General features: G+C 38.7%; 2 protein-coding genes and 1 long non-coding RNA gene across 4 annotated transcripts; 1 reads left to right on the top strand and 2 right to left on the bottom strand.

Moving 5' to 3' along the window:
- The first annotated feature begins 13402 nt into the window (after positions 1-13402).
- On the top strand, positions 13403-16977 carry LOC118348710. 2 transcript variants are annotated; one of them, XR_004801685.1, is made up of 3 exons: positions 13403-13709; positions 14591-14731; positions 15625-16517. It is a non-coding gene; the product is annotated as an uncharacterized LOC118348710 (long non-coding RNA). The 2 variants fall into 2 exon arrangements; XR_004801686.1 differs by lacking the exon at positions 13403-13709 and adding an exon at positions 16564-16977 and having other exon boundaries at positions 13717-14731; positions 15625-15773.
- Positions 16978-22403: 5426 nt separating this feature from the next.
- Positions 22404-23678, bottom strand: LOC118348598 (UPF0481 protein At3g47200-like). The gene has a single exon (XM_035690634.1). The coding sequence runs from the start codon at positions 23676-23678 to the stop codon at positions 22404-22406; it is 1275 nt and encodes a 424-aa protein (XP_035546527.1).
- A 27796-nt stretch (positions 23679-51474) lies between these two features.
- Positions 51475-52746, bottom strand: LOC109021919 (UPF0481 protein At3g47200-like). Its single transcript, XM_035690633.1, has one exon. The coding sequence runs from the start codon at positions 52744-52746 to the stop codon at positions 51475-51477; it is 1272 nt and encodes a 423-aa protein (XP_035546526.1).
- Between the last annotated feature and the right edge of the window lie 19343 nt (positions 52747-72089).

Here is a 72089-nt window from a genome sequence, read left to right as displayed (position 1 = left end):
TCATGCACGTCACTTAACAATTTTTATGGACTGATCTAAATTTTCAAAATGAACTCAAATTGTCCAATAAAATATTTTTAAACTTTTTAAATATATTCTTAAGCTTTATGCCAATTAAATGTAGGCCTTCACACGCACTCTCTCGGTTTCACCATCTTTATGCCAATTTTTATTAGATATAAGGGTCCCACAATATTAGGGTTGATGATATCTAGGGGTGATAATATGTGATAAGACCGGTAAATTCAACATGAACACGATATGAAATTAGCTGGTTTGAGTTTGATGTTAACGGATTTGGGTCAAAATGGATTAACCCGTTAAGATACGATTTATTAACGGGTCAATAATGGGTCAACTCCCTTAATATGAAATCAAACTATTTTAACCAATTTAGATTTTATTTCAAAATTAAAATTTTATTATTGTTAAGTTGTAAAATTTAATTTTTTATCTTCACCCTAAAATAGAAGATAAAAAAATGTGTCAAAGACCTTAATTAAATAGCATGTCTCATTTTTCCTTAACTAGCTGCTGAGATTTTATCCCTGATATATTCATATTCAAATGTTGATCAGCCAATTTGCAAACTGCATGATGGTAATATAGATGCTGAAAATTTGGTAGATTCCTAACCCATATTTAGATGCATTTATAAATGATATGCACAGTTGGAAACCTTACCCATCATGTGGCCATGAACAACCTCTCCAATACCACCTTGGCTGGAATTCCAATAAGTTCCATATGTGCCTAGCTAGCCTTTACAAGAATCCCGTGTAAGTATATATCATCAGTAAGTTGTTCATTATTTCAACTATAACGACATACATGCAATTAGAATCCTAAAATTGTTATTTCAATGTCCATATCTACAACACTATGTAAATAATTTGTATGTTTGCGAAAACACTTGTTTGCAAATTAAAGCATTTCAAAACAAAAACCAACTCAGCACTTACTCAATATCAAATGTGATATATTAGAACATTAAAGTAGGTTATATGAGCATGCATGTTAATGGTGAGAAATAACTAAATAATCTAATTATATAACCTGCAAGTTAACAAAACCCGTGTTTAAAAATTGACTATATATCTTATATCTATAATATATATATTGGCCAGTGACTGATCTTCATTAGAATATAATTCAACAGAATTATTTCAAAAAAAAAAAAAATAATAATAATAATTGAACAGAATTATATATTATATACATATATATATTATATATATATATATATATATATATATATATATAATGGATGACCATATATAATATATCCAGTACTCTCAAATGCTCTGAAATAAAGATCAGGAACAAGATAAAGAGCAGCTAGGCCAATAGGTTTTTGGCATATTGTATATTCTGGCACTACTTGTCTAGTTATAGCAGGCCAATTATATATAGGCGGGGGTAACTTCAAGAGGTTACAAATACAAGCTCTGACCATCTAATTATGTTGGTTTTCCCTTCATAAAGATACAAATTTATGTTGCAAGTGACCTTCAGCAGCTAGTTTTTCATGATTTCAACTATAACGGCTAGGCCCATTAGAATCCTAATTTTTTTTTTTTTATAAGTCCTAAAATTATTTTTTCAATGTGCATATCTACAACACTGTTAAAAATTAGGTATGTTTGAGAAAACACTTGTTTGCAAATTAAATCATTTAAGAACAAAAACCAACTCAGCACTTACTCAAACACAAATGAGTAGCATTAATCTTTTTAGGTACCACACTAGATCCAATATGGATTTGATAATTTGCAAAGTACTAGTTTATATACAAATCATTGATTCATTTGCAACTAATGTCCAATTTTTTTACTAATTCATAATTTGCAAACAAATTATACTAAACTTTGCTGTCTAATTGTGCCTATTTCATTCATCAATGAAATAGGAATATCCCGACCATGGTGAGAATATCAAATATGTACTAGTTATAACTGGCATATTGTTGGCTAAGGAATGGTTTGAGTCTCTCTCTGAGACTCTAATTCTGTCTCCACTTTTGACATATGATTGTTTACACGTTCCTTATACTCCCGCATATGGTCCCTCATAGCCATGAAATCACCTTCAATCTCTTCAAGCCGATTTTGGTAATACTCTACATTTTTCCTATCTTGTGCATTTCCTCGGCAAGACGTTCATATTCCTCATTGGCACTCCAGGAAGTTTAGGCGAATCGGGCAAAACAGAGTGTCCTAGCCCTCTGGAATACCCTGAACTATGTCCCGAAACCTCTCTAAATATGGTTGCTGCTGCTTTATCTATGCGACCCTTTGGCCCTTTGGCATTCATCATTTGAACCAACTCATTCTATGGAATGAAAAACTCTGGCCATTAGCATGATACAACTTATAACTCATGTTCTCCCTAATAATACTTATTGAAGGCTAACATATATTTAGTACATCCTAAAATGGCATACATAACAATGTATATAAATGTCACCACATTTCTATATAAAACTAATTAAAAAATTGTAAAACCATGAATATACTGCATAAGCATGTAATCCTTCTCTTGGTATGGTTTTTTGGGCATATACCCATGTATTTTCTGCACGAATATATGTCCATGGTTGGAAAATATTCCGGAGCCATAACCTAAACAGTTCAAAATATTTTGTACACTAGTTTATGGCATATAGTTATGCATGCACCATTGGAAACTCACATAATTCTCTTTTGTAGTTGGTGTGATAAAGCTCCCCTTTTTATTCGACCAATCCACATCTTTGTAAAAATCAATCAGATTCTTATCATTCTACATGAACATTGGCAAACCATTCACATTACCCATTCTATTGCATTCCAAATAATATGTATATCTAAGATTCACAACATCCAGGATGTGACATACCTTTGTTTCCATTAGTACAACAAACAACGTCCTTCCGCTTGTGTGGTTGACCTTTTGTTTATGCCTATTTTCTTTGTTTTGGGTGGACATTTTCTACAATAAAATAGCAAATTCTTCAATTCTAAAGTTCCTATTTTTGTAAAGCATTTTCTAAAGTTCCTGCATCGGATTGTAGGGATTGTTGTGGTCAAGCAACAATCCTTGGTGCTCTAAGTCTATCTTTAAGAATAATGGCATTGTGCAGGTAAACATTCTCAGACATTAAATATATACCTCATGTACTATTACAGCAACTTTTCTGGACATCACTGGCTTGGGAAGAAATTTGTTTTTTTTTAAAAAAAAATTGAACAAATGTTTTACCTTTGAAATCACTTATCGAGCAGAAAATTTAATGTTTACCTTAAATTCATCATTTGCCCACTGATGGCATAGCCACTCCTAAACTGGCTGCTCTACCATTGAGCCTCCATTAGCCAGTGCCTCCTCATGTGTTGCATAACTCAAATATTTACGGAGTAGCTTGTAATGAAACACATTATAAGTATGAGATAGTTGACTTGTGACTATTGGATGATGATTTTTCTTGGTCCAATCCAACACAAAGTCAGCCTATCAATGTCATTTTGTTAAACACCCATGTTTATATATTGCTGTTAGTTGGCTACATTGTCTTAATAACAATGTATATCATATTGTATTATATTTGCCTATATTCTGTTAAAAACCCATGTTCCATATAAATATTTAACTGTTGTTTGTGTTTAAAATAGCCTAATGTTCCATACTACATCTGTTTCGTAACACTAAGATTTTTTTCCCGCTTTCCGTACTTATAATTGCTAATTGCTGCTTAGCAATTATAAATCCGAAAATATAACTAGCAATTAGCAAATGTAATACCTTTTAACACGTACAGATTGTACACAAATTAGCAATTATAAACCACTTTCCTACATCTGGTTTTAACAAGATTATATAATCTGTGTTAAAACCACTGCATGCACCATTACAAATCATAGGTACATGAAACATTGTGTTAGGCAGTTAACATTCAGACGTATAGCATGCAGATTGGCTTCCCTACTAGATTCAAATATTGTGACCTCTACCTTACCTATGATTCACACGTACACCATGCAATAATTTTCCTCTAACTTATTCTCACTTTCATAATTACAGCATGCCATTTAGTTTCCTCTACCTTCATAAACCCAAACACTACTTATCAATAAAAAGTGTTCTCTACCTTTACACAATACTCGAACACTAGCTTTAGCGAATATTTTGTTTTTGTTTTTTTGTTTTTTTCTATTACTCATGGTTGTGGGGAAAACTCCCGTGTAATTAGTAGCATTTTTATCCTTTGTATAAACAAACTTGAGTTGTAGAACACTTGGCAGTTCTTACGACCAGACTATATGTACATTATTATGATATCTTCAATAAATTAATCGTATTACATATATAAGTTTATGTGCATTTTTCCCTGGACAAGCTCCCATTAAAAAAAAAAAAAAAGAAAAAAGAAAAAAAAGATAGAATGGACATGCTGAAATATTCTGGTACATGCAGGCAAGAAAATATTATATCTACTGTTTTAGTTAAGAAACCCTCCGATTCAATTCATTCCTGTATTTTTTTTGGTAAAATTATATATTCTGGGCAACATTTAGTACTCAAGAGAGTTAATCATCTTCAATATATACATTCTGGTTATATATGTAGAAACATAAAGAGCAGCTGGCCTAATTATTCATGAATACTAAGGCCAGCTGTTTCTATAAAATCTGTAAGGTTAATGATTTATATATATATATATATATATAGTATGATGATCATCATTCTGGCCTCCTTAATTAGAAGTAGAATTCCACAATCAACTATCAGTTAAGAATTTACCATTGTATTGTTACACCTACCATACCATACATATACAACACCAAGCTGTCTTGGTTATAGAATTCAAAACTCACTGTCGATACAAAACAAATACATACATAACGCTTCTAATTTTGAAACAGGGAGGGCCATCATCCACATCATGGTACTCATATCTCCAATGTACACAACCAAATCAAATATTAAACAAGTTGCAATGTCTCACAAGGTCTGCGTTTAAAGGCCTTCACATTTTAAACTCCATTATATTGATTCTTCTTCATTCCTTGCGGGCTGAATTAATGGATGCAATTCTGCACCAGTTTGAGCTCAACCATTTTCCACTATTCTAGAATGAGTACATATCCATCATCTCCACTGGAACACATATAATGTTAAAACATATCAACCAATACCAATGGGGTTAGTTAATAAATGACAAAGTTATAGAAAAAAACATCATAATTATAGCTAGTTGATTGTTAATAGTTTTATTATAATCTGTAAGGTCCTGAAAAATAAGAATCTGTTAGGTAGCAAAAATGAGTAGCAAATATGACTTGTAAATAATACTATAGAGATGGTTTTGCATGTAACGCCCCGTCCCTGAGGGTCCGGAGAGTTAACTCATATAACCTGATAATCAACTTTTACAAGGCTAGAGTACTTCCAAATTCAAGAATATATATTTTCTCAAACCTCAAATCACACGTAAATACTTCAATTAAATAAACCATATAAACTCATCTATCCAATTTTCAATCCAGCAACTCAAATAAAATCAACTATTCTTCATGTCTCAAATAACAAACTAAAATAATGAAACATTAACATAAGTCTCCATAAACCGTCTAAATCCATTGAAGCCAACTTAAGAAATATAAATAACTTCCAACATCAACACTAATACCACGAGTTACCCAACAACCATTCACTGCTAATCTTCTCCATAAACTCTAATATTGATCCTCAGCTGAACCATCAATTTCATCTGAAATATTATAGAGATAAGGGGTGAGTTATCAACAACTCAGTAAGCAGAGGACATATACTAGTGTGTAAACATGAGCATTTACAGAAATCAGAATGCAGAACAAAATATTTTCTTTCAGAATGCAGAATCAGAATAATGTTTTCAAAATGCAGCGTTAGAACATGTTACCAAAAATATCAGAGCAATAGTTCGAAAATATTCATAATCAAAATCCCTTTGGCATAGCATAAACTGAAACATCACATCTTATCTTGTCATATCAGAACAAATACCATGTTTAACCCCCGTGGTAGGGTTGTGCAAACCCCGGTAGCTAACCGAGCAGAAACAGAATGTGAAACTTCCCCTTATTCATTCTCGGAGCCCCGAGTGTGCACATAGGAAAGTCCAAGCAGAAAACCACTTTGTTTCCAAAGTGTGCACCAGAAATAGAAAAGTTGGTACCAACCCGAACAGAGGCCACAATTTTACACCCGTGGTGAGGTCAGAACGGAACCGAAACAGAAACAGAATGTTATGCCAGAGGTTTTCAGAAATCATATCAGATCATATCAGAGTACAGAAAATCTTCAGAACAGAACAAAAATCATATCCCAAAATAATTTATGCACAAATTTCATATTCGCTCTATTTTTCAAAGTTCAGAAATAGAATGTCAGAAATAAGCTCATGTCTACACCAGTCATGACAGAAAATAATTTCTTCTTAAACAGAATCTCATGAGTAATGCAGAACAAATAGCTGAGGTAGTTCAAATTTCTTTTCAACATCAATTATGTATATTTTCCAAAAATAACCTCAGCTCATTTTATTTTAAATGCAAAGTCTAGCATAGGAACCCCGCTTACCTGAACTTCTTAGCCTTTTTTTGAAATTCCTCAAACGTCGGACAATAATTAATCGTCACCTATAAAATAATCACGTAATTCTCATAAATTTCCAATTAATCACGTATTTCGATATTTAATCCTAAGCTTATAAAATAATCTATTTAATTCCTCAAAACCTAAAATTACCAATCATCACTTTCTAAAATCGTCAGTACTAATTTAATACTATGACTAAAACATTTAAAAGTTCGACCTATTTACTAATGAAAACAACTTATGAAACTAAATACTAAGTAATATAATTATCCCAAAATATTTTAAAATAAACCATGACTATTTTTAAATAGACTAAATCATATCTAAAGTGTAAAAACAAAATTACTCCAATATTATATACTCTTAACCTAAATCTTCACTTAATAACATATTAAAAATAGTTTTCGGTAATCAAAAATAAATAATAGTGTACTAATACAGAAATAAAATAAAAAACCCATAATATAGTAAGCAGTGAAGGGCAATACGGCAATTCATTTTATTCCTTGAAGACAAACCAAAGTAAAACCTACGTAACTGAAAACATGCACGGCGGAAACTACCCAAGGGAATCCGAGGCGCGACGGGCTGGCTGGAGGGACTGCAGTGGTGCGGCAGAAGAGCAGGAGCGCGGCGAGGCTTCCGTCGAGCAGCGCTGGGCACAAGACAAAGAGAGGGAGAGGTGAGCGAGAGAGGGCGGAGAGAAAGGAGGGAGTAACCGAGGGAGGTACTCACCGTGAGGGTGATACGACTGGGGTGGCTATCGTCGGTGGCACGGCGAGGCGTGGCTGGGGTGCTGGATTACGGGTTCCCTTTGCGCCGCGGAGGAGACGCCCGAAACTGCCGTGCTTGGGGGAGCAACCAATGCTCTGTTTTTCGGACTCAAAACAGAGGAGTTTTGACTCACTCTGTAGATGGTTGTTTCTCAGCACTCTGGTGGTGGTGCAGGTCGAGTACGGCGGAGAAGCTGGGCTCCAGTGATGGCCAAGAGGAGGTGATGCACGGCGAAGTGGAGTTGTGATCCGTGGAGATGCAAAGCATGCACGGTTGCGTCGATTTCGTTTGGGAGGCAGCGTGAATTCTGTTCGATGCACGGTGAAGATGGGTTAGCTGATCTGAGGCTTACGAGGGGTGCACTTGTGACGGTAAAAGGGACGACGAAGGGCTGGCTTATGTGGGGTGACTCTCGTTATGGGAGTGCAAGCAACCGAGGGAGTGGAGGCTGAGGAGGAAGAAGAAGAAAAAAAAAAAATATACTGGGCTAAGGTTTCGCGTGGGAAGGCAGCGGCGCGAGCTTTCTTCGTATGAATAAAAATAGACGATTGAACATGAAAAGAAAACCCTAGATGAAAACCAAACGGACGCGGGACATGCACGAGAGACGTGTGTGTGCGCACGACGTGAACGAAAAAAGAGAAGAAAAAAAAAATAAAATAAAATAAACTGCCATAAGAGATAACACGAGAAATAATTAAAAATGAAACATCCGGAAAGAAATAAAAGAAAAAGAACGGCCACGACTTCTAAATTAAAAGAAAAGAAAAAAAAAAAAACAACGCTACTTAAAATCGTAAATTAAGAACTTAAAAAAAAACAATCAAGCTATTAAAAAAATAAATAAGTAAAAATTTAAAGTCCAACTATATCAATTTTGGGTCCGGATGCTACATTGCATCTTTAAACTGCCATGGCCACGTGATAGTGATAATGAGGAAAGCAGCCATCAATATTATATACAAAGTGATGGCTGCTACCACGATGTTGCACTCTTAAGTTGTTTATGATTCGAAAACCGTGAAAAACTATGATTCACAATAAATGCAACCTTTCCACATTTCCTCAATTGTAAATGTCCCACAAATGCCAACATGCATCAGAAAATATAACTGCGTCTATCAGTTATCAGTTACTAATTCATTTTGCTATTGTAATAGATCTAACAATCAGAAAATATTAGAAATTGAACAAATGGAGGAGTGAAGAGAGATACCAGTTGGCCGCAGTAGCTATTTGAACTTCACAGCTAGCCTCATTCACCTAGAAATTGCATAAGTTGTTTCGTTAATTAATAAATGGAATAGAACCATCTATAAAACAGAGTAGCATGTTAAATTAATGTTATAATATGGAAAAAAGATTGGGTTTAACTAATTGTCTCAATGCACACCATTGTCAAACGAAGTCTCATTGCCTATTAAAAGATTTTCACTGCTACCAGTCTGGTTATCATTGTTCTCGTCTGGGTCATCATCAATGAAGTCGTCATTATCGGGAAGGGATATTGGCTCATTCAAACTTGTATCAGCACCAAGATGGATTGGATCTACGTCAAATCTATGCAAGGGAAGCGTGATGTGAGACGCATTGTCCACGGGTTCTACTTCAATGTAGCCCGATTGGTTCTCTTGGAAAGCAGGAAAATCCATATTTTGCTCTTTATCGTCATCATCATTAACCAATGGTATAGTTGAAACATCATACATGTTTCTATTGGTCACCCTTTGAATGACAGACCAATTACCATCCAAACTAGTATCTTTAAGGTAAAACACTTTGGCTGCTTGAGAGGCAAGGGCGAATGGCTCATCTTTATACCATTTGCGAGAAGTGTAGACACTAGTAATGTGGTGGCCAACACGTATTCCTCTCTTCATATCACCAACATCGAACTAGTCACATCTAAACAAATATACATTACGCCAACTCATGTAGCGTAATTGGAAGATTGTCCACGAGCCACTGTGTGGAATATGGTGCCATTCATTATGCAAGTGCCATATGAAGCAACCCATGGGTCTGGCCCACAAGCGAGTGCATATATGTCATCAGAGACAACATCAGGATTTGCTATGCGCAGTTCTTGAATCTGTCCATAATAGGGTGCAATAGGTTAGAAATACTCTACAAAGAAGAAAATCAAGAAATTACTTGAGGGCCTTGATTCTATAGGTAACCTACTCGGTAGCGAAATCAGGTTGAAAATTCTAATTGATGTCTACGCTCTACATTATCTGGAGAAATTTCTGTCATCCTCGTATAGTGCTCCCTACATATCGATGAAATAGACAAAGTAGTAGTGTTATAAAGGAAGCAAATTAGAAAATATCTATTTTGCCATAATTAATGGGAAGAACAATGTACTTACTCAAGGTACTGGCCAATCTCTGCACAATTATTGAGCATGTACCAACTTGCCTTTGCAAGTATAGTCTGCTCAAATCGATTGGAGGTAGGGGAGCCCAAAGGTCGTACCTTTTGAGAGAAAATAGAGAAAAATTCAGATTTAGTATCCTTATCTATATCCTTGTTTTGATCGCCCCGATTATATATGGTCTCAACATCATGGATATACAAGGAGCAAAAGGTCAAGCATTCAACATGAACATAGGTTTCAACAATTGATCCTTCCGGATGAACCTTATTTCTGACATAACGCTTGAATTTTTCCAAATATCGTTCGAAAGGATACATCTACCTATATTGAACTGGCCCCGCAAGGAATGCCTCCCTGGGTAAATGAATGGTGAGGTGCACCATTATATCAAAGATGGTAGCTGGGAAAATCTTCTCAAGCTTGCAGAGGATGATTGCAATGTTGGATTGTCGTTGCTTCAATACTTCTAATGTCAATGTTCGTGCACACAAAGCCTTGAAGAAGGAACTAAACTCGATCAATGCACGCCATATATCAAGTCGGAAAAACCCTCCATTATATCATAAAGGCAACATTGACCAGTAAGGTAATTGGAAGAATATACTTTGTTTAGTCCAATTCAATTCATCTGGTCTATGTTTTCTCTTTCGCAAACTTTTGTGAAATTCTACATTACCAAACTATAGAAGTTGCTGGAGTACATCATGTCCCATTAGCTCTAGAGGAGGCAATCGATGGTCCTCAATTCCATTGAGTGCAGCCTTTTTCTTTCTCCAACTGTGTGCGGCTGGCAAGAAACTACGATGACCTATATAACAGTATTTTCTCCCATGTTTCAACCACATGGAATCTGTTTCCTCGTTGCATAATGGGCAAGCCAACTTTCACTTGGTGCTCCAGCTTGAAAGATTGGCATATGCAAAAAAATCATTTATGGTCCACAAAAGTACATCATGTAAACGAAAGTGTTCAGACTTTGATGCATCATAGGTATCTACATCGTCCCCACATAACTCTTTTAATTCATTCACTAATAGTTGCAAATAAACATCAATATCATTTCCAGGTGCTTTCGGCCAGGAATGAGTAAGGACAACATTAAATACGGATCTTTCATGCATAACCAAGGAGGCAAGTTGTATGGCACGAGTATCACTGGCCATATGCTATAAGGTTTGCTCATATTATTTAGCGGGTTGAAGTCATCACTGGTTAGGCCCAGTCTAACATTGCGAGCATCTTCTACAAACCAACTCTAGTCTTTGTCAAATTGCCTCCACATTTTAGAATTAGCAGGATGCCTTTGAGTACTGTGGTTATCAACTCGTTGTTCTCTATGCCATTTCATAGATTTTGCTATATTCTTTGAAATAAATAATCTCTGTAACCTCAGTATAAGAGGAAAATATTGCAATATCTTTTGGAGAATCTTCCCCTTTTTCGTTGTCACCCACCTTGATTCCTTGCATTTAGAACAAGCTTCTTTGTCCACGTCCTCTTTCCAAAATGGTATGCAGTCATTTGGGCATGTGTCGATCTTGACATAACTAAAACCCAAACCATGCTCTAAGCGTTGGGCCTCGTGGTATGAGTTAGGTATCTCAATTTATGGAAAAACAGCTTTTAACAATTGTAAAATCATGTTAAATGACTTGATAGTCCACCCACCAATTGTTTTAATATGAAGCAGCGTGACTATAAATGAAAACTTTGAGAACTTTTAGAAACTTGGATAAAGTGGATGTCTCACATCCTCTAACAATTGTTGAAATTTTTTTGATTGCCCTTCACTCATTGAAGGCTCCGAAGTAGTACCATGTTCCCCGCCTGCATGGTCGTCCATGAATGATCCAGCCCGGATGTTGTCTATCATCTCATCCATATCATCAACGTAATTCTCACTTTCATTAATTGTATCTTCATCACCGTCTGACGAATTCACATTCCAATTTTCACTCTCCCCATGAAATATCCAATCTGTATAACTTGGATCAATACCTATTGTGAATAGATAATCTTTGACTTCATTGATTGGTAGGAAAAGGTTATTATGGCATCCCCGACATGGACACCTGAAAGTTGTTCTTCCAGATGCATGGGCTTTCACCATTGTGAGGAGTTTATTAATCCCTTCACCATATTCATGTGACGTGAACCTGTTTGGCATGTGCATCCAAGTCTTGTCTATTTGAGCCTCAATTGATTTTCAACTTTTTCAACCAAGCACATCTAAAATTATATAATTATGCATGTTGATCAAAATGATTAATTAACAAAGTTCAGAACAAGGAAATGGTATCAAACATATTTACGTTAAAGTGACAAAATTGGATTTTGTAATGTTACAACCATCATTGACGATTTAGTAAGGTATGTCTCTCATATCAATATGCATGGACCATTTTATTTGGGAAATGGTATTCACAATTACCTATACCAGCATATTTACGTTAAAGTGTCATAAATTCATATCCAAAATATTCATGGAAAGCATAAAAGAGTATAATAGTGAACTAACTAGAGAAGCATGCTGAATACTCAAGTTTATGTATTGTTAAACTATGGAAACAACGTATAAAAATCAAGAACAAAAAAAAAACATGAATTAATTTATTTCACCCTTTATATAACCATCACAAGCCACGTTCAAAATTGGCAACAAACAATGGTTCTTCGTGCACCCAAAGGCAAACTAACATATTTAGATGGATTTGGGTCTTTTCACTCCATTTTATTGATAAAAACTAACCACATTACCCACATTCGTTGGTTAACCCCTTCAACCTCTGTAATTTCAATGTGAACCAAAATCAAGACTAATGTTCAATAGTGCTGTCCTAAGTTATAAGAAACAAATAATTGTGTGGGTAGTTCGGATTGGGGAAAAAATCTGTTCCAAGCACAAAATTGGATAGTTGAAAAGTGTGGGTTCAAAAATGAACAGCAAAATATATACCGTTTAACATACAACTATATATACGCTTATATATAAGAATTAAACGAGCTACGCATATATATATATACTGGTAGAATTATTATATGCTTATATATAAAATTTAACAGCAAATCTATCGGACAAGAGAGCTTACTGAAGGAGGTGGCGCACTGTAATGGGCTGGGTACGGCGAGACGATGGTGGGGCAGTCCAAAAATAGAGGGAGAGGCTGGAGTAAGAGTTATAGAGAGAGAGAGAAGGAGAGAGAGAGAGAGAGAGAGAGAGAGAGAGCAAGAAGCAGGGAGATCAGATGGAGGAGATCAGACTCACAGTGACGGTGACACGATGGCGTGGCAATAGAGTCACGGTGCAGGAGCGGCAGCTACGATTACACAGAGAAGAGATGAGAGAGAGCAACGAGTTTGGGAAGACAAATCGGGCAAAACAAATTGTACTGAATGTATTACGCTGTCATTTTGGTTGCAAATTACATATATACCCAACATATAACGGCATATTTAATATCCCCATAGCAAACCATGTGGAAACGAATTGTATCTTCAGGGGTTTTAGCGGCAACTAAATACTGCCTCAACAAAAATTTTAGTACTCGGGGAATCAAAAATTCGATGGTGCATGTTCATTTTTATAAATGGGTCTAATTGCGGCAGCCCTATATCGCCTAAAATAATTTTCCTTTACCGCGATTATACTCGCTGCTGGCATTGACATCACCAACTCACCTATTGCGGCGAATTTTACTCTCTGCGAATCCTAAAAGGTTTGGCGACTGCGCAAACTACCAGATATAAGGTTCTGTTGCTGCAGAATTTTTTGCAGCGATTAATAGTCGGTGCAAATAATAGTCTTTGGCCGCAATTGACTAGTCCCTGAGAAACAAGCATTTGTCAAGCACCAAAACTAGCTCTTGAGACAAAATTGTTATCCCAGCAAGATAAATCGCCGCAAAAGACAGCGCCTCCGCCCTCCAAGCCACTCTTTGTATGGTTCTGATAAGTCTCTGTCTCCCTATCTATTTCTCTCACATATCATTCCTCTCTCTTTGATTCAGTCTAGCTATCGGGGTTGTCGGAAGACATGCCACAGCCAGTGGAGCTGGATTCATCGGCTCTCACTTAGTTTTTGTGTTTATTCATGATTTAAAGATTTGACGCAAAAGGGATAGGTGCTCTAAGAATTTGGACCCTAGATTTGATTTTTTTTTTTTATTAATTTCAGTTTGGTTTAGGTTAATGTGGCAGAGCTTGTGCTTGTTTATTTCCTCTTTCACTCATTTGTTTCATTGGTCTGATTTGCTTGTTTCCTTGTTGGGATTATAGTGTTTATTGTAGTGATTATAGTGTTTGTTCATTATCCAATGGTAATGCTCTGAGTGTGTATTAATTTACAAGAAAAGATAAATAGTTTTCATTCTTTGGTTGTTTTCGTGTTGTATGTGGTCAATTTTGTTGGAATTGAATCGAGCAAGTATCAATTTTTTCCTTTTATGATAAAGTACAAAATTTTCGGGCTCTAGCTGAGAATAATGATGTAAATGTTTTTTCCCAAAACTGTTGAGATATTTTCCTCGAATATCATGATGGTCAATTACATGCTTGGATATGAGACCTAGATGGAACTTATTGGTGAAATGATATTGGTTCATACAACCCCAAGCTGTTGGATGATTGTATTTACCGATGTTTTATATTCCCAAGCTTATGGTATTTCTTTATGCAATAGACTTCTTTTCTAAGTTGGGTACTTGATATTTCTTTTTGTAAGCTATGCAGTTCATATATTCCTTCATGTGATTGATTGTTTTGTTATCATTATATGCATACCGTTGTTATCCCCCTCTCATGAATTCAATGGAAGTACAGATGTTGGGGTGTAGGACAAGGGGTTTTTCATTTACTCATGCTCTATTAGGAATCTCTGCTGATGAGATTCACCTTTGTGGAGATGCAACTGCTATTCCTCTTATCTAGGAAATACTAACAGTGACTGGTGATGAGGTTGAGGTAATTTCTGTGTAATTTTGAATCAAGTACTTATTCTTGTTTTAGTTCATAAAGAATATACTAATGCTACTTTACTTCTCCAGTACACGGATGAGATCTTTTTATTTCCTGAGTTTGATATATCTTATTCTAGGTGGTGTTTTTAGTGAATTGTTCTACTGTATCATGCCGGTATGATTTTGTATATATCTGAGTCAGAAATTTTGGGAAATGCCAAATTTTTACATACTAGAACTAGCTCATAGTTGGATAATTTTGTATTTATTTTAACTTATGGCTGAGGAACCCTTGCTTTTAAAGGTCAACAATACTGTCGGTTAAACCGCAGAGATAAAGAAATGAGAAGTATCAGTAAACTAAAAGACTATTGGTTGCTTGCTCACAAGGAAGCAACCGATAGTCTTATAAATGCAATTACAAATGTTGTTCTTGTCTTGAGACTTACTAGTGACAGGTAAATTACTTGTCTTGTGACTATTTAGATGCACATTACTTGACATGGACCATGTGACTTACTAGTGAGCTAAATGGTGCAGGTATATAGATATGATTATTTTTGTGGAATTATTTTTGTGCATTCTTAACTGGTTGTAAGAGAGGAAAGTAGAAGACATACATATATTTCTTCTACATACACTTGTTCACGCATTTGTAGATTTTTAAAAAACTCTTTATTGATCGCATTTTGTTGTTTCAATCTCTGATTCTATGAGGCAGAAATCGTTTAGATTCATATCAGCTTTCCTACTCTTAGACTAAGATATGGTTTCCTATCCAAGGTCTTATATCATCATACTGTTACTGTACTTGATGTTGAATACATGTTTTTTTGAGGTAGAAAATGTTTTAAAATGGCTATGTGGTTGTGCTCAAATGCCTTGATGTCTTCACAGGTAATGTGGATCTCTCTGATCTTCTTTCAAGCATGGATGATCAAATTGCAAAAGCAAAAGAGCAGGCACTAAGCAGGAAGGATATTTTGGACAAGGTTGAGAAGTGGAGATATGCAACTGAGGAGAAATGGCTTGAAGAATATGAAAGGGTAAAATGCAGAAATTCAATCATTCTATTAAATGCCAATCCATTTTCTGTGGACTAATAGAACCTTATAGAACCTGCTTCTTCCACTTATTCTGCTTTTATTTTTGAACTAAATTAAGCTATTACACGTCTCCCAAATAGATAAAGTAAATGCAATTACAAATGTTGTTCTTGTCTTGTTTTGCTCCTCTTTTAGTATTGTGGCATTTATGTTTTGACTTATTAACATGACTTTGAATGGTTCCACTATCTTGATCCAAGCAGCAAAAAACCCATCATCAGCTTTTTGTGCCTTTTAGAGCGATCAATTGATAAGTCAAAATATAAAAGAGAGCCATCTAGTTTTACGAACTTTTTTTTTTTGGTTTTGTCGAAATTTTTTTCACTTGCATGAATCTTTCTAGCGATCACATATTGCAGGAAATAAGTATTTTTGGCATTAAAGATCGTCGGATATAATATTTTCTGGCAGCATAAAGTCATTGGGAAAAGTGCTAATTTTTTCAAGCGAAAATTAACCGGGGTTATCTACTTTTTACTGGCAAGATTTTTGGATTTTACCGGTGAACTCTTTTGTTGCAAAAACTCTATTATTTCTAACTATTCCAAAATCTCACCGGAAATAGGCAGTTTGAGCGAAACAATTGCCGCTACAATGCGGTAAGCAAGCATTTTATAGCCGGAAAATGTTCTTTTCCGGCTAATGTTATGCTTTTTCTGATTATTCTTGTCACCGAAAAAAAACCATTTTTCTTGTAGTGTAAATAAATATAACTAAATTGAAAAAATAGGGTAAAGAATGACCGGTCCAGTCCAGTCCCTTTCTCACGAAACAGAAGATGAATGCAAGGAAAATAAGCATGAAGACACTGCACAAGTACACCACAGCATGCAGAGAACACCATGCAACAAGCAAGTTGATGAAAAGCACAATGCAGCAGATGAAAAGTGTAAAGCACTGGCACAGAAAAGCAAAATAACAAAAGGAAAGCATGGCACGACAGGTCAACCTTAAAGACTGCACTGATTACACACAAAAGCAAATAAAGTGATGAAAAGCAATGTCAAGGAAACAGATTGCAGTAGATTGCTTGTAAAACAGTAGAAAATGTAAAGTTAACTTTAGGAATTTTTGCTTCTAATCTTTTTGTTTTTCTCCTTCTGTGATGTGTATATATATGTAGCAGAACCTTGTATCATTTTAACTCAAGGAAATGAGAATTAGTTTTTCTCTATATTGAAACCTCAGTTCGAATTCTTGTTGTTCCTATTTCATTTCTAACATGGTATCAGAGCAAGCTATTTGTCCTGTTGTGTTTGCTTAAAATCTGCAAATAAATTTAATCTCTTGAGCCATGACTTCTTCCTCTTCCTCTTCTCCTGTTTCCATTGCTGAGGACCCAAGTAGTCCATTCTTCCTACATCACAGTGACAATGCCAATACTGTCATTGTGTCACCCCCATTAACTGGTTTGAATTATATATCTTGGAGCAGGTAATTTCTGCTCTCCATTTCAATCAAAAACAAACTGGGCTTCCTCGATGGCACCATCAATACTCCTGAGTTGTCAGATCCCTCATATGTGTTGTGGTTGAGATGCAACAACATTTTATTAGCTTGGATCTTAAATTCTGTTCCAAAGGATATTGCTTCTAATGTATTTTTCATGACCCCAGCTAAGCAAGTTTGGGACAAACTCAAAGAAAGATTTGCTCAACCTGATGAAACTCGAATTTATCACCTCCAGCACAAGCTCAGTAGCATTGTTCAAGGGCACCTCTCTGTAAGTGATTACTTCACACAACTTAATGCTATTTGGGAAGAACTACACAGCTATAGACCACTTCCTTGTTGTTCTTGTGGAAAGTGCACTTGTGATGCCTTAAAAACTGTTGGTGAGGCCAACAAGGAGAATATGTTTTTAAGTTTTTAATGGGCTTAAATGATAGCTATGATTCTGTGAGGGGGCAAATCATTTTACTAAGTCCCTTACCTTCATTAGACAAGACCTTTTCACTAATTTTGCAAGAAGAAAGACAAAGGCAGGCTAGAAATACAGCACTACCCATCTCAGAGTCATCTGCCCTTTTAGCCTACCAAAATGTTCCCAAGAAAAGGGAAAAATTAGACTTGATTTGTCACCACTGTGATAAGGTTGGACATACGAAGGATAAGTGCTATAAATTAGTAGGATTCCCACCAAATTTTAAATTTACAAAAACTAAATTTGGAAGTAATCCTACTGCATAATATTCTGCAAATCAAGTTGCTGCACAAGTTGTCTCATCACCTCAGGAAGCACCTGCTCCAGCTGCTTCTCAGTTGAATCTCTCTCAGGCACAAGCATAGCATCTCATGGCTCTTGTCAATGCTCAATTTCCTCAGCTAAGCTTGGGACAAACCAAACCAATTTTGCCTACTCCTGCTTCTGCCAAAGCAGACACTATTGAAACCAGCTCTTCAAACACACCCTACTCAAACTTAGTAGGTAATTATCACTGCCTCACCACTCTCTCATTACCTGTTAAACACTTCCATCCCATGAACAATGAACATTGCTTGTTAAATCAGCTCAGTTCTATAAATCACTGCAAACATAACTCACCTCCTCAAAATGAACAATCTGATGGTTATAACACACCATGGATCATGGATACAGGAGCCACTGATCACATGGTGTGCTCCACCTCATTTTTTGACAAACCCTCTTCTTGCATACAAGCCTTTGTACAACTTCCTAATGGTACAAAGGCTCAAGTTACATACATAGGAACAATCAAACTTTCAGAATCATTAATCATGACTGATGTCCTATGTGTACCCTCATTTACTTTCAATTTGATCTCAGTCAGTAAGCTCACTCAGAGACCAAATATATGCCTATTTTTCTCAAATGATTTGTGCTTCATTCAGGCCCTCTCTTCATGGATGACGATTGGACTTGCTAAAGTCCATGCTGGCCTATATTACCTGCTGCATTGTCCTCATGACAACAACATCAACCCTCCTCCAACTCTCTCAAATCAAACTCGAGTCAATCAAGCTGCCACACAACAAGATTTTGATCTATGACACTTTAGATTAGGACATTTATCTTCACAAAGGATGAGTTTAATTCATTCTCATATTCCTAATGTAAAGTCCAAGGACCATTCTCAGTGTAAAATCTGCCATTTGGCCAAGCAAAGGCATGTTTCTTTTCCTGCAAGTGTATCATCTAGTTCACTCCCTTTTGACTTAATACACTGTGATATATGGGGACCATATTCTCAAGCCTCACTTCAAGGTTTTCATTACTTTCTAACCATTGTGGATGACTTTTCTAGAGTGACTTGGATTTTCCTGATGAAACTAAAATCAAATACAAGATCCATTTTACAATCATTCTTCCAACTCATAGACACTCAATTCAATAAGAAAGTAAAGAAAATCAGGACTGACAATGGTCTTGAATTTGACATGTCAAACTTTAATAAAGATCATGGCATTGTCCACCAAAAGTCTTGTGTGTATACCCCTCAACAGAATGGTGTTGTTGAGAGGAAACACCAATGCCTCTTAAATGTAGCCCAAGCTCTTCTCTTCCAAGCTGCATTACCCACTCAATTATGGGGAGATGCAGTCCTAACAGCTGCATACATCATCAACAGAATACCCACACCCCTTCTTTAAAATAAATCTCCCTGTGAAATACTCTTTTCCTCACCACCTTCATATTCTCACCTTAGAGTCTTTGGATGCTTGAGTTATGCTAGCACCAACAAGCACCACAGAACTAAGTTTGAGCCACGTGCTAAACCCTGCATTTTTCTGGGATACCCTACAAATGTCAAGGGTTATAAGCTTTATGACATGGAAACTCATTCCACATTCATTTCCAGAAATGTCATATTTCATGAATCTGTCTTTCCATTCCAATCTCCCACCTGCATTCTTTCTCCTCCTCTCTCATTTCCTCAAAATCTGGTACTCCCACCTGCACTACCAGATGACACACTCTCACCCACTTCCATGTCACAACCTGTCCCAACAGATGACTCACCTCCACCCAATCACATCTCACAAACCATCTCACAATTTGAAACACCTCAGCCCCTTACCTCCCTTGATTCACCTCCTCCTTCACCCCAACAACATGAGTTGCCTATCACCCAAACCCTTCGAAGATCCACTAGAGAAAGGCATCAACCTGCCTATCTCCACCAATATCACTGTCAAACAGCAGCCTCCACATCTTCTTCAACTCTTCACCCACTCCACCATCACTTGACCTACAAACATCTCTCCCCATCCCACTAGTCTTTTTCTGCTTCCCTTTCATTATTTTCTGAACCATCCTCCTATAGTGAAGCTGTCAAATTCAAGCATTGGCAGGATGCCATAGACACTGAACTCAGTGCCTTAGAAGAGAACAACACTTGGACTGTCACTTCTCTTCCCCCCAACAAAGTTGCAATTGGTTGCAAATATGTCTTAAAAGTCAAGCTCCAATCTAATGGATCACTTGAAAGACACAAAGCAAGGCTTGTAGCAAAGGGATACACTCAAAGGAAAGGTTTTGATTTCCAAGAGACCTTTAGTCCAGTGGCCAAGCTCACCACAGTTCGAGTCTTTCTTGCCTTGGCCTCCATTCAAAACTGGTTTTTATCTCAAATGGATGTTCATAATGCTTTTTTACATGGGGATCTTGATGTGTAAATTTATATGGATTTACCACCTGGTTACCACATTCACAGAGAGCTGCTTGAGGGGGAGAAACTGGTATGCAAGCTGAATAAGTCCATCTATGGACTTAAACAAGCATCAAGGCAATAGTTTTCGAAATTCTCCAATTCACTCACTGCCATTGGTTTTAGTCAATCCAAATCCGACTACTCTTTATTCACCAAAGGGAATAAAAAAGGAGCCTTCACAGCACTCTTAGTTTATGTGGATGACATCATAATAGGAGACAATTCTCAAAGAGAAATTGATCTGCTCAAAGCTCACCTCCATGGAAAATTCAAAATCAAGGAACTTGGACCCCTCAAATACTTCCTAGGACTAGAGGTTGCAAGATCATCAGCTGGGATAAATGTTTGTCAAAGGAAGTACACCCTTGAAATCTTGAAAGACTCAGGGTTACTTGGCACCAAACCTACCTCCACACCTATTGAGTTAAATCACAAATTGAGTCATACCACAAATGAGATCCTACAAGACCCTACAACCTATAGAAGACTCATTGGAAGGCTCATCTACCTGACCATTATCAGGCCAGACATTACATATGCAGTAAATGTGCTGAGCCAGTTTATGGACAGACCATCACAAGCACACCTACATTCATCTTATAGAGTCCTTAGGTATCTAAAAGGTTCTATAGGCCAGGGCATCTTTCTGTCATCAAAGTCATCTCTACACTTGAAAGCCTACAGTGATTCTGATTGGGCTGCATGTCCTGAAACTAGGAGATCACTCATAGGTTTTTGCATTTTTATTGGGGACTCATTGGTAGGTTGGAAATCAAAGAAACAAGTGACTGTTTCTAGGTCCTCAGCAGAAGCAGAATATAGAGCATTGGCCACTACAAGCTGTGAAATTGTTTGGCTCCTTGGTCTGCTAAAGGAACTCAGCATTGACCATACACAACCTGCTCTCTTACTCTGTGATAACCAGGCAGCCATCCATATCACAAAGAACCCTATTTTCCATGAGAGAACTAAACATATAGAACTGGATTGCCATTTTGTTAGAGAAAAGGTTTTGGCTGGAATCATCACACCTGTCCACATTGCGTCAAAATTCCAACTAGCAGACATCTTCACTAAGGCCTTGACAATTTCTGTTTTTCAGTTCTTATTGTCCAAGATGGGAATACTCAATATCTATGCCCATCTTGAGGGGGAGTCTCACGAAACAGAAGATGAATGCAAGGAAAAGAAGCATGAAGACACTGCACAAGTACACCACAGCATGCAGAGAACACCATGCAACAAGCAAGTTGATGAAAAGCACAATGCAGCAGATGAAAAGTGTAAAGCACTGACACAGAAAAGCAAATAAAGTGATGAAAAGCAATGTCAAGAAAATAGATTGCAGTAGATTGCTTGTAAAACAGTAGACAATGTAAAGTTAACTTTAGGACTTTTTGCTTCTGATCTTTCTGTTTTTATCCTTCTGTGATGCATATATATATGTAGTAGAACCTTGTATCATTTTAACTCAAGGAAATGAGAATCAGTTTTTCTCTATATTGAAACCTCAGTTCGAATTCTTGTTGTTTCTATTTCATTTCTAACACCCATTGGAGGTTTAGTCCGGTTCAAGGTGGAAAAACCTGGAGTGAAGGGTTTCGATCCGGTCCCAAAAACACCCTCCGAACCAGACCGAATTCACCCCTACTAGGTACCCATCATTTAATCAGCTGTCATTATTGTGAGGAAAGAAGCAAAACACAAAAACATAGATTTTCTTATAATTAATTTCAAAATCAACCTCATTTGATATAATCAATTCATTCTTGATACAACACTAAAATACAACTCTAAAGTGAACAACAATAGTCCTTTCAGTCCTCGAATGACATGGAAGAGGACCTTGGAGTGACCAATTAAGCAACAATTTCTGATAAGATAATAAAAATGCTAGCTAGCGTTTCATGGTATACAAAGTTTGTAAGAAAGATAGAATCAATAGGATAATAGCTGCCAATGTCGAAAGCATAGCCCATGGAGTGTTGAAATAATTACGCACAAGCACAGCACGCCATCTAGGCCATCTACGTTGGCAATATCCATTCACTTTCTTGCAAAGTCTTCCATAATAGAATGTTTTCAGATAAGAATAATGGTAAAGCTTATTGAAGAACTGTACTGCATCCTTTCGATTTAACCAGCTATCAATAATCTCATTCTCACAAAGTATATCCATGTCTTTTCTAGTGTTAATAAGGTTGCCTATGAGTACGGCGTAGGAACTCAACCTGGACTCACAATTCGGGTAGCATTGTTCAAAGCAAATAAGATTTCGAAAAACAGTTTCTGTGGTCTCTTGGCTAAATAATGGAGGAATTTTGAGAATGCCATCGTTGAATTCTACATCCAAGATGCTTTCAGATGTACCCTTCACGAGTTTAATTCCTGCCTCTACAAGGGCCGTGGTAGAAGGCATGACTTCCCAATACTCTGAGTTGCTCTCTTCCTCTTTAGATGATGAAACCAACCATTTTCTAAGCAGGTCAACAATATGCTTGACGCCTTCGAGAGGCAAAATTGTGGTAGGTGGTGGTATGGGTGAAAAAGTGCTCCCAAAGAATCTAATGGCAAGTAGAAGTAAAGCATCGTTGTAGGTTTGTTGTATGGTCACGTTGAACAAACGCTCGAGTACAATCCAAGGTACTTGGTTTTCTAGTAATATCAAGTCATGGTATAGAAATTGAAGCATACAAGACGTGGAAAAAATAGGGTCATCTTGTTCTCTAAGCTCTTCATAGGCCTTCTTGCGAAATAGCTCAATGATAAAACAACCATCAAGTACCAAAATTTTCACAAATTCTTCCGGAGTGTATTCAATTGGTTCGGCATAATACTCACGAGCCTCTCTTTCCACATCTTTGATGGAATTGACTAAATCTATTACCCTTTTCTTCCTTGTATCTGGAGACGATATTCGAGTGATAAGACCATGCAAGTACATGACTTTGAATTTTTCTGTGGATCTCATGTTTGGATGGCCATGGTGTATAGGGCCAAGAGAAAATGCATCTGGGATAAATGCTGTTTCATTTTGCCTGTAGAGTAGATTGGGAATTTTGAAGATGCAGCACTTCCGTGACCCAAGCAAATCATGGGACTCCGTATCTTCAATTAATGAAGATGCCAAGCCTTCTGTATTGATGGTAACACTATCTCCAGTCACAGCCATACTTTGATTAATCTATTTCTTGGGAATGACAAGAGTAAGGAAAAATAAGAAGAAAGTCAATTGACATGAATAAGAGTGCATCCCGTTCCTACAAAAATGTGTTTTGCTAAGTCCTTTTCATTTTTGTATGAGCATCCAAAAGAGATTATTAAAGTCAGCGGAATTTAGATTTTGGTAATGATCGTGATCCTTAGTTTTGTATGCGAATAATATTTGATGATATAATTTTAAAATAATTAAATTACATTTTACATAATAGGGTAAAAGTGAGATGAAAGAAAACAAATAAGGAAGCCTAATTTACCCTAGCTAGTACATCGAAGATAATGACAAATAGGAAGCAGATTCAGTAGCACATAGCTAGCTAGTACATATATAGCCAGGAAAGTTTGAGAAGGGGATAATGGATCTCTAACCTTACTAAACTTTCAGCAGCACCAGATCTAGGTTTGAGTTTGGCACCATAAACGTAGTATAAATCTGTCACAAGTGATCGAGGAGCTTCACACTAACACATATAAGATCGAAGATGATAATAATTGAATTAACTAGATTCAGTAGTAACAGCGAAAAAAAATAGATAAGAAGATGATGGAGGCCGGAGCTTCACCTGAGAATCTCGAGTTGAGGCCCGTTTTGAATTGGAGATTTTGGTTCGCCAATCTTATATTTTTCTCGTCAACTGCATGTATTATGGTTGTGCATGGAGGACGTGCCACTGTCAACAAACGTGCATGTGCGAAGCACTTCAAGGGAAAAAAAAAAAAACACGTGACTACTGACAACGCAAACGCCTAGGTCAACTTTTAAGCCTGATTCATTTATTTTCCCAACAAGCTTCGAAGCATCTAAGAACGTGGCAGCTTTGATAAGAGGAATCGTTCCGCACAGTCAGATCTAATTTTTGTAGGGATCTAGGATTAGGTCGTGACCTAGTTGAGTTGGAATGAACACAAATTAAACAGGGTTTGAAGGATTTTTGAAGATGAAATTTGGGTTAGCAATGAATGGCGGGGTGGTTGCCATCGAATGCCTCCACCAATCGATGTTGTTGGAAGTGATGACAAGGCCATTTTGTGAGGTTTTATATATATATATATATATATATATATATATATATATGAATGATATGATGGGTAGAACTGGCTTGTAGAGCACTGATATTGGTTTCTTCAAAAGCCAATGTATTTTCAAAATTTGAATAAATGTATTCATTTTGGTTTTTTCAAAAAGTAAAAACTTGAACTATGAGTTATAGTAATTTTAAGCATATCTTCAAATATGAAGATCTACTTTTCATCTTCAAAAATAATATTTTATTGTAAAAATTATCCAAACTACTTTACTTTTCAGTTTTCATTTCCCACGGTTTTCACTTCCCCTAAACACCATTTCACTTTCATTTTTGTATTTAGTTTTGAAATATGTGAATAAAAAATATTATTATTAATTAATATATAGTTAGTGTAATTGCAAAATATGAAAAAAATTAAAAAATCTTCTTATTTAAAAAGTAATATTATATTATTATTTTGACTAATCTAATGTGGAGTAATGACAATAGAGGTTTTGGATTTATGACAAATATGTACTTTTAATCAAATTTTGAATATGTCTTTGATGAATTCTGTAACACCTGGGTCCAGCAACAATTCGTTTTCAAAATTTTTGTTTTTGGATTTATGCGTATGAAGAGCCCAGTTAATTTTCAAGTATTATTTTGTTTTATATATTGGTTGAGGGTCCAAATTGTATTTTGGCAGATAACGAAATTTTTCATGTTTTTGCTATTTTAATATTTTCCTTAAATGTTTTTGGGTCGGATGAAAAATCTTGTTATGCGACGATGATTTTATGGAACAAGTATTTTTCTTTTTAAGTTGAGTCGAGGCCCAAAACTTAACAAAAAAGCCCATGCATTAATCCCGATCCAAAACATGGGCCGTTTGTATATATATTTTTCTTTTAGCTATAGAGCCCAGGCCCGTAAAAAAAAAACAGGTCCAGTCTTCACCGCGCACGGCTTCAAGCCGTTTCCTTTTTCATGCACGTTCCTCCCTTCATCTTCTTTAGGTTTTATATGTTTCCTCTTATAGCTCTTATATAGGTTAAGCATTCTCAACCCTAAAATAAGTGCCGCTGCCCTCTTTTCATACTCTCAGCCTCCATACACGAAGCTGCCAGCCTAGTTGCAGTGAACCCATACCCCACCGCACGAAACCAGACTGCCCAGAACAAAATCACAGTGATAGCCACTGCTCAGCTATGGTGCAGCATCACAGCTCCTCCACAATACTGCCTTGCACTACCGTACCTCACATAGCCTCATTGTCCTCTATTTTAGCTTCTCGAAAACAGAGCAATTTTATTAAACCAACTCACCACCCGTAAGCCACCACCCCCCACTTGTTGCCACAGCTACAAGCAACGCCGACGCCCTAGCCACCCGTGATCTGCCGCTGCCCAACCAACTTGGCGTCGCCGTATTGCTGTTCTCTTAGTGAGTTTCACGTGCGGTCTCTTTCTCCCTCTCACGACTTACTCTCGCACTCCCTCCCGCTCATCTCTCCCTGCCTCTCTCGCTTTCGCCGCCCAGCGTAGGCAGCTTCGCCACCGCAAGCCCTCCCGAGCTCTACAGCTACGCCGCCACGGTATTTCCAGCCCAGCCGTCGCACGCGGACCCTAACTTCTCCTGGTGTAAGCGCTGCTGTCGCTACTTCTATTATTTGTGTTTCTGTTTCCGTTCATTGCTAGTTTTTCCTCATAAGTTGTGTATATATATATATGTAAATTGTTTTTCTGTGATAAGTGTAACGCCCCAAACCCGGTTGGTCTGGAGACTTACTACCTGTCTCTTAAGAATTTATTTTCCAACACAACTAAAATAAAACTCAAATCTTTAATAGCAAAACTCAATATCAAATGTTCTAAATGACCACATTGAAAACTCCACAAAGTCATTACTGCAGCTAAAAATAAACTAAGGAGTTCGTAATCTCCCGGTAGTCATAACAACCCAACCAATAATCTCATAAATCTCATTGAAACCCAAGATATAAATAAAACTCAAAGACATTAAAACTAAGAACATCAGAAGTCCTTCTTCTAACAACATCTCCTCAGCTTAAACACATTCAGCAATCTAATCCAGGTCCTCATTTGGACTCTCCACATCATTTGAAAAATATTATAATGATAGGGGGTGAGTTATCAACAACTCAGTAAGCAGAAATCATATGCTAGCGTGCAAACATGAACATTTACAAAGTAGAGCATGCAGAACAAAATATTTTCCAGAGTTATCATGTAGAACAGAACATATTTTCAAAAGTAACAGAGCGATGGTTTTAAGACAAGTAAAACCCATAGTGCTTTGGCATAACATAAACTGAGTATCATCGTCAGATCAAAACAGAGCAGCAAACAGAGCAGAGACCATGTTTCACCCCCGTGGCAGGGTTGTGCTAACCCCGGTGGCCAAACCAGGCAGAGACAGAGGTGAAATCTTTCCTTTATTCTTCTCGGAGCCCCAAGTGTGCACACAGGAAAGACCACAATAAAACCACTTTGTTTCCAAAGTGGGTGCACTCAGAGACAGAGAAGTTGGTACCAACCCAAACAGAGCAGAGCATAACAGAGCAGAGCAGAGCAAAGCAGAGACAGAGTCAAATACGAAAACCAGTACACCATGCCAAAGGTTTTCAGATGTTATATCAAAATAATACAGAGTACCAAAACAGAATCAGACAATTTACACACACTGAACACAAAAGCTAGAACATCTTTCTAAATAAATGCACAACTTTTCATTTTCTCAATATCGCTCATTTTTTTCAGATTTCAGAAACCACATGACAGAATTTAGCTCATGTCTACAGAATGCATGTCAGAACATATTTTTCTCTTTTTTCGTACAAATTTCATGAGTATGCAAATAAACGATCGAGGTTGGTTTTGTTTTTCCCAAGTTCTCATTTCACCACAAAAATATGCAAAGTTTTCAGAAAAATCAACCTCAGTCTCAATAATTTGTGTGAGGCCTTGCATAGGAACCCCGCTTACCTGACTCTTGCAGCGCATTATCTGTGACTTGAATACGGTCTCTATCCATCTCGTCACCTATTCATAAAAATAATATAAACTAAATATTAAAGTCTAACAATACAAAATTGGTCTTAGACAACTTAAGACCCAATTTCTAGACTATAATTCAACAAGTTTAATCCAACTCAAACAACCAAATAACAATCTGGACAGCCCACACTTCGACCCAAAATATTCTATACCAATCTCTGTATTGTCCAATACAAGCATCAAAACCAATGTCAACTCCAATTATCACTAACTCACACTTATTTCAGCAGCTCATACTCCCAAGCGATCGTCAACAATTTAACCAAGACGACACTACATACTACTCTCTCTCCGTTCACAACTCCACAACAGGAAAAAAATATATCTCAACACTTCTAGATGTTAAAAGGCCCCAACAAACCCTTCTAAACATTTCCAAAACACCAAACCAATAATCCAAAAATATATCATCACTTCCTAAAAATCACCAATATTTACCGTGACCAACGTCAAACTCAAAACACCAATATTTAAACCTGAAACAGCCAACAAATTTCATAGTATAAATCAATCTCACACAAACAACTCCATCATCCAATTCAACCGATCCCCTTACTCCTCGGACTCAGTTCGGCACAACCAATAAATTAACAGTAAATATGAATTAGTGTAGAAATACATTATCTCAAAAGTTCTTTGGGAAAAAAATACTTACAATGCTATAATATAATTTTTGAAAGATCACAGAGGTGCTAGAAACGGCAACGTAGCAACAAAACAGTGCCAAATGCACTGTGGCCGTGGGTCTCAAAAATCCACTGTTGAACGGGTGTAAACAAAGACCTGAGATTGATAGGGTAGGGCTTAGGGATGTCGGTGAAGTTAGTGGTGGTGGTGATTGGCCGTGGGTGGCGGTGCAAAGGGCGGTCGAAGTCTAAAATACCCAAAACGGAAATATTGATGGTGTGGCTTCACCGGTGACAGATCGGAGGTGGGGTTGGGTCCATTGGGTTGCTAGGAGGTCGAGGATGATGTGGTGAAGAGATGGTGGCCGGAGGTGGCGTGACGGTGACGCAAGGAATGCCGCGGCTTCAATGGGCTCGTGGTGGTTAACGGCAGCACGACTGGGCTAGAAATGGAGGGGTGGCATTGCCGGCGGTTGGGGAAGCTGGGGAGCCGGGCGGTGTCAGCCACTGCCGGCTCACGGCGACGCTGGGGTGAGAAGGAGGATCGGATGGAGAGAGGGAGGGGGGTTTGCGGCGCGCGGGAAAGAAACCAGGGGAGAAGAAAAAAAAAGAAAGGAAAAAAAAAAAGAAGAAAAAGAAAAAAGGAAGAAAAGAAAAGAGGAAAGAGAAAAAGTATGGAAATAAATGAGGTCCAATCCTTACATCTTGGGTCACAAAAAAAATGAACCAACGAAAACGGTTTTAAAACAGCAAGTGAAATAAAATAATTCAAACGTAGTGATTAAAATGAAAATAAATAATTAAACCCAACAACAAGTTAATTTAATTCGAGAAGAAATTTAAACACATAACAATAATTAATTTAAAGAAAGCACTTCAAAAATAATTTTTTAAACAAGAGAATAAATTTTGAATCAATAAAAATAATTCCTTCATTAAAAAAAAAATACTAAAAATACTGGATGTTACAATAAGTGCGTGTATATATATATATGTAAATTGTTAACCTAATAGTTGAGTACTATTACCAGTTTGTTCCAGATATATGTTTTCGGTTGAGTGTTCTTTTTGGATTTTTGATTAAATGGGTTTTGTTTTAAGTCTTATAAAATATTATTTTTCTGTATGTAATATATTAATAATATTGTTAACTAAAGCAAGTAAACCTATTTTTAAGAGAGGAGTTTTTCGTGGTGTATGTTATAAGATTTTTAAAGTAGTCAAAGTATTCTATTAATTTATAATACGTTGTTAGTATTTTTTATGTTTTAAATATTAGTTTTATTGAGTTCCGTAATTATTTTAATACTTGTTCGATTAAATTTCTTATTCGGTACGAATTCAATTAAGTGGATATTGATGGTTTTAGAAAATGATGGTATTTTAGGAATTATGAGAATTTTAGGTTTTGAGGATTTAAAATAGGTTCCTTTAGCATTTTAGGTTTAAATATCGAAATACGTGGTTGATTGGAAATTTACGAGAATTACGTGATTATTTTATAGGTGACGATTAATATTTTTGTTCGGCACTTTTGAGGAAAATTTTTGAAAGCTAAGAAGTCCAGGTAAGCGGGGTTCCTATGCTAGGTTTTTATACGAAATATTGAGACTGAGATTGACTTTCTAAAAACTCTGCATATTTTGTGATGAAATGAAAACTTAAGAAAAACCAACTTCGGTCATTTATTTGTATCACTCATGAAATCTTTACGAAAAAGAGAAAATATTTTCTAACATGCATTGTGTAGACATGAGCAATATTTGACATGTTTCTGGAATATGCAAAAGAGCGAATACGATATCATTGAGATTTTTATACATGTGATATTAAATGATTTGGATTTGTTTTGATCAAATAGAAATGATGTGAATATGTTAAGCACGTGATTGATATGATATGGATATGAAAACCTTTGGCATACGTATCTGTTTGATTCTAATTCTGGATATGGTTCAGATATGATGATACTGGTTCACGTGATATGTTTGGTACCACCATGATATGATATGGTATGATATGAGTGCACCCACTTTGGAAACAAACTGGTCTTTTTACGTGTTCTTTCCTATGTGCACACTCGGAGCTACGAGATTGAAAAAGGGGAAGTTCACCATATGACACTGCCTGGTTTGGCCACCGGGGATAACACAACCCTACCACGGAGGTTAAACATGGTATATGATATGATACGATATGATATGATAAGATGAAGATGTTCAGTTATGTTATGCCAAAGTGTTTTTGAATATAGAATGGATCTTTAAATATGAATTGTTGATTTTGAGTATGTAAAGATTGAAAAGTCGCTCTAATTTTCTGATAATATGTTTTTTTGAGATCTGTATATAAAAATAAAATGTTTTGTTTCTGCATACTGAAATTTTTGAAAAGGCTCGTGTTTACATACTAGTATATGTTCTTTGCTTACTGAGTTGTTGATAACTCACCCCTTATCTCCACAACATTTTTCAGATGATTTGAATATTCCAGTTGAGGATCAAGAATATGGAGCATAGGTAAGAGGAGTTAAGAATGATGGTTTAAACATAGAAGGTTTACATGAGTATTGAGGATTTTTGTTCAGTAAGTTTGTTGTGATCTGATGATATGATTTGTTGGGAGGTTGGTGTTTATTAAGACTTTGTATTGTCTTGGATTAATTATATTGGACTATTTAATGCGAATTAATGAGTATTTTGTGAGATAGAGAAAAATTTGATTATGTACTATGTGAATGGAAAATGATTTTTAGGCGACATGAGTTAACTCTTCGGACCCTCAGGGACGGGGCGTTACAAATTCAATGTTAATGCTCTAGCTTCCTTGTGGTATATCTATAAATCTTTTAACAGTGACGAGCCAGCCATTTTATAAAGGATCTGTTGATTCATGCATGTGAACTACCCTGTTCCTCAATAGCCATGCTATATATATCTATATATGTAATATTTGCAAACACAAAAAAACTATTAGTTTCATTGGATTGGATATAATTAAGCAATGGTGTGTAATCAATAATATAATTTTTTATCCACCCCATAATCGAGTTTGAGGCAACCTCTTGGTCGTTTATGGGCCAATAAGATTCTCTCCAAAGCACTTCATTAGAACACGGACATTCTAACCAAAGATGTTCTAGTCTCCTACTTACCAATTTACACGAATGACACATCAGGTCTTTTCTCACTGTTGGGCAAAATTGTGGAAGACATAAAGATATATGTGCAAACACTTTGTAAACTAGATAGGACAAGAATAAATTAGAAAGAGAGAATTTGGTATTGGGCACGTTGTGATGGACGTTTTCTTTAGAGTAAATTCCGCCACCTCTAAATTTTAACATGCACTAGATTTCTTGACAGTTTATTTCCAAAATACAACAACGTCGGTTTCCGTTAATTTTCTTTTCAATGCACACAAAAGAAGATCCTTGAACCCAAAATAAAATAGTCAAAATCCCAAGAAAGAAATACAAGGAGTGAGTGTTTATCTAATTTTTGTTAGAGAATTTTGAGTTAATAAATTTGTGAGTGGAGTTCCCTATTATAAATAATGAAAGGGCACTTGTGAAAAGTCACAACTTATATATATATATATATATATATATAAATGAATGGGTACTTGTATAAAGTCACGACTTCTCAAATTGTGGAGAATACATTGAAATGTTTCTAATTGACCAAAGGGCATAACCCCTTATTTTGTAGCCAGGCGGTTAAGACTCCTATCTCCAAGCAACATACATTAGTTGAAGTCACCATGACACATTTTTATTTAAATCTTGACAATCGAACCGACACATTGAACAATGATAATGGTTCACATTGTAAGGAGATTTTCCCACCAGGCAAGACCTATTGGGCTTCGGTCCTAAAACCCTACCCAAGAGTGTCCATACCCATGTAGGGAATAAGGGGTCTACCAAGAAGGGTAGTCGAATGGATGACAAGACTGATTAGCCTGACGTTCCACTATCGTCTTCAAAACCCAGGGACCTGTACAGACCGCAACAAAAAATGTGGAGGGCCCTCGATCTGTCGGCACCAAATCATTTACGGCTCATATGGCCCAGATGTAGGATCAGGGAATCACACCACATTAATGACATCGCTACAAAGTTACACGCCACATTGATGGAGCTGAAGTAGAGCCACGTCACATTAAAGAAGGTCTGACAGAAGATACAGAAAAGAAGACATAGACTTAGTGGACGAAAATACTATTTACACCTTCCCTAGCCCACGATATAAATAGCCAACTCCAGGTACCAAAAAGCTCTCTATGATCCTTAGAATCATTTACTTATTTACAAACTTCCAAAAATATTGACTAACTTTGGCATCGGAGGTTACCCAGCCCCTAGACCGCCCTCTTAAAGTCGCAGTTTTCTCTATCTTTTGCAGGCTCGTTATCGAAGACCTAAGTTGTGGGAGCTTGGCCCAAAGGTGTGCGAACACAATGTTAAGAATGGCGCCGTCTATGGGATCATAATAGATCTTGCGTGTCTTTTGCGCGCTCGAGATAACCCGTTCCAAGCAACTCAGAGAGTTGCTGAAGCTACTGGAGACATGGAAATTGGCCAGGCAGAGAGCCAAGTACGTGGGAGTAGGATGGTTGCAGTGGGGGAAGACCATGCATACGCGGAAAGAGCAATGCACCCAGTGGAGGATACCGATGCTCTACTGTCAACTCTAGATTGCGCGGAGTTATAAGCGAAGTCTGACATGGGCAGAAGCTCCAGAAGGCTAAACCAATCGGACCACTGGAGCTTGTTACCCTTCACCCGGATCAACCAGAAGCTACAGTGACAATTAGCAGCGAAATGACGTCTGAAGCTCGAGATGCCATGCAACAACTCCTTGCCAAACATTTGGATGTGTTCACATGGAACCATGGGGATATGTCCGGGATAGCGCCTGAAATCATACAACACAGCTTGAGTGTGGACCCAAAGGCCAAAAGAGTTCAGCAAAAGTGCCGGAGCATCAGTGCAAAGACGAATGCCCTCATAGCAGAGTAGGTAGACTGATTGCTGGGTGCGGGGTTCATCTGAGAAGCTCACTACCCAGAGTGGTTGTCTAATGTCATGCTCGTGAAGAAGCCGAGTGGCAAATGTAGAATGTGCGTCAACTTCACTGACCTTAACAAAGCTTGCCCAAAGGACAGCTTCCTACTTCCACGCATCGACCTCATTGTCGACTCGACGACGGGTTATCGCATGCTCAACTTCATGGATGCATACTCTGGGTATAACCAGATCTGTATGAACCTTGAAGATGAAGAGAAAACTTCGTTCATCACGGAACGAGGCTTATATTGCTATACGACGATGCCCTCTGGACTCAAGAATGCGGGGGTCACCTACTAGCGGTTAGTCAACTGTATGTTCAAAAACTAGATAAGAAGAAATATGGAGGTCTACGTGGACGACCTGTTGGTCAAGAGTAGGACCTTAGAACAACACTTGGACGACTTAAGAGAGGCTTTTGTGATATTGCGAAAGTACCAAATGAAGTTGAACCCAACAAAGTGTGCTTTCGGTGCTGGGTTGGAGAAGTTTTTGGGGTTCATGGTATCCAAATGAGGTATCGGCCAATCTCGAGATGGTAGAGGTCATCCTTAGCATGGCCTCACCGTGAAATATAAATGCAGTGCAAAGGCTGGCTGGGCGAGTAGCTTTCCTCAACAAATTCATCTCGAGATCAACCGACAAATGCTTACCTTTATTCAAAGTCTTGCGAAAAGCGAAGACATGGGACGATGAGTGCGACCTGGCGTTCGAAGCCAACCCCGTTGCGGAGAAACGTTGACCATGTACTTGGCTGTCTCCCCCCAGACGGCTTCTTAAGCATTGGTATGTGAGGAAGAAGGGGTCCAAAAGCCAGTTTACTACACTAGTCGGGCATATGGAGGAGCCGAGGCCCGATACCCCCGCATAGAGCAGTTAGCTTTTGCATTAGTGGTAACTACGCGAAAGCTGCGTCCATACTTTCAGGCTCACCCGGTACGAGTCATCATAGAGACTCTTCTAAAAAAGATATTGCAACGATCGGATGCCTTAGGAAGACTTATGAATTGGGCAGTGGAGCCGAGTGAGTTCGATATTGATTATGCACCACGAAATACCATAAAGGGGCAGATATTAGAGGATTTTGTCACCTAGTTCATTGGGTTCCCCGTAGAGAACGATGGTGCATGTCCGGTAAAGCCCTGACAAGTATTCGTTTATGGCTTGTCTGCTGGGTTGGAGGAGGAGTGGGAGTGCACATCATGGCATTCCAAGGAGAGGAGCATAATTATGCCATTAAGTTGGCATTCAAAACAACGAAAAATGAAGTAGAATATGAAGCGCTACTTTCAGGATTGCAGGTGGCCAGAGCTCTATGAGCCACCGAAATCGAAGTTTGGGCCGATTCTCAAGTGGTAGTGAATCAAGTGCGATAGGAGTTTGTTTTAAAAAGTGAAAAGTTAAAGAGATATCTGGCATTGGTAGAGGTTGAGCACCCTCACTTCAAATACTTCCAAATTTAGCCAGTGTCGAGGACAGAAAATTAGAAAGCCAAGAAGTTTGCACACGTTGCGTCCGGACAGGAGAACTCTCCCAGCCAGAAAATACGAGGACTAGGACAGTGAAAGTACTCGTTGTTAGAATCGAAGTAATGGAAATATGGACCGAACCCAGATTGGGCAGGGGACATAATCAAGTACTTGGAAACCAATGAGGTACCTGAAGACCGACAGGAGACGAGGAAGATAAAAAATAGAGCAGCACGCTACATAATGATCGAGGGAGTCCTATACCGGCAGGGTCACTCGGCGCCTCTTTTAAGGTGCATCTCCCCAGAAGAAGCGTAGTACGTATTAGCAAAAATACACAAGAGAATTTGCGGGAATCATTCAGAAGGACAAGCGCTAGCCGGAAAGGTGATGAGAGCAGGTTATTACTGGCCTCAAGCCCTGCGAGATGCCAAGGATTATGCGCAAAAGTGTCGTAAGTGCCAGGAATACGCCAGAATCCCCCATTGCCCGCTAGAGAAGTTGATGTTGATCAGATCGCCTTGGCCGTTCTCCCAGTGAGAAATCGATTTGGTTGGACCACTTCCCCTAGGCAAAGGAGGAGTCAAGTTCGTGGTTGTAGCAGTGGACTACTTCACCAAGTGGGTCGAAGCTGAGGCCATAGCTACTATCACTGCATATCACGCGATTCCTGTGGAGGTCAGTAGTTTGCAGGTTCGGCGTCCCGCACAGTATCATCTCAGATAACAGAAGGCAATTCGATTCCGACCATTACTGAAATTGGTGTCGAGAATTGGGAATCGAGTTCCGATACTCGTCCTTGGGACATCCTCATTCCAATGGGCAAGTCGAGGCAACCAACAAGACCCTGATGGGAATGCTAAAAAAATGACTCAAAGACAGAAATGGAGCGTTGGCGGAGGAGCTCCCTACAGTGTTGTGGGCATACTGGGTCACGATGAAAACGTCGACAGGGGAAACTCCCTTCACCCTCATGTATGGTCACGAGGCAATGCCGTCAGTAGAGATCGGACTCCCCATGTACAGAGTTTAGCATTTCGAGCAAGAATCTAATTATAAACGAATGGAAGAACAGCTAAACCTGTTAGAAGAGGTCCGACTAGAAACTAAGATAAGGACCACAACCAACAAGAGAAGGGCCGAGAGGTGTTTTAACAAGCGTGTGCGGCCGAGGATGTTCAAAGTCGGACTCTAGTACTCAAAGAAATGGGAACTACAATGCCAAATGAAGGAAAGCTAGGCCCCCGGTGAGAGGGCACCTACGTGGTCATTAGCACAAATCGTTTGGGCTCCAATCGCCTCAAAGAGTCTCAAGAAACGAGTTGCCGCACCCATGGAATGTTGAGCACCTGTGGAAATATTACTGCTAAGCTAGTTTCTTGTCATAACTTTTGTCCACATGCTCCTGCTACAGGCCCTAATAAAACTTTTTTTTTTTTTGTTTCAATGCCTAATTTTAGAAGCATAACATAACGTGCCAAGTGAACTCTCTTCCGAACAAATCGACCCACTCAATAGGCAAAGTCAACTTCGCTAAACAAAAATAAAAAATTCCTCCAACGACTTACCTCCTTGCGAGATAAAAAGGGAAAGGTAGGCCTAAAGGGTTGGCTTATCTCTCTCGCGGAGGAGTGCAGGTCGGTCCTTGACCACCTGAAGTCAAAGGCTTACCTTCCTCGTAAGCGTCAAAGGGTGGGAGCGGGTTTAGTAGCAGACTGCCCGAACGACTTACCTCCCTACGGGGTACCATAAGGACAGGTAGGCCTAAAGGTTGGCTTATCCCTCCCATAGAGGAGAGCGGGATCAACTTCACGGCTACCTGACTAACTTAACCCGACCCCTGCTGTGGTGAAGTGTGGATCTGCGCCAACCTGACCTAAATGTACCCTTTCCTGTGATGTTAATGGACGGAAGCGGGTCCAGAACAAACTGCCCAAGCAATTTACCTCCCCACGAAGGATGATAGAGTAGCAGGTGGCTCGGCCTCCTCATTCAGGAGAGTGTGACCAGCCTCGAGTAGGCCCGAATACCTCATCTTGACCACCATCACGGTGAAGGAAAGGATAAGCCACATCGCTATCTGAACTACCTCCTCACGGGGCAACAGAGGAAAAGGTAGGCCTAACAGTTGCCTTATCCTTCCCACGGTGGAATGCAGGTCAGTCCTCAGCTACTCGAAGGAAAAAGCTTTTACCTTCCTCGTAAGTGTCAACGAGTGGGTGCGGCTTCAATAAGAGACTGCCCAAACAACTTTCCTCCCTGCGGGATACCATAAGAAAAGGTAGGCCTAGAGATTGCCTTATCCCACCCATAGAGGAGAGCGGGTTCAGTAAGAGACTACCCAAATAATCTACCCCAACCCCCACCACGACGAAGTGTGGGACCAACACTAGCCTGATCCAAAATTACCCTTTCCTACGGTGTCAACGGGCGGAAGCGGGTTTAGTAGCAAACTACTCGAACGACTTACCTACCTGCAAGATACCATAGGGTAAGGTAGGCCTAAAGGTTGCCTTATCCCTCTTGTGGCGGAGAGGGGGTCAGGCCCCGAGGCTACCCGAATATTTACCCCAACCGCAACCATGGCGAATGAGCGGACCAGCTACATCGCTATCAGAATTACCTCTCGAGGATGAAAGAGGCGATTTGGCATGAGGCATTCAGACCTCTCCCCATTGGAGAGTGGGCCAAGTCCACGGACTGCCCAAATAATTGAGCAAGAAACGAGGACATCATCATCACCAACGACGGCAACACAGGATGGGCATTGCTAGCGAGTATCATCCAGCGTAGGCCGAAAAGCCTAGGTTTGCAACACTAATTCCTATAACGAGAAGTCAGGCATAAGTCAGGCAAAGGACAAAGATTGGACAAGAAAAATATAAAAAGCTCCCACACCACAAGAAAAGTCAAGAAGCCTTGGAAAGACAGACACACAAAGAAGGCCGACAAAAAGAAAATGCAAGCTGGAAAACCACCAACAAGCGGGGCCGTCAATTGTTGACTAGGTATTGGTGGGATGGATCGCGAGAAACGTTGTGTGGCGAACCCTCATGACCGAGCTCTACCTAGACTGGCCCTTGAAAACAAAAAGGGGAAAATAAAAACAAAAAGAAAAAAAAAAGAAAAAAAAAGAGAGATATAGCGGAGAGAATGTGGGAACCACATAGCCGAGTATAGTCAACAAAAGATAATTTTATTAATTATTGAGAGCTATCAGGAACAAGTTACATCATAAAATCGCAGGACTACAAGGAACAAGTTACATCATAAAGCTGTAGGACTAAAGAAACAAGTTACATCGTAAAGCTGCAAGACTACAAGGAACAAGTTACATCATAAAGCCGTAGGACTATAAGGAACAAGTTGCATCGTAAGGCCAATATCTTAAAAAAAAAAAACAAGTTCCAATGCCCAACTGTAGACCTAGATTGTAAAATGGCCAGGGATAATCTAAAAGGACCAGAAGACTGCATTGCGCTTGGACCGACGTGAAACTGGATAAGCCAAAAATCTCCAACAACTACGAAGATAACGCTAAGAGTCGAAACATCTCAGAGTTGATTTCTACATTGTGAACCGCTTACTGGAAGAAGGCCATTCAAAACTACAACGAAGCTCGATCAAATTATACTTCCATGCGAGCAACAAGCAGAGGTCTCCACCATTACGACGTGTTAATAACACCCGAGGTAACCTCAAAACATCGATAGAGATGTGATGAGGCAACTAATTGAGTCGTACGGTGATTGCATCATTCGAGAAACTCCTGAGATTGCCCACCGGCTGTCGAGAGTGGCTTTGAAGTTAAGCCCCATAAGCAAAGGGGCGAGAACAAGTGAGGCATAATAAGGAAAAAGGTGAGAATGAGAATAAGGGGTCCGGGACCTCGACAACAGAGGATTGGCAAGGAGATCTACTCGGAAAATCTGCCCTCAACTGGCGGGTTCATTCCCCGCAGGGCCATCGCCAAGGCCACTCGGAATTAGACTCTTCCCAAGAATGTTGCATTGCTGCAGGGATTCCTGGTGCGGGGGAAAATCCCCACGCTCATAACCCTGAGGTCAGATTGGGGGTTCTGAAGAATGTAAGTCTTCATCCGCTCCAAGGCTTATGTATAGTCGAATTCCCATTCATCGTTGCGGATACCATGAACATAAGACAGCTCCTCTCGCAAGCGTTGGAGGGTAACTTTGTAGCCTTCGAGAACCAGCCTGTTCACTTCCAAGGCAGAATCCACGTCTTTCCTTCGTTGCCTTTCCTCCTCATGGGTTTGCCTCCTCGTCATCACTAACTCGTTAAAATTTTGAACTTTAGTCTCAAGCCATTTGATCGATCGACCATCTGTGTCCCGCTGCCGATGTAGGTCCCGGATAGTGGCCTGCAACCACTCAAGCTCCGACTGGGACTTGTCAAGGGATTGCTGCAACGTGTCTCTCACCTCGCAAGCTAGCGAGGCCTCAATGCGGAGCTCGTCAACCTCCCCCTAGGATCTTATCAGTTCGGCTAGGGCTTCCTAAACCACTTCCTTCTACTTCCGCTCAAAATTCGCACAGTCCAAGGCCACGTAAACCAGCAAATGAAGGTCCCAGTTCTCATTCCTCAATTCCGCTTGCCTGTCCATAATGAAGGCCACCAAACGCTCCAATCCCTATCATACAAATCTAGGTCAAAACCAAAGGAAGGAGAAAAAGAAAAGTCTGAGGAATTGGCGAGTGAAGGTTTACCCCTGTGAACAGCCTGCGAAGTCTACCCTCCATCTCGTGGAAACGGTCAGCACGACTAGGCAATGTAGTCGTCTGAAGATCAGCCGGAACTTCTTCAATTGCTTCCTCACCCACCCCTTCGTCAAGTGCACTAGATGATGTGGCTCCCTCGACCAGAACGTTGGCCTTTGCCACCTCGACACTACCCAGGAGAATGGTTTCGATCGTAGGGGCAGCATCAACCACGACTCTTCGGGTCGGCAACATGGCATGAGGAGGGCTCGTTATCGGCACCGCCTTTTCGGGCACTCTTGGGGCAGCCGGGAGGGATGGGAACATTATCAGAGTCGGAAGAAGTGGACGAGATCCTACGGGGTCTCTCCCCCCTTCCCTCAATCGGTGGGCTAGGGGAATGACTGTGAGCAAATGGCGCGACCGAACTCATTGGAATACTCGCATCAAAGCGTAGGTTAATGGGAGGAGTCAAGTACCGGTGAAGGCTGTCCTCCGTCAACAGAACCTCAGAAGAAATGTCGCTTGGAAGCTCCCTCACCCAAGCTCGAACAATCCTGAGTCTCAACTTCTCATCCAAGGTCGGTTTAGGGTGACTGGTCGAGTCGCCGTCTACAATGCCCCAGTTGGCATGTACATAAAATAGGCATTTAAAGGTCTGGCTGGCCAGGAACTCCCATCCGTCACCCGACAAGAAGAAGAATCTACGGGTGTATCCCTTCATGACCATATGCTGCGCCTCCACTCAGGCCATTTTCTGAAATTGCTAGAAACTATAAATATGCCAACCCTTCCGCACTAGGTTGTGAGTAGTGAAGAACTCGTGGGCCATGAGGTCAAGGAAATCTGATCCGGCCTCCTCCAAAACACGACGCCATATGACACAGCACGAGACTAAAATGGTACAAGCTATACCCACTTATATAATGAGTTGTTTGAAGATTCCAAAGGGCTTTTGCCAAGAACTTGAGGGGATTATTGCACGATTTTGGTGTGGACAAAGGGGTCAAGAGAGAAGGATTCATTGGCTGAAATGATGCAACATGTGTAAGTCAAAATTTAATGGTGGATTGGGATTTCAGGATTTGGAAGCTTTTATTTCAGCATTATTGGCGAAGCAAGGATGGCGTTTATTTCAATCACAAGGATCTCTCTTTGTATCAGTATTTAAAGCAATGTATTTTGCCAACTCTGACTTTTTATCTTCGGTGCTTGGCTCAAAGCCATCTTATGTATGGCGCAGCATTTATGAAGCAAAATCTGTAATAAAAGCTGGAAGTTTATGGTGAATTAGTAGAGGAGATAAAATTTGAATATGGAAAGCTAATTGGCTTCCTGATTCTAACTCCAGAAAGGTTATTACTTGCTGCAATACCCTTGCTGAGGATGCTTGTGCAGCTGACTTATTGGATGCCTCTTCTCTAAGTGGGTGGAATACAAATTTGGTAAAACAGGTATTCATTCCATTTGAGGCTAATACTATTTTAAAGACTCCTTTATTCCTACATTGGGGTGATGATAAATCAGTGTGGAGTGGTACTAAAAATGGTATTTTCACAGTAAAGTTAGCGTATTATTTTGCTCTTAACTCAAAACATGCTTTGGATAATGGTTCTGGTAAACAAGATTTTCATTTACCTTCTTTTTGGAGGTCTTTGTGGAATTTACAGCTTCTAAATAAGAAAAAATTTATATGGAGGGCTTGTAAGGATAGTTTGCCTACAAAAAAGCTCTTATTTCAACGGCATATCCTAGGTTCTAGTAAATGTGATTTTTGCCATGATACTTATGAAGATGTTTTCCATATTTTATGCAAGTGCCCTTACTTTCTTAGAGTGTGGGCAATGCATTTTGGAAGTGATTTGAGGTTGATATATGGATATTATGAATTTGATAATGCTGTTAAAGCAGTTATGAGGCTTAATGATCATCTCATTTTGACCTGGTTCTTGTTAATTGTCTGGGGTGTGTGGAAACTTCCTAATCTGAAATTATTCCAACAAAGAAATCTTGATGTGTGTGTTGTGGTTGGAAATTGTTTTGATTATGTTGAGAACTACCAGTTAGTCCGAAAGCATGTCAAAGTTCATAACCAGCTTTCTACCTTCCATTGGTATCCTCCACCACGTGGGACTTTTATGTTGAATGTAGATGGAGCTATTTTTGGCTCCTTAAATGTTTCTGGTGTGGGTGTTGTGTTGCAGGATGACAAGGGATATATGGTTATGACAATGTCTAGAAGGGAGTTAGGTATTCATGAGGTGGAGGATATAGAAACGCTTGCTGCTCTAAGGGGTTTGCAGATAATTTCTCACATGGGTATCTCTCACTTGATTATAGAGGAGGACTCACTTGCTATTATGGAGGCTATATAGGTGCAGTGTCTTAATCAATGAGGTGAAGAGGATGCTGTCCAGTTTTAATTCTTTTGAGGTTTTGCATGTTGGTAGACATGGCGATGAGGTTGCACACCTTCTAGCTCGACAAACACAGTTTGTGGATGACACTTTACGGTGGTGGAATGAACCTCCAGATTTTATTTGAAATAGTCTAGCGATGGATGTAGCGAGTGCTTACTGATAGATGCAGATGCTATTTTTTAGTTGGTTGTAAAATGTCACCATATTGGTGTATTATGTATTTGAACTCTATGCATGAATGCAGAAGCTTTTATTCTAAAAAAAAAAAAACTAGTAAAGTGAATTACAGCCAAACTATAAAAGATTATGAGTGCTCCTGTTTCATTAACCGCGAACTTTACAACTGATTTCACTAAAACAACTCAAAATCAACTGATCATTGGACATAATCAATTCATTTTTTTAATATGATTAGAATACATCGACCCTAAAAACAATAGTCATCCCCGAATGACCTCAAAAAGCGGACGAATTGGAGGGACCGATTAATACACATGAAAGTTCTAATAAGATTGCATGTAATATTGCTAGTTTCTCATGGTATACAAGATTTGAAAGAAAGAGAGGATCAATAGGATGATAGTAGCCAATGTCAAAAGAATAGCCCAAGGAGTGTTGAAATAATTGCGCACAAACACTGCATGCCATCTTGGCCATCTTCATTGGTAGTATCCATTTGCAAAGGCTTTCGTAATATAAAGTCTTGACATAAGCATTGTGGTAGAGCTTATTGAAGAATTGAACCTCTTCCTTTCGATTTAACTAGCTATGAATAATCTCACTCTCGCAAAGTATGTCCACGTCCTTCATGGTAGTGTTGATGAGGTTGTCAATGACTATGGCATAGGAAGTCAACTGAGCTTTGCTATCAGTGTAGCATTGCTCAAAAGCTATCAAATTTTAGAAAGTTGTTTATGTAGTCTCTTGGATTAGTACTGGGGGAATTTTGAGGATCCTCCCCCCGCCAATCAATGAAATTTATGTCCAATATGGTTTTAGATGCATCCTACACAAATTTGATTCCAGCCTCCACGAGGCACGTAGCAGAAGGCATGACTTCCCAATATTCTGAGTTGTTTTCTTCCGCTTTAGTTGATGAAACCAACCATTTTGTTAGCAAGTCGACAATGTGCTTTATGTATTTGAGTGGCAAGATTTTGGTAGGTGGTGTGGCTGAGAAAGTTCTCTAAAAAAATTGAATGCAAGTTCCACTAAAGACTCGTTGTGCGTTAATTTGTTGTTTGGTCATGTTGAATAACCACTCAAGTACAATCCATGGAACCTAGTTTTCTAGTAATATCAAGTCGTGGTATAGAAATTGAAGCGTGCAAGACATGGCAAAAATAAGGTCTAGTTCTTTTTCTCTAAACTCCTCATAAACATCCTTGCGAAATAGCTCAATAATGAAACAACCATCAATTAAAAAAATCTTAACAAATTCTTCCGGAGTGTATTGATCAATTGATTTGGAATAATACAATACCTATGCCCGTCAAGACTCTAATCTCATAATTAGTGGTGCGCATGGTGCAATTTGGATGAAAACGCGACCTGGGTTTTCTGTTCTTTTCTAGGGTTTTCTAAAAGGGGCGATGCCTACTGCCAGGGGCTCGATCCAAGGGCCCTCCGACGGTGGCAGAGAGGACTCGTTCCTTCGTTGAGTTGGTATCGGTAACGCCGCAGCCCATCCCTGAGGTTGTGGTTCCATTTCGTGCTCACAAAGTCGTTGAGGGGGAGGCTTTCGTGCAGTTCTCCAGAGAAGAAATTGAACGTTCTGCTGCTCCTTTTCGTTTCACGCTGGTGATGAAGTTTGAGGCAAAGGCCCTCATTAGATCGGATCCGTGTAATCATCAATGGGAGATGGGGTCTTTCTGCTCTGCCGGTGGTCTCAGAAATGAGGAAGCCAAGAAACGTCTTTGTCCAGTTCTCTTTGGAGGAAGATTTCCTTAAGGCGATGTCCTGTGAGAGCAGTGACATTGATGGCAGTAGCTATCGTAATTTCCAATGGACGGTGGATTTTTCAGAGGATGTGGAACCGGTGATGGCTCCAGTTTGGATTCATCTGCCGGGGCTTGCTCCAAATTATTATCAAGAGTCTTACTTGCGAAACATCATAGCACCGGTGGGCTCTCTCCTTCGGAGAGACAATGCGACCAAATGCGCGACACGTACTGACGGGGCTAGAGTCTGTGTTCTGATGGATATCTCGAAGAAACCAGTGTCTCATGTGTGAATTGGAACGCCTCGGTAGCTTTCAAGTACACGCCAGTTCTCATTCCTCAATTCCGCTTGTCTGTCTCACCTGATTATACATGTACCTTACCCCTTCATCACTTAAGATCAACATATGACACGTTGATCATTTGCTTGTGTAAACAAGCACCATACTTCGATACCAACTTTCTCTTAACTTGGAAAGCATGACTCTTCATGCTAGCCGTCCCTTCTTACAGTTCATCCCAACATTGAATACGACAGACTTCGTTCACAACTATGCCTTACATCACGTCATATAGCTCGAGACTACTCCCAAGCTACATCCTGACCTTGTCACGTCACCTGACATCTTACTACGTCACTTTTACGCCAACTCCTAACTCATCACGAGTACGGTTCCTCACGTACTCCCGTCACAACGTAACATCTTGTCACGTTCCTGCTACACCATTCCAAAACTAACTTCTCACCCATCGTAAGCATGACTGCCAATAGTCACGTCACTTCGTGACATTCCTCAGTCATGCTTCCGCTGCGCACTCTTACACTCATTCCGCTACTTCATCCATCATAAGCATGACTGTCAATAACCACGTCACTTCGTGACGTTGTCCAGTTATGCTTCCGCTGTGCACTCTTACACTTGTTCTGCTACTACACCCATACTTCTAGCCATAAGTCAATTACGGTGACACTTATCACCTCAGACTACAGGCCACATCGCAACTACTTCAGGACACTGTTCCACAGTTTTCGACACTACTCACCACGTTCTACGCCCATCAACTGCACCACCATCCTTATCTCTGCGACACGCCATACGGTGTATCGCTGCACCTCTTGGAGTACACTTCGCGTATACTCCCTTCATACACGCTACAACTCATCACCATTACGGCATATCCGCCATAAGGTATATCGCTCTATCACATGGAGTACACTCCGCGCGTACTCCCTTCATACACACTACACCACGTCACCATTATGGCATACCCGCTGGTGCATCGTTCCATCACATGGAGTACACTCCGTGTATACTCCATTACACATTACGCTACATCACCACTACAGCATACCCGTCGTATGGTGCGTCACTCCACTACATGGAGCACACTCCGTGTATACTCCATACACGATACGCCACATCACCATTATGGCATATCTGCCATAGGGTTCATCATTCCATCACATGGAGTACACTCCGCGTATACTCCATTACACGTTACACTATATCACCACTACGGCATACCCGCCGTATTGTGCGTCACTCCACTACATGGAGCACACTCCGTGTATACTCCATACATGATACGCCACATCACCATTATGGCATACTTGCCATACGGTGCATCACTCCACTACATGGAGTACACTCCGCGTATACTCCATAAGCGATACGCCACATCACCATTATGGCATACTTGCCATACGGTGCATTACCCCACTACATGGTGTACACTCCGCGTATACTCCATACTCGTTACGCCACATCACCACTACGACATACCTGCCGTATGGTGCATCATCCCACCATATGGAGTACATTCCACGCGTACTCCCTTCATACACAATACGCCACACAGAGTACACTTAGCGTGTACTCTTCCCATTCCATACAATGCCACGCCATCATTACAGCACATACTTCAAAACCGCATTACACAGCACAGTCCACAACACTTCACAAATACGCCCAACACTTCGCAGCACAGCACATCACAAAATGCCCAACACTTCGCTACACAGCACATCTCCATACTACACAGCCACCCCCTAATACTAACAGCACAGTCCACAACCTAGTCCACTAATGCATCTAACATAATTAAAAAGGGATAGAGAGTTATACCATCGACGGGATAACCCGTGCGTTGCTCGTTGACCGTCACTGTCGATGACGTCGAAAAGGACGTACGGGGCGGCTATGCCACGTACGGGGATCATTTGGGCGTTTGGATAGCTAGGTGTGGTCTTGGAAGGGCTCCTGATGGCCTTGTGATGGTGGCGAGGGGCATAACACGGCGTCTCTAGCTGTGTATAGTGACGGTCAATCACGCACAGTGATTGTCCATCACATGCAGTGGTTACCCACCACATAAAGTGATGGTTTGAACCTAGTGCTTTGCTAAGGGAGGTACGGTGGATCTCGTGGTGGTGTCGAAGTGGTGCCACGGTGGCTCACAGTGGCGGTTCAAGGCCCTAAAGTGGTTGAGAGGCCGTGGGAGAGTGAGAGAGAGTGTGCGCGCATGGGTGCAGATCGGGGCCATGGGTGGTTGGCTTGGCTTGGTGGCGGCCTGGGGAGGTTGATGACGGTGGTTACCCGCCGTGGGTGGCAGCGCACGGCGGTGGAGGAGTGTAAAGCCGTGCATGAGTGAGGGGAGAGTCCGTGCGTGGAGGAGAGGCTATGGGCCTCGGGTCACGTGGAGGAGGAAGGGGGTGGAAGAGGGAAGTCAATGGCGTCACTTGGTGGCCGTGGGTGCCCCGTACGGCGGCGCTAGAGGCCGTGCGTGGGTCTCTTCGTGCATGCGTGGGGAAGGTGGCCACACGATGGAGGTTGGCATTGCTGGAGGGTGATGGCCGGTGGGAGGGAAAGTCACCGTGGAGGTGGTGGCGCCGGAGGACGGCGCACGGCGGCGCAGTGACCATCAAGCCCGTTCGGGCTTTGCACTTCCAAGGGAGAGGAAGAGAGAGCGTGAGAGGGAGGGACAGTCGTGGGGAGGCTCGCCGGAGGGAGGAGGTGCCGTCGGTGGTGGAGGTAAGGCTCACCGACGCACGGCGGCGCCAGGCTGAGCAATGGAGCTGATCGGTGAGAGGGGCTGCGTACTACGTAGGCCGAATGAGAGAGGGAGGAGAGAGAGAGGGCTGGGGAAAAAGTGAGGGAAAGAGAGAGGGGCACTGGGTTTTAACCCAATCCTTTTGTCTTAGGGTCTACGCAACGATCTAACGATGGGTAATTAAAATACTGATTTGAAAATGCGTAAACGTTAATTTAATTAAAAGCACTTAGAGGAATTAACGTAAATATTATTTTAAACTAACTTTACTTTATAAAATAATATTCTTCATCATTAATAAAATGATGAAGTCTTATTTAATATATTTAAGAGAATAAAACCATTTAATTTAATTAAAGCCTTCAACATAATTTAACCCCTTAATATTTTAAATATCTGGAATCATTTTAATAATTAATATTAAAATGATCTCCGACAATTATAATATTTTGGAGCTCTTCAAAATATTATAATTGTCTCATTTAAAAACAAGTTTAACTCAACGGTACTGGAAATATCTCATATAATTATTTCCAGTACATTTAAAACACTGGGCATACTTTAGAAGTCACCTAATATCTTAAGAGACACGCCATCGTGGTTCGGCACGCATGCCGAGACTCGCAGTCACCAGAGAGAAGGGCCTACGGTTACATAATTCTGTCCTCGAAATTTGCTTACGTCAGAAAGAGAGAGTCTTACATAAGAAGGAGCGGGGTATTACAATCCAGTTCTTGTCCAGTAAGGATCAAATTGACGATGTACTCACTAATCCTCTGGTTTCTGTTCGTTTCTCTCATCTGCGAGACAAGCTCAACGTGAGGTCCCTTCCGTTGAACTTGCAAGGGCATGACAAGGATAAGACAATTTCAAATTCAAAAGGCACTTGCTCCACGTTCAACTCTATTCCAAAGCATTCGGATATTTTTGCCTCAAGCCAAGATATAGGAGCTAATATTTATCTTGTGAAATTCAAAACTTGTAATAGATTCTATCTTGTAAAGAAGTTACTCTATATATACTATCTCAAGCCATTCAAGGTAGAGAGCATAACCCACTTTTTATCGTTTTGTTATATTTTAAACCGTTCGAATGTCTTTACAAAGTCATCCTTTTTTTTTGACGAAATTTAATAATTACTTTTATGGACAAAATTTATTTGGTCTCTAAATTATTTCATCCCTAAAAACTTTTGTCCCTAAATTATTTCTTCCCTAAAATTAAAATTTCTTGCTGTGATTGGACCTCACAACCTTTGTTCCCAGGAATTAATTTCCGGCCAACCGTAGTATTGCTGCCTCATTCGCTTGGAGACAGTTCCGACCAAGAATCTACGTACGAAACAGCTCAGGAATAAATTTAAAAAACCAACAAGACTGTCGACAAAAGGAATTGTCGAGATCAGTGAATAGTTAAAAATGGAAACTTATTTGGATGTGATTTTTTTATAATTTTTAAAATATTTGTGACAGTTGTTATCTGTTTTAATTATTTTGGACACAGGAATAGGTTAGTTTTTCATTCAAAATATCAAATTAAAATCTGTTTTATCTAATATTTCAACAAATGAGTTTTCAAATATATCGATTAATCTATTTTTTTTATTTATCATTTAGATATAATTTTGAGTAATGATAAAGAAAGAGAGAAAAAGAACTAGCATCAAGTTTGGGAAAAAGATAAAGAAAGAGACAAAGCCTGGTAATATTATACTCATATGTATATTTTCTTAGCAACTAATCTTATCTATCCATTTTTGAGGGGCTTAATCCGGTTCCTCCATTTATGGTCGGAGATGAATCTTATCTATAAAAATATAAGTCAGGAGGTGCTGTCCTCCAAGTTATAAAAATAATCTTATCTATCCATCATAAAATATTTGTCATATATATATATATATATATAATAATAATTAGGAAGCACTCCATGATCACCAATTATACAACGACACTTAGCAATAAGCAATTGATGATAGGGAATCTCCTATAAAGACAATTCAACGGTCCTTTCCATTGTTAACTAATCTTCGAATGATACAATTGTGGACCCCGATGATAAGGATTTAAAGTAATGGAGGATGAATAATTTAAAAATGGTTATATTGACTTGATACAATCCCTCGAAGTTATAAAGTAGAGCTAATCTAAAAACAGAGAGACAACCGATGAGACTTTGAAAGAGAAGAATGGATATTTGGATTAGGCTTACACATTGGCCTGTCCAATCATTTTCTTGGCCCGACCCGACTTGGCCCGCAACCATGCATATGGAAAAACGACCCAACCCAACCCAACCCGGGCCACTCGGGTCGGGTAAAAATATCGGTTTTCAAACACTACTAGAACTCCATACAGATCTAGACCTTCAAGGACGAGGTGAACAACTTTATGTTTGGCGCATTTGACTCCTTGCCATTGACAGAAATGAGAGGACCGCATTGGGAGAGAAGAAAAGTTTGTTCTTGGAATCGGCATTGGATTTGAATGCCAGAAGATTGAGTGAATCATCACGCGGGGGTCCTTCAAGGTTGAGAGAAGATCGCGACCGAGGATGGGTAAGCTGAAAGGGCCTAGAAGAAGAAGCAACAAAGCTGCAAAGTGAGCCAAAAGGAGGCGCCATTCAATACCATTATAAAAAAAATAAAAAAATAAAAAAATAAAAAAAAATAAAAAAAGAAGAAGAAAAAAAAAAAAGAGAAGAAGATCAATGTACGGGGGTTGTCCATGGCTTAGAAAAGATCAAATTTTGGATCTTATAGAGTTTTCATCTGAAATGTATGCGTTGTGAAAACAGAAAAATAAACAATAAATCATATATGAACACAAATCTTTCCGTGATTCGGAAATAATAATCCTCAAATTCTTTAGTTTGAAATTTTTTCATCCAAAAGTTGTGACACAAATTTTTCAGAATTTATTTGCACGGATTGTGACAAGTGATTTAAACAAAGTCGAAGTCCGTACTAAATTAAATGTTGCGGTATGCGCCCGCTGCTGATGGACTAATATTTTAGTTGGATTAAAAAAATGTATGATTTTTGTGATGTGCATTGAAATTATTACTGTTGAGATAGTCTCTGAGTATGTCGTTTTCGATATTTATGAAATAAAAAATTAAAATAAAAAACATAAAATAAAGAGAAGAAAAGACTGTAAATTTGTTGCAAAAATGGACTGAGATCAGTTAATGGTAGCAGCACGTACTGAAATATACGCACACTTATAGCAATATGAGTTGTCAAACCAATCATATGGGCCAGGAGAGGCTCAATGGGAAGTGATTATTAAGCCACTTTATGAGTCTGGATGAATGACCCTTAATGATCAGCTGAAAGTTACATTTAGAGGGGCTGTTTATATAGCCTCGGCCCTCCCCCCTTTGGATAACACAACAAACGTATTCTTTCTCTCAATGTGTCGGTTATTTTTAGTCCCAACATCTAGGCTGTGGAATTTGTAAGTGTTACTCTGGGCTTACCAAGTAGCACACTCCACCATCGATACAGAAGGACTTCGGATGAACAACAACGACAAAGATAAAAAATTCGTGAAACAACTACACTACATCTATGATTTGCCAATGGGGTAACATCGTTTCCGCTATGTGCTCTGATGTAGTATTTCTAACATGACAATTATTGTCCAAATAAATCATTCATCATAATTAAAGATGCTTATTATAGAAGCATAGCGTGACGTATTCAAATTAGATCTTCTGTCAAAAAAATACAATTACAAAAAATATTATAACCAAACATCTGAAAACATTTTTAGGATAATACTTACGTTCAAATGACAAGCAATGTCGAAAAAAATGTCTTTCTTTTTCTTTTATTTTTCAAAACAATTGGAGGAAAAGGAAACGAAGTGATCAATGTGGAATGTATCTATCTAGATATAATAAAGTGAAATGCAGCCAAACTATAAAAAGACTAGTATCAGTGCTCTTGTTATCTCCTTAACATGAACTTTACAATTGATTTCACTAAACCAGTTCAAAATCAGCGGATCATTCGACATAATCAATTCATTTTTTACGTATCATTAGAAGACATCCTTGAAAGTGAAAACAATAGTTCTTTCTATTCCCAAATCACATCGAAGATAGGATAAATAACACATCACAAATACTCTTTTTTTTTTTTTTTTTTTGTAATGACAACAACTTTACAACTGATTTCACTGAAACAATTCAAAATCATCTGCCCATTGGACATAATCAATTCATTTTTCACATATCATTAATTATAAGAAATCCCTAAAAGTGAAAACAATATTTCTATCTATCCCCAAATGACATCGAAAAGAGGATAGACTGAAGGGACCGATTAATACACAATAAGTTCTGATAATTAGATTGCAATATTGCTAACCTTTCATGGTATACAAAGTTTGTAAGAAAGAGAGGATCAATAGGGTTATAGCGGCCAATGTCGAAAGAAAAACCCAAGGCGTGTTGAAATAATTGCGCACAAGCACAGCACGCCATCTAGGCCACCTGCGGTTGCAGTATCCATTTACATTGTGGCAAAGCTTTCCGTAATAGAAAGTTTTGACATAAGTATTGTGGTAGAGCTTATTGAAAAACTGAACCGCTTCCTTTCGATTTGACCAGCTATGAATAATCTCACTCTCGCAAAGTATGTCCACATCCTTGGTAGTGTTGATGAGGTTGTCTATGAGTATGGCATAGGAAGTCAACCACGCTTCACAGTCGGTGTAGCATTGTTCAAAAGCGATCAGATTTCGAAAAGCTGTTTCTGTTGTCTCTTGGATTAGTAATGGAGGAATTTTGAGGACCCCATCATTGAATTTTATGTCCAATATGCTTTCAGATGTACCCTTCACGAATTTGATTCCAGCCTCCACGAGGCCTGTAGCAGAAGGCATGACTTCCCAATATTCTGAGTTGCTTTCTTCCACTTTAGTTGATGAAACCAACCATTTTCTCAGTAGGTCGACAATGTGCTTGATGTCTTTGAGAGGCAAGATTTCGGTAGGTGGTGTGGCTGAGAAAGTTGTCCCAAAAAATTGAATGGCAAGTTGAAGTAAAGACTCGGTATGGGTTTCTTGTTTGGTCATGTTGAACAAGCGCTCGAGTACAATCCAAGGAACTTGGTTTTCTAGTAATATCAAGTCATGGGCTAGAAATTGAAGCATGCAAGACATGGTAAAAATAGGGTCTTCTTTTTCTCTAAGCTCCTCGTAAGCATACTTGCGAAAAAGCTCAATAATGAAGCAGCCATCAATTAACAAGATTTTGACAAATTCTTCTGGAGTGTATTTAATTGATTCGGCATAATATTGACGAGCCACTTTCTCTACTTCCTCGATGGATTTGACCAAATCTATCACCCTTTTCTTACCTGTCTCTAAAGTGTGTAATCGAGAAATAAGACATTGCAAGTACTGTAGTTTAATTTTTTCAACGGCTTTCAAGTTTGGATTGCCATCATGGTGAAGAGGGCCGAAGGAAAACGCATCAGGGATAAATGCTTTTTCATTTTGCCTATAGAGTATATTGGGGATCTTGAAGATGAAACTCTTTGGTGGCACAAGCGAATCATGGAACATCGTTTCTTCAATTGAATAGGCCAAGCCTTCTATGTTGATTATAACACTATCTCCACTCACCGACATTTCTAATCTTCAAAACAAGTGAGTAGGAATAACAAGAGGATCAAAGTCGATTGACAAGAAATTCATCCAAAAAATAGTATTAGAAATAAAGTTTTCTTAGCTCATGGTGATTAACGGATCTGCATGGGTAACACAAACAAGGAAGCTAAACTTACACTAGGACACAATATCAAGGATGATAATAGATATTAGATTCACTAGCTAGCACCCAATATATCTCACCTTAAAACCCTTTCAGTAGCACCAGATCGATGAAGGATATCTCACATAAGATTCAAGTCGTTGACCAAAAGAATAAGATGATCTTCATCATCATGAATCTATCTGATGACCTCTCAACCTTTGCTCCCAGGGATTAGGCAGCTAACTAAACGATCATAGCCTCCAAACTAGTCACGAGTTGAGGCCCGCGGTTTTGAAGTACCGGAGCTAGCTAGATTTGGGTTTGCCAATGGAGATGCTGCGCTTGAATTAAGATGCTGTCGACACAGAAAATTGTCGAGACTGAATGGTTAAATATGAAAACTTATTTGAATGTGATTTTTTTATTATTTTTATAGATATTTGTGAAAGTTGTTATCTTTTTTTATTATTTTGGACACAGGAATAGGTCAACTTTTTATTTAAAATATCTAATTAACATATGTTTTGTCTAATATTTCAACAAATGAGTTTTCAAATATATATACTCTATATATATCCGTTAACCTATTTTTTTTTTTTTATATCATTGATAAAGAAAGAGAGAAAAAGATCTAGCATCAAGTGTGAGAAGATAAATACCAATAAGGATTATATATATTATTTGTATTTCCCATGCATTTTATATTTCAATACACACACTGACACACTGAATCAATTAAATGTGTTATTGTCTTGCTGAGGAGACATATATCATTTTCCTTAAACATTTGAGAAATATATATCATGATTACTTTCCTTATTAATACCAAAAAATAAAAAATAGTGCTTGTTTTTTCAAGGATTTAATTATAAGTTTATTTGTTAAAAATTTATATAGAAAACCGTGAAGATAGCTAAAACGTCTTTATATGGGTTCTTTAAACCCAAACCCATCTAGAATCAAATTATAAATTAATTTGGTATCTCTCTCGCCTAAGAGTGTGTCTATCACGTTCTGATCTCTCGTTGATGCCATATATAAAGCATAATATCGTCTAATTAAAAAAATTCTTTCACTTTAGTTGAGCGACAACATATATAAATACAGTCATGTGACAATAATGCCTATGTGGTTGAGCTATATGAAGACATGCCCATTTCCCCACTTTAATGTGGCAGACCTCTTTGAATACTACCCATGACTAGATGAGCCCTTATACGTCGGTAATAACTCGGGGTCGAGTTTTGTTTTAACACCTCCTTTTCCTCTTCTTCCACCCAAGTGCCACGCTTAGCAGAGCTAGAAATGCTAATTTGTTTCTTTAACATGCATTTTTTTTCTTTTGAGGAGAAAGAGAAACGAAATCTAAATATGAAATATTGCAAACACATTACAATCTGATTCTGAGAAGTAAAAAGCATCCTTACCCTAGCTAAAGAATGGTCGCCTACATCATCGATCGCAAACAGAATACCTCTGTTCCAAACACAACATAGAACCATTAGCAGCACAAGAAGACGATAACAAAAATTATAATAATGTTGTCTGTGAACATTAATAAAGTTGTAATCTCTAATTATAATTCATTGATAACTGGTTGAGGAGACGAGCAATCGGAAACAGGGCTATTCGGGTCGGGTAATCTACCAATGAAATTGTATAATCGGAAGCATGCTTTATCAGGTCGAGTCAGAAAAACTGTATCGTGTCGGTAGGTCGGATGAACATGCTTTTTGAAAAATAAAAAATAAAATAAAAAATTCATACCACCTGTCCAGGCTCTTATGTTCTGCCGTCAACATCTGCTAAAAGGAAACCATAGACCTGGGTATAATTTATTGAAGGGATTAGCTATCCCTAAAGGTACAGACAACTGACCAAAGCTTTTGCAATAGATCAAGCGAAAAAAAATGAAAAGAGATGCAGAGGCAGAGGAAGAGGCAGCAGATCTAAGGTTATCGGCTTCTGGACGAATTGGGCATTCCCAACAAGTCAACACCCCCACCATCACCACAACTACTACAGATGTATGTGGCTCGACCTCAGATCCCGTTATAGGAGGAGGTAAGGGAAGACTAAAAAGCATTAATTGGAATGAACTTATCTATACATATCATGTCATCCAGAAAATCACTACACAACTTGATAAGATATATATCCATAAGATTAGACATATAAATTTTAAAATTCTGTGAAGGGTGGAGAAAGCAAAAGGAAAGAAGATAATTAGCTGAAAGCATTTCGCTATATATGTGCATTCATGCATGTGAGAAAATGTTTAATTGCTGGATGGTTTTGGAGGCATTCTCTTTTGGATCATTTTGATTGAAATGTGCAGGTGTTGATTCTTGTGATTCTATGATAGAAAGAGAACGTGGCATTCAGAATGATGGCGAGTTTAATCTTGAAGATGAGGAGAATCTTAAGAGCAAAGGAACAGTACCAGTTATTAATTGATCTGCAGGTTCCAAGGAACAGTACCAGTTATTTTATAATTTTGTTTATACATAAATGTCCCTTCTTGATCTGATATCATGTTATGGAACTAAAAAATCTTAAAATATAAAAAGAAAACTTAATACTTCATTAACCCATGTTAAAAATATTATTGTTAAGAATTGTTTTTCACACGTGATGAATGGTATTAATTAAGATATAATTTAAATTATTAAATTTATCTCTTCATTGTAAATAATGACATTATAATATTAGCTGTATTTGCATAAGAATAAGGTTGAGGATAAAATGGTAGTCGTCACTTTGCACAATGAAAGAAAAATCGGAAAATCGATTAGACCGCAGATATATAAAAAGGAAAATTCAATTTTGAGAGAGAAATTATAGATCTATTTCAAGAATAATAATGAACATTTATAACAAGTTATTTACGATGAAAATAATTATTTCTAACGAGAATAAATTTATTTTGATTTTAAATAATTATTTTAATAGAAAATAAATGACAATAAATAAATAATTTTTTTGTAATAAGAATTTAAAATTTGTTAGAACTCAAATCCAGGTATTTTTTAAATCGATAGCTGCATAAATCCCAATTAAATGCATACTCTTAGGCCCCATTTGTATAGTGAGATGAAATGCCATGATTTTAGATGAAAGTTGAAAGTTGAATAAAATATTATTTTTTAATATTATTATTATTTCGATATTTAAAAAAGTTGAATTGGCTATTATATTATGTATGGAAATTTGAAAAAATTATAATGATGATATGAAATGAAACTATTTTTTAATCAAAACAGGCCTGATGATATTATTTATTCATATAAAATTAAGGTTATAACTTTTCCTTCTTATAATTTATTTTCAGGTTGGAGAAACATGAAATATAGGAAATGAATATAAAACTAACTGCCTTGTTTCTGTTTGGATTTTTGTCACTTTTCCTTAATATTATTATTGTTGTTATTGTCCGATCTATTACAGGTATATTCGGTGGAGTAATGCTAGAGAGAAGTCACTATAGCAATGCACACTTTGCACTCACTGCGTGGCTGCTTCTAGTTGATTATTCCCAACACTCACTTGGGGAGATGTGTGGTCTAAATGATGCCACATCATGTGTGCAAAATAGATACTTCTAATAGCGGATTCTATCTATATTTATTCTATTCGGTGGCAGCAGCTGCGGTCACTGTTGCCTCCGCTGTTGTATCTATTGTATCCACTGCTGTAGGTGCTGCTTCTTCAAGGCTAAGCGAGGTACCACATTCTCTCTAATGTTTTAATGCTCTTTTTTTCAATGATTAAAAAAATGAAGTAGCAGTTAATAAAACTGCTCGTGCCTAATTAAATTCCTGCACTCAAGATTAGACACTAGATGTGATTAATTTCCAATTGGTGTGGTCGATTTTCCTGGAATTGTTTATTTCGGGTCTTGTTGTTAGGCTGCTGTCCTCCAACTTCTGTACTCCCCATTCATAACGATTCTTCAAAACACACAAACACACACATATGAGAATTCCACATACCACAGCACCCTTATCCCACATCTATTCCACTATGATGAGTATATAGACAATATTGTTCATTAACCTTTGGTTTTTAAAATAAAAAAATAAAAAAGAAAATGATCCAAGGGTGATAAAAGTGCCACATTTTATAGATTGAGATGAAAGTAAAATGAGAATGTGGTTTGTAGCATTACACACACACATATATATATATAAACTGATATTTAATAAAAGAAATACATGTATATGTATTATTTCTTTCTTTCTATTATTAATTATCAGTTTATATATATATATATAAATATATATAGCTAATATCAAACGGTACAATTGTACCTTTATTGAAATATTTCGTTCTAGAACTTAAACCGAAATGATGACTGAAATGGAATTTAAATTTAAAACATTGATTCTTATCATCTTCACGATCCCACAAGCATAACGACAATCATAGATGTTTAGCTTGTCACAGAATGCACAACGAGTGCCACTATGAGTTTGATAGTGGACTGGTGGAGCAATGTGACACTCCAAGTGCAACGAGTGCACAACAAGTTGCCCCTATATTGTTGCACTAGAGGACTGGTGGAGCAGTGTGACACTCCAAGTTTCACCAAATAAGGGTTGCAACCATGTGAGCTCATCAATGTCATGAGCTAAAGCTCTCTACTCCGCTCATGTGCTTGCCTTGACATAGTGGCTTGCTTATTTGAATACCAGGAAATCAAATATAAACCAAGGAATTTGCTATATCCACTTCTGGACTGATGGTCGTCTGGGTTCATCCTACCCATCCAGCATCATTGTAAACATGAATAGAGAATGTCTATCCTCGGTGCAGAAGAAGAAAATGATGTAGACTTCTTTGAGATACTCAAGAATGCGCTTGGTGGCTGCCTAGTTATCTACTGTGGGTTGATGCATAAATTGGCAAGTTTGTTGGTGGAGAAGTTGTTTGGTCTCGCGAGATTGAGATATTGGATGGCCCCATATTCATAGTTGGGACTTCAAGGGACATGCTATCTTGGGTTGAAAGGTGGACATTGGAGATGAAATAGGCTTCTCTTCAAGCATGTTGGTTTTTTGGAGTAGATTAAGAATATACTGCCTTAGAGGGAGAAGAGGGCCTCTAAGGTATAATGCGGCCTCAATGCCTAAAACAAAAGAAAGATCCCACATATCCTTGATTGCAAATCTGAGCTTAATGATGAAATAAAGAGTGAATAGCTTCCGTTGAATTCCTTGTGAGAATAATGAAATTCACATAACTGAGAACAAATAATTGTAAATTATGTCGATGAGAGACAAATAGGGAGGTATCAGATTTTGATTAATAAAGTCCAACTCAAGTAACTTATTTTTGAGACGTCAAAACCAAGCCCTCATTTGAGGCCATAAATGACTTTGTATAATTTGCACACATGATCTTGAAATTGTGGATGAATAAACTCTGAAGGTTGCTCCATATAGACATCATTAGGGAGAAACATATGTGACAATGCATTTTGGATGTCAATTTGTATAATGGTCCAGGAGAGCTACTAAGCTTGCTTTATGCCTATCAATAGACCGCCAGGCTTGCCTTTGAGTTTAAAAATCCATTTTTAACCAACTAGGTTGATAGTGGAGTTGGGGGCCGGGGGAACCAAAATCCAAGTTCCATTCTTGAGCAAATTCTTGGCTCATGTCCTTCTGCTAGGGCTTAGACTTGGAGGCATCGTTAAAACAGGTTGGCTCCTGAAAATCACCTATATAGAATGGAACTTGCTTGAGTAAGGTGTGAGCAAGGGTGAGGTTGAGACGAGTTAGTGGGCTTTAGAGGTGGGGAAAATGTGGAAGAAGGTTGGCATGAGGTAGGATTGGAATTAAATGGAAGTGAGGCAGAAGGCCTAGGGAATGAAATTGATGTATACGAAAGAGTGACTAAAGTTAATGGGAGAGATATAGGTGTGTCCAGTAACAAAGGAGGAAACATAGTTGAGTTGACAGAGAGAGGAGGTTGGGATTCATTGACTATAACATGATGGGAGATGTAGATCTTGCAAGAAGGACTAGGTTGCCTGTTAATGAGAAAACAAGCTGTTTGGAAGGCCTATCCCAATGATGAAGGGGATTTGAGGCATGAGCCATAAGAGAGAGAGACCTACCTCAACTAGGTGATGATGTTTACGTTTGACGTACCCATTTTGTTGATGGGTGTGGGGGCAAGATATGCAATGCGCAATCACAAGAGAGGTAAAGTATTTATGGAGGGATCGAAATTCTCCACTCCAATTGGATTGAATGACCTTTATTTTATACCCAAAAATATGTTCAATATATAGTTGAAAGTGTTTAAAAATGATAAGAACATCTTATTTGTGCATAGTAGGCAAAAGCCAGTAAAATAATCCATAAAATTATTGTAATATTTATCTCCATTAATGGAACAAACATGTGAGCTTCCATAAACATCTGTAAAAATCAATTCACGATGGTAACTAGAGAAGGACTCGAACAACTCTAAGGGGAGTTGATGATTCTTGGCACATTGGTAGGAATCACAAACCAACTTAGTCTTATAGACTTATTATATGAAATAGATAAGGAAAGCCTAGAAATAATATGGGTAAAATATTGAGAAGAAGGGTGGCCAAGTCTGTTATGCCACATATCGATAGGGCCATGAGCACTGAGAAGAGATTGAAGAGGGACACAAGTAGGTATGTGTGAGAAGAAGGGGTGGTAGAGTTGACGCTCGCATTTGCCCTAGTTCAGTGGTGGCTAACAAAAAGGTGATTTTTATGAATGAAAGGAATATGTAATAAAGTAGCTCAACAAAAAGTGGTGTGTGAGGCAGGTAATGTGCAAGAGCCAACAAGTTTGATGGGCAAACATTTCCGTCTCCAATATGAATTTATCTGAGTGAGTGTATTCCTCAACTGAGAGAGCGAGATTCTCTTGATTATTAGGTGTGGTAATTATGGCATTCGTGGGGGTGACAAGTGCCATGCTTGAAAGTTTTAATCAAAATGGTGCCAGCAATCCAAAATAGTGTGGCCTAGTTACCACAGACCCGACAAGTCAGTCGAGAGTGGGTAGTTGAACTAGATTGGCGTCCTCGTCCTTTACCTCGAATCATTGAGCCAACATGTGTGAAGGACTTGGTAAAGCAACCACCACGACAAACTGATTGAAAGGAACACCCCCAGGATGAAGAGCCAAGAAGAACGATATTTGCCAAGGACAAATAAACATTAAGAGTCGAGGTCTATTGTTCAAGGTGAAGCTCATGGGCAATGAGATGTCCAAATGAATCATATTAGGACATAATATCAACAAGGGTGGTAACGAACTTAACCAAGGAATTATATGAAGTCTCTAAACCACCAACCGAGAAGGAGACAATTTTGTACTCGTCAAGGGGCTGACTAATGGCATCAAGCATATTAGCAAGAACTTTGACTTTCTAAGAATAGTCACTAATGGAGTTGTTGCCCTTCTCCAAGGTATAGAAGAGCTGAAACTGTAGATTCATTAGACGGCCGACCCGACAGGGAGAGGAATAATGTTTTTCTGAGGCAATTCAGGCCTCATGGGAGGTTTCTAAACAGACATCCTGGGAGTGCAATCTCACTAGCAGAGGAAAACAAAGCAGTGAGGAGCTAAGGTGGAGTGCATAGGTAGAGGACATGCTCATAGGGAGGAGCTAAAGTCGAGTGGGATGGCTTCCATCCACAAAACCAAAGAGTTGTTGACCTCTAAAATAGGAGGCAGTTTGTAACACCCGGTCTTGGATGGATCGGAGAGTTACTCCTTGTCACTCAAATTCACTTTTCAACCATATAGTTATAGACTACAAAGTTTTCAATGACACGTACGACTCACTGTTATAAATCAACTACTCTAATAAGATTAATCTAAACACCACAAAAATCTCAAATATTACAACAACCTTCCAAGATACCAAGTCAACATAGCAAAAAAAATTATGGAATAAAATCCCCAATAACCAAAAATACTATCTTTGTACTTAATCCACTATACTCACGTAGCCTTATACATGATTTCTAGTCTTGATCCCAATTGTACCATAAAAACTTATTTGAAAAATATTATGGAGATAAGGGGTGAGTTATGAACAACTCAGCAAGTAGAGAACATACTAAAAAACGTGTTATTTGAAAATCAGAGCGACTTTTCAATATTTTCATACTAAAAAATCAACTGTTAATATTTAAAGATCATTTTCATATTCAAAAACCCTTTTCATATTAAAAAAATGCTTTGGTATAACATAACTAAATATCTTTATCTTATCATATCATATTGTATCATATCATATCATATACCATGTTTAACACCAATGGTAGGGTTGTGCTATCCCCGGTGGCCAAACCAGACAGTATCATATCGTGAAACTTCCCATTTTTTAATCTCGGAGCTCCGAGTGTGCACATAGGAAAGAACACATAAAAGACCATTTTGTTTCTAAAGTGAGTGCACTCATATCATATCATGTTGGTACCAACCATATCACGAGAACCAGCATCATCATATCAGAACCATATTCAGAATTAGAATCAAAACAGATAAGTATGTCAAAGGTTTTTCATACCCATATCATATCAGAACACGTGCTGAATATATTCATATAATTTTCATTTGATAAAAAGCATATCCAAATTATTTCATATCACATGTATAAAAATCTCAATGATATCATATTCGCTCTTTTGCACATTTCAGAAACATATCAAATATTACTCATGTCTGCACTATTCATGTTAGAAGCATTTATTTTATCTTTCATACATATCTCATGAGTGAATGCAAAACATATATTGATGTTGTTTTTCACATTTTCTTTTTAAAACAACATGCACATTTTTACAAACCAGTCTCAGTTAATTTTTTTTTATGCAAGTCTAGCATAAAAACCCTGCTTACTTAGACTTCTTAACTTTTCAGAAATTATCTTCAATAATGCCGAACAAATATAAATCATTACCTATAGAATAATCACGTAATTTCTGTAAATTTTTTATCAAACACATATCTTGATATTTAAACTTGAAATGCTAAAAATTAATCTATTTAATTCCTCAATACCTAAAATTCTCATAATCCTAAAATACCATCAATATCCACTTAATTTACTTAACCTAATTTCAAATCAATCACCAGTCTATTTAAGAAAATTAAGCCCAACCCAATTAAAATAATGAAACAGTTGCCATAATAAAAAAATAATATTTAATCCAAAATAATTTAGATCCCGAGTTGAACCCAATAATATATATGTTTAACTTCGTAATAATTTAGCATAACCTATTCCAAAAAGAAACCAGTACGTAAACAGCCCATGATCTAAGATAAACCCAGCCCAAATAATTTTTAGAAAGCAATATACGTTTCTGAAGAAAGAAGAAAACTAGACAAGAGCTTGACGTCGGGGGAAAAAATATTTTTACCGAGAGAGAGCGAGAGGTAGCAACGCAACGGCGACATGGTGGCTGGGAGCGGCGGCAGGGCACCGTGGGAGGGAGAGAAGAATTGATGAGAGAGAGAGGGAGAGCACGGAGATGGAGAGAGAAATAACGTGAGAGAGGAAGCTTGATGTCGGCACGTCCATGTGGCTCCCGAGTGTGAAGCGTGGAGGTGAGGGGCTACAGTGATTCGTGTATGTGTATCCTTGAAACAATTAGCCGTGTGAACCTTCCAATGGTGGTGCCGCGGCAGTGCACGGTGGGGGGCTGAGCAAGAAAACTTGCTCTGTTTTTGTTGTATAAAAACAGGGGGCCTTCGCATGGGTTGCGTCGTTTTTGCATGGTGATTCTCGGTTTCGTGTGGGGCAAGAACAGTGATTGCATTGGGTGAAGGTGGTTGGGCACGGTGGCTAGGAAGCAGTGTTCGTGTGTGGGTTGACAGTGGTTGGGTGGTGACTTCTGATGGGTTGCCTCGCGAGGAACTCAAGAGGGTCATGCATACGAGATCGGCTCGGTTTGATATTGGTGTGGTGTAACTCGGTTTGCTGTAAGTGACGACCAAGACTTACGGCGGTCTCCATGGTGGTGCAACCAGCGCCATGGTGGTGCAGTGGCTTGAGGATCTGTCATGGTTTAACTCCCGGTGTGAATGTGGGTGATTGTGTCCGAAAGTGGAGGTTTGTTGCTCTGTTTTGAGTTGTCTAAAATAGAGGTTTGTGCTTGAGTTGGCCGTGCGCTTGGACTGTTTCCATGCTGTTCAACGGCGGAGAAGAGGCTGTTGGCGGAGGAGCATGCGGTGGAGGTGAGAGTGAAATGCGCTAACAACGTGGCTGGTTGGGCAGGAGGCTGGGCTTCATTGCTTGATGGTTCACGGCAGTGGCGTTGCCTTATGGTCTGGGACCGTGGGCTTTGGGGGCGAGGGTGAGAAACTGATGTGAGGGAGAGGCAGAGAGTAGAAGAGGTGAAATTTCTGAAAGTGAAGAAAAAAAAGATGTGGTTGAGAAGTTGAAGAAAAAGTGGGAGTGAGGTTCGGAACAAGCAAAAACTGAAAATTAGAGAGGGAGAGAGGAAGAAACCGTTGGATGAAAAGAAAAAGGAAGGAAAACAAAGGCTTAAAGCTTTAACTGAAAACGACGCCGTAATGCTCCTTTGGTGAGAACTGGTCTGGGCTTGGGTTTTGCACAGTTTGTGCACACAACAGGAGATAATTATCATGGTTATGTTTTATGGTGATGAGGTGGTGGAGGTTTGTAAAGGTGATTGGTCGGGATCGTGAGGTGTTGGGCGGTACAGATAGTGTAGATGAAACCAATGAAAAAACTTTCCATGGTGACTTTTCTTCGATTGGCTTCTGATTCCATAAACGAAAAACATAAGAATATTGACTAAAATGCTTGTCCCTATATTATTATGTATGCAACTATAAGTACATATTTATAAAGCATGAATTTGAAATCTACATGGACTCAAAGTTTGTAACAAGTTAGCAATTGTCTAGAATTCTATCAGTTTATGATGATGAAGTGGTGTCTTGGTCTTCTTTTCTGGTCATCACACGTCTTTGGGGTTGTTTGTTTTGGTTTAGGCCTTTTGAAGGTGAGTTGGCGTTTTTATCCTGATCTTCTGGCCCTATTCCTAACAGAGACCATTCATCCACTCATAATCATCTGGTTGTTCTAACTTCTAAAGACTTAATTTCTATTCCGGGTATCTAAAAAATATGAGCCCTCCTAATATTGAAGTGTTTGGAGAGGAAAGGTTATCCCACGTATCCACAATGAGGTCTTCCAATTAATTGTGTGAAGGTCAATCGATTGGACCTGTATTGACACCCCTTTTGGGGTGCGCAAGGGGGCTCTAAGGTTGTCTTGGCTAGCTATGCGTGCAAGGCAGTGGTACGAGCTTTCGACTATAGCGGTGTGAGCTAGGCAATGGGATGAGGTTGCAACTTGGATCTTGACCTTTGAAGTGCCTATAGTCTTATAGATCGACTCATCTGATGAGTTTTCTTCTTGCAAGGCGCATGCAAATGGACTTGCAACATGATGGAGTTTGACAAGGTGGTTTGTTGGTGGGGGATGGGGGGATCATGAACAAGGTTGTAACATGCATATATAGAAATCTATATATAGTTTCTAACAATTATGGCTACTGGGTTAGTGCTCTCAATGGTGAATCAATCAAGGAGATGTACGTAATTCCGGTTGCTTGTCCGGTATTGTGGTACCAAATCAATATCTCCTTTCTCTAGTTGGTCAATGGTGCAAACTTCAACCCAGGTATACCGTCATGGATATGAGATAGGGATTATATTTGGTTGGAGTATGAGAAGGTTTGTTTGAGCCACTTCTTGGCTTCCCAAATTTCCCTCCATGTGTATGAAGGACAAGTACCCAATCCAGCTTCTAAAAAAGTTATTTTTGAGATATACTTTGCCTTGAAAAGCCTATGCAGCAATGAATTATCATTCATTATGTAAAAGTCTCCAACCTTACTTAGCTAGTAAAGCAAGGTTAAAACTCCTCAGATCTTTGAATCCAAGCCCCCTCTAGATTTTCTCTCACACATTCTGCTCTAGCTGATCCAATGAATTCTATTCTTATCATCTTTGGCCCCACCAGAACTTAGACATCAACCTTTCCAACTCAGAACACAAACCAGTAGGTAGTAGAAAACAGCTCATTGAATACGCTGGAATGAAGAGTGCAACAACCGTTAATAACAGCTCCATACTACCTTGAGATAATAATTTTTCTTTCCAACATTGAAGCTACTACCACACCTTTTTCTTTATAGATTGAAAAGCTCTAGTTTTGGACCTACCAATGACCGGAGGAAGCCCAAGATATTTCTCATACTGTTGGATCTCACTATTTCCGCACAACTGCATATTCTTCTCCCTAGCTTCCCTATCTACATTAGTACTAAAAATCATAACAGTTTTCTCCTTATTTATTCTCTGACCCGAGACCCTCTCATAATTTTTCAACACAACTTGTACCCTCCTGTTCTCCTGCACCTCGGCCTAACAAAATATAACACTATCATCTATAAATAACATATTATTAATGTTTGAAGCTTCCCTACATATTTTAATACCTGAAATCTCTTTTCTCAAACCTGCTGCCTTCAACAGAATAGAAATTAAACTACTACAGACAAAACTAATTAATTCAGTTTTCACAAATTGAAACGGTGCACTTCGTTGAGGGCCTTCCAAACTGTGCTCTTCAACTTTATTAAAACGGTGCGTTGCCTACGGTCTTCCACCAGGTCTGCAGCTACGAAACGGTGCGCCTTGAGTTGTTTCTAGTTCTTCAATCTTCCTCTCTTGTTCGACAGATCACTTCAGTTCCCCATCTGCCCATTAATTTTCTCACTCTGGAAGCTGCCTTCTCTGCCAGAGCTTCCATGGGCCATAACAAGTAATCACTGGATTCCGGTTAATGCAGATTGAGAACTATTAATCCTAACAGCACATCTGCAATATATATTTTTGGCGATTCCTATATCTATGAAGTTCTAGATAGCATTTGGAAGACTAAAGTTTTATGGAAAAGTAGAAAGCAAATGATTTTTTCGTACTTTTTTTTGTTGTGACTTGAGAATATTTTAGAAAATGTAACTTTTTACGACAGAAGCAGTATTAAATTATTAATGTATTAACTTATACTTCTATAGTAACTTTTTATAAACTAAATTTTTCGGAAGATTAATGTTTTATGGAAAATTTTATCAACAAACTATTTTTATTTTATTTTTGATGAATTGAAGGAAATCTTCTACTCATCATCTATATACCACATATTTAATGAGGAAAAAAATTAAAATACAAAATAAAAAATTAAGATATAATTTAAATTATTAAATTTATCTCTTCATCGTAAATAATGACACTGTAATAATTGTAATAAGGTAATTGAGAATAACATGGTAGTCGTGTTCAAGAGTCAAGACCCGTAAGAAAATACGTGATTTCCCTCAACATTAACTACAGAACTGCTCATACTTCATTATGATTTTCTAGTTCGTTCCTTTGCACAACGAAAGAAAAATCCGAAACTCAATTAGAGAGAAATTACTGAAATATAGGAAATGAATATAAAAATATGTTCCTTGTTTCTGTTTGTATTTTTTAACTTATACAAGTCCATTAGCTGACGAGAAGGAAGACCACAGACACCATGTCGAATTGCATTCTTGGGAACCTAACCCAGGTACCACATTCTCTCTAGTGTTTCAATGCTGTTTATTTTCAATGATTAAAAAAAGAAGTAACTTTTTGGCAATCCTCTGCCTTCGTACTAATTATGAGTTTGCATTACATTGTAAATAAGGAGTTTATAAAACTGCTCATGCTTGTTTAAAAATTTCAGTAATTTTAAAAAATGTGATGTGTTGAATTACTCTTTGTAATTGAGCAATTTGAAAAAATATATACAACCTCCTACTATTCACACAACCTCCACACACCACATTTTTTTTTAATTTTTATTATATTTTTCTTTTATCAAATATTTAATATATGAATAATGAATAGAAGAATTAATTTAATTTTAAAAAAATAAACTCAAAAAAAATTTAAAAAAAATTAAAAAATTAAAAAATTTTGAAAAATACGGTATGTGGAGGTTGTATAGCATTGCTCATTTAAAATAAATTAATATTTATTAAATATTTTTGTAAAAAATTTGTGAAAATAGTGGTGTCTATATCTTTTTTTTATAACCATAATTTATTGCCAGTTCAACCAATCTTTGCCACTTCATATTATTCCGATGAACTTGAATCATGTCTTTCTTCTTCAGGGAAATCGAAAGCATTGTCATCATGTTTCGTTATCAGCATTAATTGATGTCAATTTCTATATATTCCACATTGTCTTCATTACGAATATTACCATGCATATATATACAGGAATAAAGCGACCACCCGTTACTGTTCTCCAAACACCGCCGCCACCACCACAACCACCGGCATGACCAACATCATAATTGCAGAATCAATCACAGGTTTAAAACTTTTGGCATCTACAGATAGTGCTGCCATGGCGTCCATTTGGTATATTATATTGTATTGCAACTCTTTAATTTTCCTTCGGGATTATATCTTCTCAATAATAATAGAGATCCAATAAATTGTATGCAATTCCTCCTAGAGATAAAACGTGAGACCCCAAAATTAGCGTGTTTTAATTTAATTTTATTTTTATTCTCTTCTTTAAGGGAAGTTTGAGACCAATTGGTTGTTGTAGAAAAATTCCATGTCGTGGGTGCTGTGGGCCTAATTTAGACCTGAAAGAGAGGAGAAATTGGGCCCAGCACGTGGGCTAGCTAGGAGCCCAACCCCTCCTTCAAAACAACACCGTTTAGTGGCCTGGAAAGTAAATTTTCTCCTCACCTAGAATGACGCCGTTTGAGCGTGAAGGGTGAAAAAAACCCTAGTCCCTTGTCATTTTCTCCCCAGCACTACACCCTTTCTCTTCTTTCTTTCCTTTCTTTTTTTTCTTTTCTTCTTCTTCTTCCTTCCTCCTCCCACAGCCCATGAACTGCAACATCGTCTCAGTTGCCAGCCAACCTTCGCCACACGTGTGTGATACCCCGTATTTTACTGTATTTTAATTGAAGGAGTATTTTAACTAATTTAAATATTGGTTCTCTTGTTTTAAGTTTATCTGATTTTTTCGTGGTTTATTTTTATGATTTTTAAGTTGTGAAATTTATTTTGATATGCTTTCTTAATATTAATTATTGTTATGTATTTAAATTACTCTTTATTTTAAATTAGTTTATTGTTGGATTTAATTATTTTATTTTTATTTAGTCACTACGTTTAAATTATTTTATTTAACTCACCGTTTTGAAATTCTTTTCGTTGGATCCTTTTGTGACCCAAGATGTGATGATTGGATCTCATTTCTTTTTTTGTCTTTTTGTCTTTTTTCTTTTTCTTCTTCTCTTCTTTTTCTTTTTCCATCATTTCTTTTTCTCCTTTCCACTGCATCTCTCTCTCTTCCTGTGCGCAACACCCTCCCTTTTTCCCGTCCGTTTGTTTCGTCCATCCTAGTGCCACTGTGCGCCGCCCATTACTGTCACCGCCCCTACCATTCTTCTCCCCACTGGCCCTGAGACCTCACCCCTCCATTTTCAGCCCCTCCCGCACCGCCAATCTCCTCTATGCATGGCTTCAAGCTGCATGACCTTTGTGCTCCAGCGCCGCTGTTGCGCCACCATTGGCCACCACCTTTTCACCATAGCACCGGCGGCCTCCCAGCTACCTAAACCACCCAACCTCAGCCCCGATCTGCTACCTTTGAAGCTCCTCTAACTCATTTTCCAATTTGGGTGTTTTGGCTTCCAACCGCCGCTGACGCCGCCACCCACGGCCAACCACCATCACCATTAACTTTACCAACATCCCTAAACCCTTCATTAGTAATCTCAAGTCTTCGTTTGTCCCCGTTGAAAAGTTGAGCTTTTAAGACCCACAACCTTGTCCATTTTTCACTGTTACATTGATGTGTCGTCACTTCTAGCCCTTCTGTGATCCTTAAAAAAATTATATTATAGCACTATAAGTATTTTTCCAAAGAATTTTGGAGATTTAGATGTATTTTTGCACTAACTCATATTTATTGTTAACTGGTTGGTTGTGCCGGATTGAGTCCGAAGAGTAAGGGGGTTGGTTGGATTGGAGGATGAAATTGCTGTGTGATTTGATTATGTTGGGTTTTGTTGGCTAATGAATATTTGTGTTGTGTCATATACAATGCATTTACACGCATGTCCATGACTGTAAATAAAAATTGGGTTTTCGCATAATTGCATACATGTTCATGTGTATACTTGATATACTGGGTTTTCATGTGAGAAATGATTTTGAGTATCTTTAAAATGATTGGATCGACTGGTTGAGAGAAAGGAAAAGACACTGTAGGGATGATGGTATAGTCCCACTTGTGATTCCTGCCTACGGTGTATGCAGTAGGGATGGTGGTAAGCATGGATAGTGGTATAGTCCCGCCTGTGATTCCCGCCGACGGTGCATGCGGTAGGGATAGTGGTAGTCCCACCTGCGATTCCCGCCTACAGCGCGAGCTGTAGGAATAGTGTAAAGTAGGGATGGTGGTAGTCCCGACTGTGATTCTCGCCTACGGTGCAAGCGGTAGGGATAATGATAAGAGTCCTGCCTATAGTGTCTGATAAATGACTATGTTGGGACATTTTTTTGGGTAATTGACGGATTATGATTTAATGGTTACGAGCACCATTTTCTAGGAAAATGGTTGGTTTAGGATTGGGTCATTTTCTGGGAAAATGGTGGATATTATTCATGGCATGTTTTGGTTCAAATGGTATTTTTGGCGTGCGTTGGAAAATAATCATTTTCAGGAAAAATGAGGTTTTTGGGTCTCATTTGTGTTTCGTCATATACTTATGTTTGTTGGCTGCATTAATGCATTTTTATCTCTTGGGTTGCTTGGTTGATTACTTGCTGAGATTCATAATCTCACGGTATTCGATACCCTGTGGTACCATTTTATGGTATCGTAGATTTTGATACAGATGAGGACGAAAAGCCTGAGGATTCGGCTCTGCCCGAGAAGTGATTTGGGATCACTTGCTCGTGTATTGGGATTTGTCTCCCACTTTTTGGCTATGTATTTGGTTTGTATTATATTTTTATTAGATAACTGTATAACCTTTTAAAGGCAATTTAATTTTGATATCTTTATTTAAATATATGGTACTTAGTTGTCTAACTCTTAATTAGTTGCTGCGACTTTTGTTGTGCACTTATCGTTGGGATGCGTGACCCGTGTTGTCATCATACTGACGTCACGATTCCTGCATTTTTGTACATGGGAGTCGGGGCGTCACAACGTGCATTGAGCATGGACCACCATCATTTTCTGCCCCACCTATTTTCTTCCCCAATCCGAGCGCCCCTTTCTCTCGTCTTCTCCCACTCCTTCATCTTGAGCTTGCATTGACCATGGAGAAGCCTTGCCGCCACAGCGAGCCTCTCGTCGCACACCACACATGTGTTGCTCGTGAAGCTCGTGCAGCCCTACAATCACAATTGAACCACAACTACATTTGCCAAACCCCTCCCTCGGCCTTTAAATAGGTTGAGCTCCTCATCCCTTAAATCATGCCTTAATCAGCTTCACCCTCTCTCAAAACCTACTTCTAACGTTTCTCCACCCTTGGATCTACTTCCCGAAGCCTCTAGGGTTAGTTTTGCCGTAGCATCGCCATGCGTTGCCACTCCTAGCTACCTTCTACTAGCCGCGCAACCACCCTGGAGAACACCATTTCCCTTTCCCACCATTCTCTCCCCTTGGCTCCACCCAACCCGTGGGTTAGAGCCAGCGATGCGTGCACTTGTCCAATCGCTTGGGATCATCCAGAAAAAAATTGCCTTCCACGTAGTAAGTAACTCTCTAGCGTGACCTTTGAATTTCTAACATGAAATTATCGCTAACCTTGTTGCAGTGTGATTGTGTTTGAGAAGGGCCTTGGGCTCGGGAAAGTGTTGGGAATATTTGACGTGGTTGTTGTCAGAATTTAGGCCAAGGGCCAAATGGAGGATGGGAAAACGCGTATAGTTGGGGTTTGTGAAACTGTTGAATTGTGACTTGTCTGTTGTTTTGTGGTTGAGTATTTATGCTATCCATGTCATCCAATAAACTGTCTCTAATGCATCTGCATATTCATTATTATTAATATCTATCATGAATTATTCATATGTGCTATGTTATATGGCATAATCAGAAACTGGTTTTTGGTGTCATTGGAAAAATAATATATTTTTGTGTGGGTGCGTGCGTCTCATGACCCCAAGTCAGGATGGAGTATTATCTCAGTGGAGGTCACTTGGGAGTCTGTAAAATTGAATGTCGCTGGGCGACAACAGGCTCGACCAAGATAGTAACACTCTTGGTACGACTCCGGAGCCCCTTTGCTGGCAGGGGCTAGAGGATGCCTGGTCATGTTACTTACTGGGAGCGGAGCTGGGCATTGCTCGTAACGAAGTCACACGTGCAGTTGTTACCCGTGGTGTGACGAAGGGAGCTAGGGTGTGCGGGTGGTTCCGAGGGGAGACCATGGTGTACACTATAATAAATAGATGTGTACGTATCAACAACCAAGAATCTCAAACATTGAAGCATACAAACAAACATGCGCACTAGTCATGAGAGACTTTCCTAAAATACCCATTTTTCAGGCCTTACAAAAATAATATCATTTAATGATAACCACTCACTCCAAAAATCCCTTTTATACCCAAATTACAACCATTTATTACCGTCTGTACCATGAACTCCCATCGAGACCATCTACACATTGTCTCCCTTCATCACACCACGGGTAACAACTGTGCATCTGACTTCGTAATAAGCGATGCCCAGCTCCGCATTTGGCTCGTATGTAACTAGACATCCTCCAATCCCCAACAGCATAGGGGCCATGGAGTCATACCATGGCGTTACCATCTTGGTTGAGCCTACTGTAGCCTAGAGACAGTCTAGAGGACATCACTTAGTTTTACCGTCTCCCAAGTGACCAGAGGAGATTCATCGAGATAATACCATTTGACACCAAAACCACAGTTCTACCGGTTTCACAGCAAAACCATAGAACATAGCACAATAATAATAATACCACGACAAACAATAAAAAAAAATGTAGATGCAGGGCAGATAGTTATTGGATGGCATGGCAATAGTACAATACAACAAACATCACAGATTTCATAGTTTTCAAAGAATCA

Source organism: Juglans regia, chromosome 6, assembly GCF_001411555.2.
Source record: "Juglans regia cultivar Chandler chromosome 6, Walnut 2.0, whole genome shotgun sequence".
NCBI lineage: Eukaryota > Viridiplantae > Streptophyta > Magnoliopsida > Fagales > Juglandaceae > Juglans > Juglans regia.
The sequence above is the reverse complement of the archived record's forward strand: the minus strand, read 5'-3'. Positions and strand labels throughout refer to the sequence as shown.

Coding starts and splice junctions, on each gene's coding strand:
- LOC118348598 (XM_035690634.1), bottom strand. CDS start 23,678: ATGGCTGTGACTGGAGATAGTGTTACCATCAATACAGAAGGCTTGGCA.
- LOC109021919 (XM_035690633.1), bottom strand. CDS start 52,746: ATGTCGGTGAGTGGAGATAGTGTTATAATCAACATAGAAGGCTTGGCC.